Genomic DNA, 70,937 nt, shown 5'->3' with positions numbered 1-70,937 from the left:
GTCTCCTGTATAAACCAAGGCTGTAGAGGGCCTTCTGGAGGATGGGTGACCCCTGGCAGGGAGGAGAGGAAGCAAAGGCTTGTGGGTTGGACTCTGGGGCCAACCTGAAGAGATGGGTGTGGGTTCCAAGCCACTCTTGGAGCCAGACTGGGAGTATCACTTCTGCCCGGGCACCAGGAAAGGGTACTGGCCTGGGAGCCTGGAGACCCGGGTTCTAGTTCTGGCCCAGACACAGACACCTTGTGATGCCTCGGCCCCCTCCCTTCTTTCTCAGGACATCAGTTTCTTCGTCTACAACATGCAGTGCCCTGCTTGCCTGCCTCCTGGGGCCGTGGGAGGCTCTCATGGGGGTGGTGCTCATCAAGGAGCTTCCCGAAAGCCAGGTGGATCCAATGACATCAGAGTCCTGCTGGTGGGTGACTCACACAGGGCTCCCACCCCACATCCAGCAAAAGGTGGATCCAGGTTTGAACTTAAACCAAAAAACCAAACCAGCTGCCGTCAAGGCAATTCTGACTCATGGGGAACCCGCGTACTGCAGAGTAGAACTGCTCTTCATGGGGTTTTCAAGGCTGTGACCTTTTGGAAACAGGTTGCCAGGCCTTTCTTTCAAGGTGCCTCTGGTGGATTTGAATCGCCAACCTTTTGGTTAGTGGTTGAGTGGTTAACCACTTGCAACACCCAGGACTCATGGTTCAAACTTAGACATTTTTGGAGTGGAGAGAGGACTGGCTGGGAATACCCTGCTGCCTATGCTCCCCACTGCTGGCCTTGAGCTAGTGGCCCCATCTTGAAACCTCAGTATCCCTATCGTTGAAGGCAAGAGCAGCTGGCTGTGCTGCACATCTTCCCTCTGCGGTAGCTACATCGTTCCTAGTTTACAGATAAGAAAACTGAGGCTCTGAGAGGAGACATCTCTCACCCCTCGCCATGTTTGAAGAGACTAAGAGAATGGAGTCAGCTGTGCGGCTTTGACCAAACACCTTCACCTCTCTGAGCTTCAGTTTCCACATCTGTAAAATGGGAATAACGGCCTCTACCATTAAATAAATGGCGCTAAATGTTGTATGCCATCAAGTTGATTCAGACTCATAAAAAACCCAAGCCAAACCCAATGCCATGGAGTCGATTCGGATTCATAGTGACCCTGTAGGACAGAGTCAAACTGCACTTCATAGGGTTTTCAAGGCTGTGATCTTTTGGAAGCAGACCTTTCTTACGATGTGCCTCTAGTGGGTTAAAAGCTGAGCGCTTAACTACTGCACCACCAGAGCTCCTTTTCTGACTCATATTACAAAGCAGAGCTGCCCCGCAGGGTTTCCAAGGCTGTAATCTTTATGGAGTCAGACTGCCATTTCTTTCTCCTGCTCAGTGGCTGATGGATTCGAACTGTCAATCTTTTGGTTGGCAACTGAGTGCTTAATCACTGCACCACTAGGGCTCTTTTCTTGCCATATATTACAGAGTAGAACTTCCCCGTAGGGTTTCCTAGGCTATAATCTTTTCCGGACAGATTGCCAGGTCTTTTCTTCCACAGAGTCACTTGTGGGTTTGAACAGTTGACCTTTCAGTTAGCAGCTGAGTGCTTAACCATTGTGCCACCACAGCTTTTTTAATAACAGCAGGCATTAAAAATTCTAGGAGGCCTCGCTGAGGTTTGAACCAGGGTCTGCACAGCACCCAAGGCCCTGCCTGCACACAGGTGGCCTGTCAGCTGAGGTTTGACCTCTGAGAGCCTTTGCAGCTCAACTTGGACATTGCCAGGCCTTTATTTAAGCCTCTGAATCCCTTGAGGGCTTGGGACTGAGTTCATTTGGTCTGCCACCTCATTGAGAAGCCCTGGTGGTACAGTGACTAAAGTGCTCAGCTGCTGTTGGCAGTTCAAACGCACCAGCTGCTACTTGGTAAAAAGATGTAACAGTCTGCTTCCATAAAGATTTACAGCCCTGGAAACCCTATGGGGCAGCTCTACTCTGTCCTACAGGGTCACTATGAGTGGAATTGACTTGATGGCAGTGGGTTTGGCTGCCTGATTTTACTGAGAACCCAGGCTTCAGGTCCTGAGGCTGGTTTTGAGGACATCTTGCTCCTCTCCCCCATCTCCATTTCCCAGAGCCCAGCTGGGTGTGGGGATCTCCAGGGCAATGAGATGGCCATGCCTTCCTCGGGATTGGGATTCCAGCATCCATGCAGTGCTGCTGTGCCACTTCAGAGCACCCCCCTTTGCCTCTCAGCAGGAGGGGACGGCCAGGTTATTTTTGTGATAAAAGTTTAATAAATTGAAAGGCACGGTTTTCATTCTTCGGGTAATTAGCTGCCGCTGCTGTGCTCCCTCCTAATTGTCTCTCTCACTCCAGACGGGCAGAGATCAATAGGCAGCAGCCACCACATGGTGAAAGTCACAATTAATTAATTGTCGGGCGCGTGTGTGTCTCCATCTCTGTCACATCAAAGGGCCGGGGTGGCAGCTGTCCGCATCTCTGGCTCTGCTGGGCCGGCCCAGCCCAGAGCCCCGAGACCCACGTGACCACAAGCCCTGGGGTAGCCTCCTACTTCCTGCCTCCCTATAGGGCAGCAGGAGGCTCCTGGAGAGGGGGTCCCCTGAGACCCCAGGCTCAGGCCTTCTTTAATGGCCAGCACCCTCCCACCACCCCACCCTCACTCTATCTTCTCCACAGCATCTCTGCCTGGGACAGCACCATCCCACCTGGACCCTCTGTCCCCACCTTCCCTGTCCAACCAGCCTCCTCCCTGCAATCTGATTCCCTTTCTAAGTTGCAATTCAACTGTATGGGTGGTCGAGCAGTGGTTAGCTCTGCTGGGAAGGTGGGGGTGTGAGGGAGCCTTCCAAGATGCTGGAAGTTTCCATATTTTGATTCAGGTGATGGTCTCGTGGGTGTATACGTTTGTAGAAAGCCACTTAGCTGTACATTTAAGATTAGTGCAAAGAGTTAAATACACACACACAGCAATGGCCCCCATTCAATAATAACAGCTTATGCTGAGAAGTTAGGATGCCTAAGATCACAGCTCCTGCTTACACATCTGCCCTAATCTCCACCACAAGCCTTAGGATGCGTAGTATTATCCCCGTTTACAGATGGGGAAACAGAGGCACAGAGCAGGGTTGGGAAGGAACCAAAGACAGGAGAGGGTGGAGGAAAAGGGAACGAGGTGTCGGGGGAGGGAGGAAGAGGAAGCACCTGTGTGCATGGGCCCACCTGTGTGTCAGGCACCAGTCTGGTGCTTTACATACCTTGACTCCTCCATGAAGGTGGAACAAACCAGCCCATTTTATAGACAAGGAAACTGAGGCTTGGAGAGTTGGGGTCTCTCGTCCAAGGTCACATGGCCTGGTAGTGATAGCTGGGTCTGGAATCTGAGTTTTCTCATTCCAATGTCCCTCTGAAGGGGGGGAGGAGGAGGAGTGGGAGGATGAAGAGAAGAGGGAAGGAGGGGGGCGGGGGAGACTGAGGTGGGATGAGTCAATCTGGGAATATGCCTAGCAAGGAGTGAGTGGGAAGTTGTTGTTAGGTGCCAAGAAACGTGCATACTTGCGCTCACACAAGTACACACACACTCACACACGCACACACACACACTTCACATAGACTCACACATGTGCACACACTCTCACACACGCACACGCACACACTCTCTCACAGACTCACACTGTCTCACACACATTCACACACAATACTTTAGCTTCACTCCAACCTTTCTAGAGGGACTTCCTGCTTCCTCCCTGGGGCCAGTGAGCCCATGTCTCTTGTTCTTCCTCATCTGTGAAAAGGGGCAGAGGACCCATCTGCTCCTGAGGTTTGCCAGGCTGTGCACAGTGCCTGGCACACGGAAGGGGCTCAGGGAATGGGCCGGGCTCTTCCTGTGCCTCCAATTCCACCAAGCAGAGCAAGCTGGGCACCCGACTGCCCAGCCCTCTGCCGATGGCCAGCAGCTCTGCAGGCAAAGCTTGGCTTTGGGAGGGTCAGGCCAGCCAGTCCTGGACCCCTGGGCCAGAGCATTTTCTCCCCCCATGCCCTCAGGTGGGCTTATCTGCTCACAGGTTGACAAATATTGTAACAGCTTCCTGGCTGGGAGGAGAGGCGATGCCTGCCCTCCTGTCTGCTGTCGCGTGGTGAGAACACAGCAGCGTGTCCAGCCTCCCGTTCACGGCTGGTCGTCAGGGGAGGCCACCTCCACGCTCCCACCACTGCTGCCACCTGTCACTGTGCCTTTGAAGTGGTGCCTGATTTTGCAGTCTGTCTGAAGTCGCTCACTGTTTATGCAGCAGCTGGTCCAGCAAGTGCCCCCACCGGGCCTTTCCACCATGGTGCCAGCCACCAGGGACTCGGGGAGACAGCTACCACATCTCTGGTGGGGGGGAGGGTGGAGTGGATAGTGGGAGGAAGCTGAGATGCCATTTCTGTTGTCAGGGTCTTCTAGACTGAGTTTGCTTATTTTTTGTTTAAAAGGGAAAAAAAAGAGTATGCTGCTTTTCTTCAAAGAATAAAGACTTAAAAAAAAAACACACAGAAAATAAGGGTCAAAGGTAAAGCTCTTAAATGTCTTTGAACTTTTTTACTGCTGCGGCAGCTGGGCAGGGGAAGGTGCCACACTGGGAATCCTTTTGTGGATGCTAATGTGCGTGTGACCTTGGGCAAGTCACTTTCTCCCTGGTTGTCAGATCCCCATCGGTGAACTGGTGAAGGTTGGACCGGTTCTGAGACCTTCTTGCAGACTGCTCTGTTTCCCCTGAGCCTCATGCCATAGGCTGCCTCCTCCTTCTGAATATGAAGGTCTTTCTCAGGCCAGAAAATCAGAGAGTAGAGGTGGAAGAGCCTCAAGGGGCCAGCCATACAGGCCTCCTCTGTCAGACAAGGTGCATAAAATCACCACTTTAAGGACACCACGGCTGAAGATCAGAGGGCTTAGATGTCTTGCCCAAGGTCACACGGACAGTGAGCCCAGGGTAGAAGCAGGATTGAACCTGTGTCTTCTGGCCTTTTCTTCTGCCTCCTTAAGCTGCAGGAGGAAGCTCCCAGAGAGTTGGACCCTGGTCTAAGTGACTTCGATTTTTTAATGGAGGCTCCTGGAGTGGAGTTTAAGGATGAGGGCTCTGGAGCAGACAGAACCTGGTCCTGCATCCACCGCTCTGTTTACGTGACCGTAGGCAATTGGATTCACCTCTCTGGACCTCAGTTTTCCTAACTGTAAAATGGGACTGTTTAGCGTGCCTGCCTCCTGCATGGCTGTGAGGGCGAAGGGACAGGATGCATATAAAGCCTGCGGCGCGGCACGGGGGAGCCCGTGAACGCTGGCAGCTACGCTCGTGGGCCTTCAGCCTGGTGCTGGGGCACATCTGCTTTCTTCGTTAAGTTCTTGGATGAAAAGGGCACACGGGGCCCATCTCCTGGGCCTGGCTGTCACATCTTCTCCTCTCTCGCCATGCCTCCTCCTACCACAGCCCCTTCCTGGGACAGACAGGCAGCTGGTGGCAGGCTGTGCAGGAAGTGTCGACCTCATCTTGCTGAGAGGCCACTGCTGACACTGACGAGGCCTCTGACGGGCAGGGCAGGGAGCAGCCAGATCCCGGCCTCAGCCCTTCTGGGCCTGACCTTCCTGGTCTGCCTGTCACAGCTATGACTCCAGCCCAGAGAGGTGAGCCCGTGGAGGCTCATGCCAGTTGCCTGGGGCTGGGGAGCCGTCAGTCTTGGGGCCAGCCTTAAGTGGAGTTGGCAGGGGGGTAGGGGGGTGGGCTCAGCTTTAAGCAAGGGGTACAGAGGGCAATGCCCAGTGAGGATGGGGCCAGGGCTTGGTGCCGAATGAAGGGGTTGGAATCCTGATTCGGCTTCCCACTAGCTGTGTGCCTGGGGCAAGTCATGTCACCTCTCTGAATAGTTTGCTTAACTGGAAATGGTCTCCCACAGGGCTGTTGGGAGGATTGGGCATATATAGCAGGAGCATAACAAGTGGAAGGAGCCCTAGTCGCACAGCAGTTAAAGCAATCAACTGCTAGCTGAGAGGTCGGCAGTTCAAAACCACCAGCGGATCCTGGGGAGAAAGATGTGGCAGTCTGCTTCTGCAGAGATTTACAGTCTTGGAAACCCTGTGGGGCCCCTGTGAGTCGGAATCGACCAGAAGACAATGGGTATAACAAGTGGGCAATGCTATGAATATTGTTATGATCTTGCCCTCATGGGTGGGCATGAGAAGTAGATTCATTCATTCCTTCACTTATTCAACAAGGCTTTATTGCACACTTACTACAATTTGCCAGTACAGTTCTAAGCACTGGGAATATAGCAGTGAACAAAGAGACAAAGATCCCTGTCTTTGTGGAGTTGACATTCTAGTAGAAGCAGGGAGTGTATGGGAAATCAGAGATCCAGAGAGGATAAAGATGGGGCTGAGAGGCAGCAAGAAGTGGAGGAAAGAACACAAAAGATCTGCATTCAAATCTTGGCTCAGCCACTAACTTGGTGTACAACCTTGGGCAAGGCGCCCCTCTCAGGGCTTCAGGTTCTACTTTGCAAAATGGGGCTAATTACTCAGCCTTGAATCACTAGGAGGCCAGTCTTGGGGAGGCACTAGAAAAATGTGGTTCCTCTTTCTGCCCAGGTCCTCTCCACTGAGAATCAGGGCTTGGCAGCTAGCAGAGGACAGATGGGGCCACTGCAGCACTTCCAGTCAGCCTGCAAGCCCCAATCCAGCAGACTCCAAAGCTGCGAACCCAGAAGTGACTGCTGCACCTTTTGTAGTCTGGCCCTGAGGTGGGGGGCAGGAGCTTTGCACACTCCTCCTGCCCCAGGCCCTTCAGCACTAGGAACCCCTCCAGGAAATCCTACTTCTTCCAGTCACCCTCAGGGCAGGGTTCTAGGTATCAGGCAGCCTAGCCTTGCAGCTGGAGAAGACTGGCCAATTCATTGCCAATCGGTTGGTCAGTCAATAAACTTATCCAGCACTTACATGTGACAAGCCCAGGACAGGCACAGGGATCAGGGATGTGCCAATTTCTTTAGTAAACCTTAAGCACCTCCTCTGTTCTAGACCCTGAGCCTGGCACTGGGGACAAAGTGACTAATTCATTTATTGAGTATTTAGAGGAACCTGCCATGTGCCCTGTGCTGTGTGCCCAATAGCAGAGGTTCAACAAATATTGAGCCCTACCCTGTGCAGGGAGCAAAGAGTCACCAGCTCCCTGAGCAACACCTCCGAGCCAGGCACCACACCAGGGAGAACGATGGCCTGAGTTTTGTATGCGGGCAAGAAACTCAGCATCTCCCTGTGGCTAATGAATCACCCAGCTTCACAAGAGAAGCACGAGCAGACCCCCTTGTCCATGAATTTGCTAATTGGGCTCCTCGAACTCAGACATTAACCTGCATTACCATAAATACTGCAGAGAACAGCCATTCTCAATTGCTGCTCAGTGGTAATGGAGAAAATCAGTCGAGGAATAAAACTGAAATGGAATCATAAAATCTTATTTTCACCATTAATTTGAACCTAGTCTCCCTCAAATACCTTAGTTAAATCTTTCTATAACGCTCATTCCAGGGCTGGAGAGAGGAGGATAGGGCTGAAGGATGGGGGAGGCTGCCGCATCGAGACTGGGGGCCAGGGCGGGGGACAAACTGGGGCTGGGGGCTTGGGGGGCTCACGGGGCTGCTGACAGCCACCTCTGGTCTATGGCATGGAAGGGTGTTGTTTGCTGATGAGTGAATCCAGATCCAGGCAGCGGGAGATGGGGGTGGATAATAACGGGCAAGAGAGTGGGCAGAGAGATAGGTAGGCAGAGAGGTGATGGCCAGGTTGACAGATAGGAAGGCAGAAGGACTGGCTGCCAGATAATTAGAGGAAAACAGACAAACTGAAAAATAGATGGGCAGCCAGCCTGGCCAATAAGAGGGCAGCTAACTAACAGACAGACTGATAGAGACAATTACAGACATGTGGGCTAAGATGGGAGGACAGACACATAGATTTAATAGGCAAACAGAGAGGAAGACCAACAGGCAGGCAGACTGATGAATGGACAACCAATTGGACCCACAAGAAGCCTGACAACCATCAAGAGGACCAACAGACTCACAGGCAGACAGACAGACAGGTACAATGAGTGCCCAACAAGTAAATCAAGGGAGAAGCAGGTAGCTAGTCTGCCTATGGAGAGGTTAGATGGATGGACTAACTGACAGGCAGCAGGGAGTGGAGGCTGGAGTGGGGGCAGGGGCCAGGATTGCTGAGCCTTCCTTACATGTGCTTGGTGGGGCAGGGGGGTGTTGGGAGGAGGCCTGGAGGAAGCCTTCACATTGCGTGTCAAGCCCCTTGCGTGAGGTAGACTGGCGTGCAGGGTGCTCCCTTGGGCCCAGGCTTCCTGGGCTCTCTCCCCCACCTCCTCCTCCTCCTCACAGCCTGTGCATCGTTTGGCACGCAAGTGAGGAGGCTCGGAGCTGCTGCTAAGTTCTGTTTTATGGTTGGGGAGTGGGGACAGTGCCTGGACCCCTTGTGGCTCATCTGGACCCAGGTGTCTGAGGTGAGCCCAGGCCCAGTTAAGGGTCCTAGCCCTGGGGAGATGGAGAGTTGGCAAGCCGTGGAGAGAGCTGGCTGGCCTTCTGTGCCATCGCTCTGCCATATTTGCACCATTTAACCCTGGTCACAACTCTGAGTGGTAGGTTTTGTCATTACCCGCATTTAGCAGAGGAACAACCTGGAGCTCAGGGAAGGAAAGTGCCCAGGCCAAGGACCCTCAGCATGAGGGTGATAGAAGCTTTTCTTCAGGGAGCCAGGCTGCCCACAGAAGGCCTACATGTGCTCTGCTCCTCTGTGGTTGACTGGGCTGTTGGGTCGCATGCACTGTGGCTGGGCAGCAAGTCTGTCTCACTCAGGGGTTTGCTGTAGGAAAGCTACTAGCTCTCAGATATAAGCCACATTGTCCAGTATCAGCTACTTCAGGGGTCAAGATGCCTTTGGTCTCCATCTGATGGACTCCCATCTGTCTCTCATTTGGCTACAAACCCCAATAGCTAGGGCCCTGGTGGGTCTGACCCCTTGTTTTTCATTGCTCCCCTTGTGTTAGCAGGGGGATAGATTAAGGAGAGGCTGTGGGTGAGAAGTACTGGGGCTTCCCCAAGGAGTGCCCTGTCTCCACGAATGGGACCTTAGCCCAAACCACCTTGATGTTCATCCATTTCTCTTTTGGTTGTGAGCCATCAGTACTTAGGACAAGAAACGTTTCCATTCATCAACATATAGTAGTGGTAGTAAGAAGCCTTGGTGGTATGGGGGTTAAATGCTCAACTGCTAACTGAATGGTTGACAGTTTGAACCCACCGGCCACTATGTGGGAGAAAAGACCTGGCAGTCTGCTCCCAGGAAGATTACAGCAGAGGAAGCCCTATGGGGCAGTTCTACTCTGTCATATAGGGCCGCTATGAGTTGAAATTGACTCAACTGCACACAACAACAAGTAGTAGTAGGAGTAAAGGCCATTTATTGAATTTTAACCAAGAGAAGGTAAACTATGCTACAAGTCCTAGATACATCAGCTCACAGCTCACAGCAACTCTATGAGGTCGGCATTGTCCCCATTTTACTGGAGAGGAAGCCAAAGTTTAAGTGGTTTCTCTAAAGTCTCATAGTTACTAAATGGTGGAGCCAGGATTTAAACTCTGGTTTGATTCCAAAGCCCATGCATGTTCCGCTGCCCCGGGGTGCCTCTGCGATTGAGCTGTAGCTTGGTGGGACTTCTGAGAGCTGTGGCTGGGCCATGGAGAGCTAGGGAGGTGGGGAAGGTGGTGGCAGATGGTGGGGTGGGGAGGGCCAGAGAGCCCCCAAGAGCCAGGAGGCAGGTGGCCTTGGTGACTTCCAGGCAGCCTTCCTTCTCTTCTGCCCTGGGCTGCTGCAGGTAAGAAACACTCTCCCATCCCTCATGAAAGAAACATCAGTGTTAATCGGATCACCTGGGCTGGGTGCCTCATCCATTTTTCATTTATTTTTTCCTTTAAACTCAACGCAAGGGGATGAAGAGTGGAGGGCGCTGAGAGAAGGTTGTGGGGGAAGCATGGCGTGGTGTTGGAATTCTGCGCTTGCGAGATTGGGTCAGGGGCCTTTGTAGCACAGAGGCGAACAGCACAGATTTGGAGTCAGACAGACCTAGGTGTGATTTTAGCCCAATTATTTACTAGCCACATGACCTTGAGCAAGTTACCTCCCCTACCTGAGACTCAGTGTGCTCATCTGTAACATTGCACCAATGATATATATGCTGTGAGTTGTGACAGGCACATTATAAGTGTTTAATAAATGACAACTGTTTTGCCGAAGGGCTGATCTGCTCTATGAGGGGCCTAAGAAATAGAATGTTTTGTGTTTCTGACTGTCAGGAAGGTCATCTCTTCCTGAGGCAAAATTACCCTTTGCTGGGGAACTCTGACTGTAAGAAATAGTTTTCTTAAGCGGAACTGAAATCTGTCTTCCTAAGGCCCTCATCGTCTGGTTCTGGGAAGAATCAGCCTGAGCCCCTTTCCCAGGAGAGTGCCTTAGGGATCTGAAAACAGACAGTGATTGGGGGTGCTCCCCTGAGTCTCCCCCAAGGTCTTGCCATGGCTTCCAGACCCTCCTCCACAATGGTATCCTCCCTTGGACACACCTGAGTGCCCATTCTTCTCCTTCAGCTCAATCCAGCAGATATCATTGAGCCAGGCCCTGGGCTACATCAGCTTCACCTGCCTCCCAAGATTCGGGCCAGAAGAAAGGCAGCACTCTAGACGTGACAGGCTGGCTGGGAACACGATGGGAAAATCACCGCCCGTGACTGTGACTCTCTGCTCCTAAAAATCCAGCCTCAGGCTTTCTCAGGAGCAATGGTTACACCCTCCCAAAGTCCAGATGTGGCTCCAGCCCAGGCCTTGGAGGCAGGCATGGGCAGATGCAGCTTCAGCACCAAGGACAGGTCCACAGCGTGTGGGGCTGCAAGCACGTCTTGCTCAGGGAAACTCTGGGGAAGGTGTGTATGATTGGTGTACATCTGTTGCAGATGTGATTGTGTGTGTGTGTGGTGCACATACATGTGATATGGGCCACTATATGACTGAGTATATTAATGGTATGCCTGTGTGTAGAGGGAAGTGTGTCTGTGTGTGTGTGTGCATGCGTGCCAAGCCACGATGGTAATATCTGAGTCCCGCTCCCCCCAGCCTCTCCCCCAGTAACAGAATCTTATGTCTGCCAAGCTGATCAGCATAGGAATCATTTTGCCTTCATGTGAGAATCCTCGTGGGGACATCTGGACAGGGACTGCCCAATTGCAGATGCATAGCAGACCCTCAGAATCCTGCTAAACACATGTATTTGGCTTTTCCCGTGAGGTCCTTCCAGCATCCCTTCTGGGAAAGCCAGGCATTTGTGACTCTATCCTCAGAAAGGCCAAGTCTCAAAAGGATTATATACCAGGAACCTTATATATACTCTATATACCCTTCTTCCCATTTCACGGCTGGAGAAATTGATGCTCAGAAAGATTAAGAATCTTGCCTCCAACTTCAGGTCCAAATTGCTTTTCCCCAGTCTCTTGTGATTTTCTGAGCTTTTGCTCCACAAAAAGAAAGGAAAAAAAAAGTTACTTTTGAGCCAATTCGAGTTCTCACTTATGGTGACCCTATGTGTGACAGAGTAGACTGTGCTCCAAGGGGTTTCAATGGCTAATTTTTCAGAAGTAGGTCTCCAAGCCTTTCTTCCAAGGCATATCTAGGTGACCTCAAACCTCCAACCATAAAGTTAGCAGCCAAGGGCATACACACATGCATTTTTGCATTTTAGATATTTTTTGCCATTAGATTCTACATACAAAGACGTACCCATCGATAATCTCAGTCACTCTCACCTGAGCATATCCCTACCCATCACAGTCATACTCACACAGACACCCTCACATACAGCTGTACACCAGCAGTCATGCACACACTTGCAGATATACTGCACACACCCTTTTTCATAGTCACGTACCACCATACACACAGAAAAATGCCTACATATGGTCAACTATGTAAACCTAAAGCACAAATCCACAGCAGCGGATTCCACCCCGCTGCCCCATCACTCACCCCTTTAGCTAGTGCGTCTGGGATGACTTCCCCCTGGAGAAACTGTCCAGAAGACAGATTCAGGGGTGACCTGCTGGCCGGTCAGGTGATTCCTGAGTTTAGGACAGGGCCCACACCCTTAGCCACCCCCTCCAGCATATACCACCATTGCCCCTCAGCTAGGGAACCAGTTGACTTGAGCTTGAATCCTGGCCCACCACTCACAGCCGTGTAACATGAAGCAATTTACATAACCTCCCTGTGCCATCTCATAAAGATGCTGTGAGAATTGGAGAACATTATGCATGGAAAACACTTGGCACTGTGTCTGCCACATAGTAAAAGTGCAATAAGTAGTGACCCATTATTATTAGTAACAATAAGCCATCCACATAAGGTCCCATTAGATGCCATGCAGATAGCCTTCTCTTTAAGGCCCCGCCTTGTGTGTGTGTGTGTGTGTGTGTAAGAGATGAAGAATTATTTTTAGCATGCAAAGGGGGTGCACCTGGGCCCCTCTCCCCTCCCCTGTAGTGAGCTCCCCTTGCCTCCCCTGCCCTGGCCGCAGCCCTTGGGACACCTTGGTCTTGTCTCTACTTGAACTTCTCTCCTGATGCTTCCTGACCTCTTTCACCTGAGTCTGAATCACTCCCCCCCTGCCCCTTCCCCAGACCTCCTTCTTCCCTTGGGCTTCTGCCACCTTGAGGCAGGAAGGTGGCTTTTTGGTTTATTTTCCATTTGATGCTGGACCCCTCATTTTTGGTATTCAGAGAGAAGCACTTGCACTGATCTCCCACTCTAAATGCTCATCACATTTCCTTTAAAACCACAGGAGCTCCCCCCGTTCCCATCTTTTATTCATCACCTTCCACCAGCCCCAACACGGGAGACATGGAAATACAAACCCTCCAAGGACAGTGAATTTCATGCCAGAAACTGACCCTTCCCCAGTTGCCTATGGGGGGAGATGGAAGTGTCCTAATGAGGTGCCTGTGCATTGGGGATGGAGTGAGAGAAGTGGCTGGCCCACCGGGGCCAAGGCCATCATCCTGGGCCACAAAGAGAGAGGAACTAGGGTGAGGGCTGCCTTGGGGGTCAGGACTATAGACTGCTTGGGCTGCCCACTCCTTCCTGCTTCTAAAGCTTCATTCACACTCACCAACATCCTTGCCCTTTCCAACACTCACAGAGGCACCCAGTCACCCTCCTCTGGAAATAGTGTCAACCACCAGGCACTATCCTCCTGTCTTATCCTCGTGTCATCCTTTAATCTCCATGACAAACCTGTGAGGTAGATGTAAGTATTGCCCTCATGTTACAGATGGTGAAACTGAGGCTCGAAAGGGAGAAGAGACATGCCTAAGGTCATACGAGATGAAAGGATGAAGAAACTGATCCACCTTCCAACAGGGCAGATACCAAGGGCCCCAGTAAGGGTGGCAGAGATTTATTTGCTCAGGCATTTATCATTCACTGAATTCTCACCGTGAACCAGCGCTGGGCTAGGCACTGGGGCTCTCCAGCTAAATAAGGGGTAGTTCTGGCCTTAAGCAGTTCACACTGAAGAAGAGAGATCTACCACACTACATCATAAGTGCTATAATGGGTGAAGCCTGGGAACCTGTGGGAGTCCAGAGCCCTGGATTGGGGGAGGAGCATCCGAGGTTGAGGTTTGTAGTATGAGCTGGAATTAGCCAGGGGGAGAAGGGAGAGGAAGAGCATTTGCAGCAGTGGAAAATGCATGTACCACACACATGAGAGAGAACAGATTGTACTCATGTGCCTGCAGGTGGTTTCTCACAGCTGGAGCGTCCTCTTTGTGGGTTTGCTAGTGAGTGAGGACCGGAGACAGGGCCAGAGAGGTGGGTGAAGACAGAAAAGAAAGGTTTGCTTGGCGTTTCTGACTACCTCTTTCCGTGTTTTCTCTGACCCGCAGTCATATTGTCAGTACTTCCTCTCCCAGTGAGTCCCCTTGTGAGGGTGGAGGCGTTTATCCTGCTTTGCCCGAATTGAGGACCCCAAAGAATCATTCTTCCAGGGGCTTTTGTGTTTGCAGAGGAGTCCAAAAAGCGCAAGTCTTACTCCAAAGGATGGGATCCTGGTGGTGAGCTTTAAGGCATGATGTCTTAGTTATCTAGTGCTGCTAGAATGGATGGCTTTAACAAAGAGAAATTTATTCTCTCACAGTCTAGGAAGCTAGAAGTTCGAATTCAGGATGCCAGCTCCAGCAGAAGGATTTCTCTCTCTCTGTTGGCTCTGGGGGAAGATCCTTGTCATCAATCTTCCCCTGTCGAGGAGCTTCTCAGTGCAGGGACCCTGGGTCCAAAGGACACGCTGTTCTCCTGGCTCTTGTTTCTTGGTGGTATGAGGTACCCATATCTCTCTGCTTGCTTCTCTCTCTCATATCTCAAAAGAGATTGATTTAAGACACAACCTAATCTTATAGATTGAGTCCTGCCTCATTAACATAACTGCCTCTAATCCTGCCTCATTAACATCACAGAGGTAGAATTTATAACACATAGGAAAATCATATCAGGTGACAACATGGTGGACAATCACACAATACTGGAAATCATGGCCTAGCCAATTCGATGCATATTTTCAGGGGACACAATTCAGTCCATAACACATGATTTGGAGGGTAAGACATCCAATGCCTGAGGATTTCCTTTTACTCCTCAAAATACTCCTTTGGAGAATTTGTCCCCCTTCTGGGGGTGGTGCCTGGAAGAGTGTCCAAAAGCCAAGAGGTGGGAGAGGTCCAAAGCACTGCTCTTGGGAAATAGGAGAATATGAGGGCTTTCTCTTTGAATGCAAACTATAATAGTTAGGAGACCTGGGTTCAGATCCAGACTATGCCTCTGTTGGCATGTGAACTTGAGTGAGTCTTTTTCCTTCTCTGGGCCTTAATTCTATAATAGGAATTACTCCAACCTTCTTTGATTTTGTGATTTGATTTTCTCTGTAATCTCCAGCCTGTGAGCATTTTGAGGGCAAGAATTATTTAAATTTATTACAGAATACACAGTGCCAAGCACAGGGCCTGTCACAAAAGAGGTGCTCAGCAAATATGCATTCATTCGTTAATTTAACAAATGCCTATTGCACGCAATTGAGGGCCATCGTTGTGCTTTGTGTTGGGGTTAAAGCACTGAGTAAATTAGATGAGGTTCCCCCTTTTTTAGAGCTTACTGAATGGTAGAGGCAGAAAATAGGCAAGTAAATAAAAACATAAATGAGACAACCTCAACTGGTAGAAAGTGCTATAAAAACAATAACATTGGATAACACAATCGAAAGGGATTGGTTTGGGAACTGTTAGGTAAAGGCCTCTTCAAGGAGGTCACACTCTGGCTGAGCCTTTTGCAGGCATGGAAGAACATCCCAGGCAGACTGAAGAATTTTTTTAAAGGTCTGGCGTGTTACAACCAAAAGAAAGCTAAGCTTACCTGGAGGGGAGGGCGGTTGGGGAGAGATCAGAGATGCCAGCAGGAGAGATCATGCTGGGTTCGTAGGCCAGATGAGAACTTGGTGTGTGATCAGAAGCTTTTGGAGGGTTATAGCCAGGGAGCCGGATAAAGTAGAAGGTGAGCAAAAAAGAGGAAGACCCTCAACAAAATGGATTGACACAGTGATGGCAACAATGAGCTCAAATATACCTGCTATTGTGAGGATGGTGCAGGATGGGGCAACGTTTCGTTGTGTTGTACACGAGGTCGCTGTGAGTTGGAGCCAACTCAATGACACCTAACAACAACAACAATAATCAGGGAAGTGCTATAATCTGCTTTATGCTTTTTAAAAGATTCCTTTGGTTACCTGAGAACAGACTGTGGGGATGAGAGAGGGAGCAGGGAGATCAGGGAGGCTACTGCAGTTGTGCAGGGAAGAGGTAGTGTTGGCTCAGATCATGGAGGCAGGTGTGGAGATAAAATGGTTAGGTTTTGGGTACATTTTCAGCAAAGGGCCAACAAAACCTGCTGATTTGTTGCAGTACAAGCCGTCGTCGCTGAGATTCAGCACCATGGATAGCGCAACCACAAAAATTTCCACAGTGGCCCTTCTTTGGGCCTTTTCTGGCTTCTCATGAGACAGTGAGGAGCCCTGGCAGTACAACGGTTAAGCGCTTGGCTGCCACCTGAAAGGCTGGTGGTTTGAACCCACCCAGTTCACTCCACCGGAGAAGAGACCTGGCAATCTGCTCCCATAATGATTGTTGTTGTTAGGTGCCGTCGAGTCGATTCCAGCTTGTAGCAATCCTATGTATGACAAAATGAAACACTACCCAGCCCTGCATCATCCTCACAATCATTGCTATGTTTGAGCCCATTGTTGCAGCTTCTGTGTCAATCCATCTCATTGAGAGTCTTCCTCTTTATCACTGACCCCCACTTTGCTAAGCATGATATCCTTCCTGAGGGACTGGTCCCTCCTAATAACACGTCCAAAATACGTAAGACAAAGCCTCACCATCCTTATTTCTAAGGAGCATTCTGGCTATACTTCTTCCAAAACAGATTCGTTCAGTCTTCTGGCAGTCCACGGTATATTCAATATTCTTTGCCAACACCGTAATTCCAAGGCATAAATTCTTTTTTGGTCTTCCTTATTCACTGTTCAACTTTTGCATGCATATGAGGCAATTGAAAATACACTGGCTTGGATTAGGCACACCTGAGTCCTAAAAGTGACATCTTTGCTTTTTAATACTTTAAAGAGGTCTCTTGCAGCAGATTTTGCTAATGCAACATGTTGTTTGATTTCTTGATTGCTGCTTCCATGGGCTTTGATTTTGGAAAATCCTATGCGGGTGGTTCTACTCTGTCACTCGGGGTCACTATGAGTTGAAATTGACTCACTGGCACCAGCAACAACATGAGACGTTTGAGCTTCCTGAGGACAGACCTCAGAATCTCTCCCTTGTGGTTCTTAAACATTTCCATTTTTAAGTATAAAACATTTCAACGCTCAGAAAATAATGTAACAGACATCTATGTATCCACCACCAAGATTCAACAGGTGTGTATCTTTTTAATTTTGTCACATTTGCTTCAGAGCCCTTTCTTTTTAAAAAGAAAATAAATGAAATACGACAGATACAGCTAAGTAGTCCCTCCGTCCTTACCTTTTTCAACCAGAGGTAACTCTGTGCTGAAGCTGGCATTTATCCATCCCACACATGTTTTTGTACTGTTACTTACATAGTTATGCATCCAAAACTTGTCTACTCTATTGTTATATATATTTTGTAAGTTTATGTAAATGGTATAATACTATACATATTTCTTTATAATTTATTTTCATTCCATATTATGTTTTGGAAAATTATCCATGTTGATACCTGTTGATCTAGTTTGTTCATTTTAACTGGTAGATTATTTCATTGTAATTAAAAAACAGTTTATTTTCCTTTCTCCTGTTAAGAATCAGCTTCTCATTACTTTCCTATTACATTGTTGTCATTGTTAGGTGCCGTGGAGTCGATTCTGAATCATAATGATCCCATGCACAACAGAACAAAACGTTACCCAGTCCTGCTCTATACTCCAGTCATTGCTATGTTTGAGCCCATTGTTGCAGCCACTGTGTCAGTCCATTTCATTGAGGGTCTTTCTCTTTTCCGCCAACCTTTTACCTTACCAACCATGATGTCCTTCTCCAAGGACTGGTCCTTCCTGATATCATGTCCAAATTACATACAAAGATGCAGTGCATATCCTTGGACATGTACTATCTTGCATACGAGTGTGAATTTCTCTAGGATACTGTAGAAAACGCAGTTGGCGTCCCGCCCAGGTTCCCTTTACGTGCAGGTGTTCCCACCCTCCAGCTGCTGCGAGTGATGGCTGCTAACTGCTCATAGCTGCTCCCTTCTAGGGAGGTGCTTCACCCAGAAAGTTATACCTTCCTTCCTTCCTCTGCCCATCTCTGGGGGCAGCCCATAGCCAATGACTAAATGACCAAACCAGCCAAAAACCAAACCCATTGCCATCGAATCAATTCTGACTCATAATGACCCTATAGGACAGAGTGGAACTGATCCATAGGGTTTCTTTCCTGGGCTATAATCTTTAAGGGTGAAGCCATGGTGGTGCAATGGTTAAGAACTTGGCTACTAACCAAAAAGATGGCAGTTCAAATCCACCAACTGCTCCTTGGAAATCCTGTGGGGTGGTTCTACTCTGTCCTATAGGGTTGTTATGAGTCCAAACCAATGGCAACGGGTTTGGTTTTTTGTGGTTAATCTTTATGGTAGCAGACTGCCCTATCTTTCTCCTGCAGAGTGGCTGGTGGGTTCGAATCACCCACCTTTCAGTTAGCAGCTGAGTACTTAACCACTGTGCCACCAGGGCTCCTTGACTAAATGACATGGAGGTACAAAGGGCTGACCCTCTTGCCTCAGGCGAGATCAACTCTGTGGTGTTATTAATGCTGCAGGTCTCCCCTTAGGATCAGATTGAAGCTAGTCTCCAACCAAAAACACATCATTGCATAGGATTTCTTCCCACCTTAGGTACTTTCCTCTCTCCCCTTCACCTGAGAGCTCTCCCTCAATAAATCACCTGCACAAGAATACCTGCTCAGGCTCTGCTTAGAGAATCTAACCTAAGACAGGCACACATCTATAGGTGGAGTTGCTGAGCTTAAATTCACCCATCTTAAAATTTCCTAAACATTTCCAAATTACTCTGTAAAGTAGTTGTATCAATTTACATCCACAGGAGTAGTTTATAAACATTGCTGCTTCCCCCATGCCTTCATCAATACTAGTGTTATAGACCAATTTTGCCAATTAGATTGATGTAATACACTATCTCATTATTGTTTCAATTCGCATTTTCACATTTGCTATTGATGTTGAGAATCTTTTTATATCTTCATTGGTCATTCAAATTACTTCCTTTGTGATTTGTCCTTTCATACCCTTGGTCCGTTTTCCCGTTGCGTTAGAATTTTTTGGTAAATTGGTTTCCTTTTGGGAGTTTTAAAAGCAAATTCTCTCTTGGTTAAATACATTGAAAATATTTCCTCCCAGCTCATGGCTTTAGAAAATCTATTTTATGTCACATTGAAAATTTTGATTTCAATAAAATAAAATGTATCATCGTTTTCCTATTTGTGTGTGTGTGTGTTCCTACTTAAGGTCATAAAGTTATTTTACTCTGTTTTTTAAAAGACTTATAGCTCAGCTTTAAGCCAAAAAGGTCAGCAGTTTGAATCCACCAGCTGCTCCTTGGAAACCCTATAGGGCAGTTCTACTCTATCCTATAGGATCGCTATGAGTCAGAATCGACTCTATGGCAACAGGTTTGGTTTGTTTGGTTTTTATATTTAGGACTTTAATCTACCTGGAAATTATTTTGTGAGTGGTGTGAGCAGGGATCTAAGTCTAGATGGGGGTATTCAATTGTCCTTACATCGTCCATGTTTCACACTCCCCAATATATTTGGATCTGTTTCTAGACATTATTCTCTGTTCTTCTTGTTTGTCTGTTCCTCAGACCAAATTGAACTATTTTAATTATTAGAGCTTTGTAGTAACTATTGATATCTGGTAGTGTGCGTTTCCCTCACTCTTTCTATCCCTCCTCTTTCTTCTTTAAAATGGTCTTGGCTATTCCAGGCTCTTTATTATTCTGTACACATTTTAGGATGACCTTGTCAAGTTTCAGAGAAAACCCTGTTGCAATTTTCATTGGAAAGAAAATTTATAAATTAAACTGGAGGGGGAATAGCCAAATTTATGATTTGGGTTCCCCATCCATGAACATGTTTGGTTTCTCCTCTGTCTGTGATTGGTCTCTGCATGCCTAGTACAGGGAGCTGCCTAGAAAATGAACATCAAATCCTTCGCATTCTTCAATGCCCATCTGAAATGCCGTGTCCCCCAGGAAGCCCTTAGTGATAGCCCTGGCCTTCCCTTTGCTCCCTCTCCTCCATACACCTTGACCTTCTCTAGTCCTTCTGTGTGCCCCATTCCCTGTATGCTTAGCACATTGGATCTGGTTGAAGGAGCCTCTTTTGTGTGCTCTGTACTTTCATCTAGTCTCTGAGCTTCTAGAGGGAAGGTATTGCATCTTATTCACCTTTGTATCCCAGCTCATAGGAGGTGTTCATTAGGATTTGATGATCCGTCTTCCAGGGGAGAAAAGTGTGTGGTAACAGGTTTTTCCTCGTAGGAAACCCCTGGTCCCCTGGGGAGAGAGGCTGGAACCAAGTTTGGCGTTGCTGGGGAAACACATCTGGCTCAGCAATCAGGCAGATCCAGATTTATAGGGTTGTTCTGCCATGTGGGACCTTGGCCTCTCTGCGCATGCTTTTACCCAACTGTAAGATGGAGACAATGTCACCAATTTCATAGGGTCGTTGTGATAATTCCTGAGATAATATAGGAAATGCAGTAAAGGTGGTTTTCTCCCTGTTCCCACTTTCTCAGCTTGGGGGAGGTTTGGGAATGAAGATCTTCCCTCAGCTGGAAGAACTGCTGGAGATCATCAACTTGTCGTCTCTTACACCCCAGGAGAGCCTTCCCCATATGTCTGAGCCATTGGCTCAAATGGACATAGTTGGTCTCTGCTCTGCCTGTCCCCTTCCCAGCCTCTGAGGCCACCACCTTGGCCTTTGTTGCTGTTCTCTCTCCCCCAGAAAAGGGGCAGATCCTTGTTTTTTGATGAAACTATGGAAGACACTCATGGCCTGTCTTTCCTACCCCATAGCACCCAGGTCTCCTAATGGATCCCTTGGTGTCAAGAAAGTTGCTCCCCCAAAATGTTCCATTATGTGTTCCTCCTCCAGGGGAGTTCTTCTTCGCTAGGAGAACTAGAGGCAAACACAATGCCCAGCGAAAGGGACTGTGCTCTACTAGAGGGACTATTAAACAAACTCTGCACCTCATGGGAGAGAGAATTCTGGGCCTATTGAAGTGCTTCCTAGCAAAGCATGGGTTTTGAGCAGATAGACCTAGGTCCCATTTCAGCCCCCATTCCAGGTTTGACGTTAGGCAAGCTGACTCAGCTTCCCCATATGCAAAATGGGTACACTCATTCTACCTCCTTGGATAGGTGAGAAGACCAGAGGGGGGAAAATTTATGGGTTTGAATTGTGTTCCCCCCCAAATACGTGTTGAAATCCTAATCCCTGTATCTGTAAATATGACCCTGTTTGGAAACAGGGGATTTCTTTTGTTGTGTAAATTAGATCAGACCAGAGTAGGATGGGTCCTAAACCTAATCACTTCTGAGTTATAAAAAGAGCAGAGTAACACACACTCCTCTCTAGGTCTCAGTCTCCCCAGATGGTACAGGAGGGGGTGGACTTGGGCCAGAAAAGCTAAGATCTTATGGGGGGAGAGGAGCAGGCCAGGACTGGGCAGTCAGGGATGGCAGAGGGGTGTCCACACAAAGGGGGGAAGAGGAATACAGACAATGGAAACAGGTACATGTACAAGCCCAGGAATGCCAAAGATTGCTGGCAGCTTCTAGAAGCTGAAATCAACAAGGAAGGACCTCCCCCTACAGCCATGCCTTGAACTCAGATTTCTAGCTTCCTGAATGGTGAAAAAACAAATTTCTATTCTTTAAAGCCAGCCACTTGTGGTTTTTCTGTTACAGCAGTACTAAGTAACCAAGACAGACGCACACAGTAAGTGCTCAGGATAAGGGTGCTCGTTCCCCACAACGAGGTGATTTGAGGTTGTAGGGATGGAAAAAGACAGCAGACACAGGCAAAGATGAGGCAGAATTTATTCTCATTGTGGGCAAGTTCAAGACTCAGGACAGAGACCACAGGGAGACAGATCCCTGGGACCCCGAGGGGGGCCTCACATGGGGGGGCAGGGGCCACAGTTTTGCAAGTGCCAGGCACACTGTACCCCTTGACTGTGAGGATCCAGAGCCCAGGAACCAGGTGAGGGTGGGGTGGAGGGGGAGACAGGGTCCTACCCCGGGGTTGAGTCCTGACCATGTTTCCGACTTCCATAGGAAGAACAGCTCGGCTATATAGTAATATAATATATAGAGGTGCAGAGAGCTGGCCGTGGCACCTGGGCAGGGCTGAGGCTCCCCAAATTATTGCAGGAGGGAGAGGGGGCTCAGTGCTGGTGGCTCCACGGGATAGCTGTGCTGGCTACTGGGAAGGGGGTGGGTGTGGGGTGGGAGTTGGCCTGCCTTCCCCTCTGGAGCTAGCAGGGGGCACGCGGTGTCCTGCCAGGTGGGTTCCTCGGGCCCTGCCTGCCAATCTTCCCCCGGGATAGGGCCTTCTCACCCTGGGTGGTTTTATGTGCTTTGAAGACCATTTTTGCATTGTCAGGAGTGAGGAAAAAATTCTGACATGGTAGAAAAATGGTATTTACATACCCTGGAGGGCCGTACGGAAGGGGTCAGTTTCTGAGAGGGGAGGGGGCTTCCCAGGCCCCTGCCCACCCTCAGGTGTCCATGTGGGTGGTATGTGGGGGAAAGAGCCCTGGGCTGGAGGCAGGAGACCTCAGCTCTAAAATGGGGTTGCTGTGTGACCTTGGACATGGCACACCCCCCCCCAGGCCTCAGTCTCCCCACTTGGTACAGAAAGGGGTGGGCTTGGGGTGGAAGACCTAGGATCTTATGGTCCCTGACCATAACCACAGGGGAGGACAGCAGACCAGGGTTGGGCAGTGGGGGTTTGGCAAAGGGACATCTGAGTAAGGAGACCTGGAGGGGAGGCATCAGAGACCAGAGCCCCCTGAGGGCCCTGGTATGGCACACTGATGGGCCCCTGGACCCTGGCCACACAGCCAGGTCCAGCTTAGGGCATCTCCCAGGCTCTGCAGCAATGCCCACTCAAGAGGTGGCCAGAGGGACTGGTTAGAACCCTGTTTTCCTGTTGAAGCAGCGATGGGAGCCATGGAGGCTGCAGGTGGCCCTCCAGCTAGAGGGAGGGCCCAGACCTGAGATACAGCCGGGGTGGGCTTGCCTGGGCAGAGAGACAGGTGGGCTTGGTGCTGGTGCTGTTCAGAAGTGGCCCCTGCTCCGCCTCCAGGCGTGGAGAGAGGTGGGCATGAGGTCTCCCCAGTCCCTGTGGGTGGTGGGGCCTGACCTCACGTGTGACGGGCAGTGTCACACCGAGCTCCCTGCTCACACCCCTGTGACACATATCCTCATACACGGTACGTCATCCACGATCATGCACATGGGCCCCAGCCATAGTGAATAAACACACGCATCAGAGCATGCAGTTACCCATGTGGGGTCCTGATGTGGACACACACATACACACACACGATCATGTTTCCAGGAGCTCTCATGACCTCGTGAGAACACACCCCATAGCACATATGTGTGTATTCACACACACACACACACACACATACACAAACGCCCAGGCAGGTGAGCAGCATCTGGTGAGCTCAGTGACACTGAGGCTCTGCCTCGGGGGAAGGGAAGGCCCTCTGCTCTGGGAAGCAGGTGTTGTGGCCATGCTGGGCACTAAAGGCCCCTTCCCAGGTGACCTGACCCCAGTCACTCCAGCTGTGTTATGGGCTGCTTGGCCTCCCTGGTGCCTGGAAGGACAGCAGCCAAGGAGGAAGCCAGAGGCCTGAGGCCACCCTGACCGCCAGTCAACCTGCAAGTCCGCTGACGGCTGCCACGACCTAGGCTGGCTTGGTGGCTGCCCAGGCCCCACAGAGTGTCGGTCAGAGGTGCCTGTGGGGCTCCTGGGTGCTGGTTAGCTGGGCCCTCATGGTCTGGATGCTCCCCAGGATCTTCTTCTGGTGGCCCATGAGGGTGATGCCCAGCGCACGCACATCCCTGCAAAGGTATGGTGGCGCTGACCAGGTGGCCTGGGAGCCGTGGGGACAGGCCTGTGCCCATTCCCATGGAGCTGCCAACCTCCTCAGCAGCCCTACCTCTGGCTTCCCTGCCCCCTCCCCTCCCCCTCCAGGACCACCAGCCCTGCCCCCCACTCACTGGGCGTTCATGCGCAGCACCATGCCCAGGGAGGAGTAGCCGCCAGCAGCAAAGTGGTCGCGGTAGCGGCCCATGCGGATGGAGTCCAGCCAGTCTCCCACGGTGAGGCCCCCACCACCACCTCCACCCCCACGGAGGTCAAAGCAGCTCTGGGCAAAGGCAGGGGGTGGGCACCTGAGACACAGGGGCCCTTGGTGAGTGGTGTGCCAGGGCCTCTGCCTTTCTCAGGGACCCTGGCGCTAGCCACCCTTGGCCTCCCTCCAGACTCAGCAGAAGAGTCTGAAGAGCCAGAGGCCAGGCTTGGAAGTAGAGAGCTGAGGAAGGACACAGGCAGGGCACAGGTCAGGAGCCTGGGCAGGGCAGAGGTCAGAGGTTCAGGTTGGGCAGAGGTCAAGGGCCTGGGCTGGGCAGAGGTCACAGGTCCAGGCTGGGCAGAGGTCAAGGGTCTGAGCTGGGCAGAAGTTAGAGGTCCAGGCTGGACAGAGGTCAAGGGGCCAGGCAGGACAGAGGTCGTGGCCCAGGCAGGGCAGAGGTCAAGGGTCCAGGCAGGGCAGAGGTCAGGGTCCAAACAGAACAGAGGTTAGGGACTTGGGCTGGGGAGAGGTCAGGGGCCCAGGCTGCAGCTGGTCTAGGGGTCAGGGCAGAGCCGTCTCAGGACAAGGCATGGGTTCAGGCCCTGTCTGGGGCCTGAGATGGAGCTGGAGTGGGCACCAGGCACCTGTTGACGGTGGCCGTGACCCTGAGACTCTCAGGGCTGCGGATCAGTGCATCGAGGACACTGACGATCTGGGAGAATCGAGGCCGCTGGGCCCTGTCCTTGTGCCAACAATCAAGCATGAGCTGGTGTAGGGCACGGGGGCAGCCCATGGGTGCAGGCAGGCGGTATCCCTCTTCCACGGAGCTGATGACCTGAGGGGGGCACAGTGCTGAGCTTGGGGCCTCACCTCCACCTCTCTACCCAGTCAGGGCCAGCACTCACGTCGTGGTTGGTCATGTTCCAGTAGGGTCTCTCCCCATAGGCTAGCACCTCCCACATGACCACGCCAAAGCTCCACACATCACTAGCCCAGGAGAAGGTCCGGAAGGCGATGGCCTCAGGTGCTGTCCAGCGGATTGGGATCTTCCCTCCCTGCAATGGACACAGGAGTGTTGAGGGGCTGCCAAGGCCCACCTGGGGTTGGATCTGGGTGGGGGACATCTCCCTGACCCAATGTCAGGGAGCTGAACACTGGGGTCCTGTGTCCTAGGCTGGGGAACTCACAGTCCCATTGAGGGAGGCACAGCCTCCACCTTCCAAGAGTCCCTGTCTGATGGGGGAGCCCTGCCTCACAGAGCTGTAGTGAAGATCGAATGAAATGTGTGCAGAGTGCCTGGCACACAGTAGGCGCACAATAAATATAAGTCAATGGGGCAATGGGGCAATATAAGTCAACAGGTGAAGGAAGCTCAGACATCATGGCCTAGTAGCTTCCTAACTCGTCCACCTCCTTTGTCTGTCACAAAATCCTCTCCATAAGTGAAACCACCTTCAGAGGCTCGGTGTGAGAGAGCCAAAGAGAATCTTCTGGCAGGGGTGGTACCCAGGGCCCCTGCCCACTCAGCTTCCCGCCTCTAAGGCAGCCCCAAAGGCACCTCTAACCAGTCACTGTCAAGTCGACCCCACTCATGGTGACCCCATGTATATCAGAGCAGAACTGTGCTCCAGAGGGTTTTCAATGGCAGATTTTTCAGAGGTAGATCACCAGGCCTTTCTTCCGAGGCACCTCTGGGTAGACTCAAGTCAGCAGCTTTTTGGTCAGCAGCCTAGCATATGAACCGTTTACACCACCCAGGGACTCCAGAGAAGCCCAAATCTCCACAGAACACATTTTGAAAACGACTGCGTTTCTCATGGAACTTTGGACAGATATGGACTCTGTGTGATTCAGAGAGATGCTGATTCTCCCAAAGTCCAGGTGAGTGAACGACAGCATGGAGACCAGCCCGAACCTCTTGGTGATGGTGAGAAGGCAGGCAAAATTGTTCCCATTTCCTAGAGGGGGAAACTAAGGTACAGAGAAGAGACAGGAGCTGCCCCACATCGAAGGCAACCCTGAAACTGCCAACTTCACCTAACTACATATGGCAGAACCATCAGGCTCCAGGTTGAGGAGAGCCCTCCTGTACCTCCTAGGCCACCTCACTCCTCCCAGAACCTAGCAAAAAGGGGTGTGGGTGACTCACCGTGGTGGTGTAGGCGGCATCAGGATCGTCTTCCAGCACCCGTGACAGCCCGAAGTCAGACACCTTGCAGACTAGGTTGCCATCAACCAGGACATTGCGGGCGGCCAGGTCACGATGGACGTAGCCCAGGTCCGAGAGGTAGCGCATGCCGGCGCCCACTCCTCTTAGCATGCCCACCAGCTGCATGATGGTGAACTGCCCATCGTGGGTCTGCAGAGGGACACAGCTTGAGTTCCGGAAGGCACCTGGTTTGTGAACAGGAAGCCTTCCAACTGAGTGACACTTTAAGACGGCTCTTTGCAATGTGCAAAGTGCTTCAGTGTTGATGAGGTCCCTGGACAGTGCAAATAGTTAAGCGCTCGACTACTAGCCGAAAGGCTGGTGGTTCAAACCCACCCAGAGGCACCCTGGAAGACAGGCCTGGGAATCTGCTTCTGAAAGATCACAGCCTTGAAAACCTGATGGAGCAGTTCTACTCTGCACACACTGGGTCATCATGAGTAGGAATCAACTTGATGGCAACCAACAACAACAATCACTATTGACGAAGCCCTTGGCAGTTTAAGATTTACTTTCATGGTCTTGTTCGTAGCCACAGCAGCTCTAGGAGGTATGTGAGGCCCAGAGAGGTTAAGCCACATGCCTGAGTGCCCAGCAAGAAAGTGGCAGGGCTGGGGCTGGGAATCTAGAGATTTCTACCTCACCCACCATGCCTCCTTGTTGGGTGGGGCCCCCTCTTAGCCTGTGTGCAGGGCAGGGCAGCAGGACCCAGTGGAGCAGAGGGACTCTCCTGTGATGGAGGCTGGAAGGCAGTTCACTGGCCTGATCCTTAAGACCCCCTCCCTATACCCCTCTTCCCCAGGTCTGTCAGGTCCAAGCTGTCAGGGTGTGTGTGGAGGGCCCCACATCGTCTCTCAACATCCGGACTGAATGTCTGTCCTTGCAGCCCATGAGAAAGGCGGGGGCAGGACACGCACCCTTAGGAAGGCGTCCAGAGAGCCGTTCTCCATGTACTCGGTCACAATCATTGCCAGGCGGCCTGGGGAGGGGAAGGTGAGAGCGTGCTCTTGGTGAGGATCAGGGCTGCTGACTCCACAAACATGCCCCGTCTCAGGAGCTGCCAGGAGCTGGGCCAGCATTGAGGGTCCCAGAGCAAGCCTAGGGCTCCCACTGGGGTTCTGGCCATCACCCCCCTAGAGTTATCTGGGGACTTGAGCCAAGGGGATGGGGTCAGGGCAGGGGCAAAGCAGGGTGATCTGGTGATGGACCTGGGACCTAGAGCCTTGTCCTGGGCAGGAGGGCACCTACCACGGGTGACGACCCCCTCAAGGCGGATGATATTGGGGTGGTCGAACTGGCCCATGATGGATGCCTCACTCAGAAAGTCCCTCCGCTGTCTCTCTGTGTAGCCAGGTTTGAGGGCCTTGATGGCCACAGGCACATCCTGCTGGCCCGGCACCCGCAGCCACCCGTAGCAGACTTCCCCGGATTCTCCTATAGACCCCAAGTGGGGCAGGAAAGGAAAAGGCATGGACTCTCCCCCTTTCACCCCAGCCCCTGCATGCCCCCGGCCCCATATACCCCGTGTTCCCCGGGGGCCTGGCTATGCAGGCTCCTCAGTCCCCTCTCCCTCTGCCCTGGGTGCCCCTCCCCTGGTGCCCTCTGTCCTGCCCCACCCTACAGCTCCCGAGGCTCACCAGAGCCGATGATTTTCTCAATGTGGATCCTGGAAGCCTCGATCTCTCGGGTAAAACTGCGGCCCGCCCGGCCTGGCTCCTCGTAGGTGTGGGACTCTGCATAGAACTGGGTCTCTGGGACCTTCCCCGGGGGGTGGTGCAGGGGCAGGAAGACAGGTGGGGGTGCTGAGAGGACAGGGAAGAGGGCCTTCAGCGGGGTCCAGAAAGAATTCTCTCAGCAGCCCCGGGCCTGGGATGAGTCTGAGGTAGTGTGAGGGGTGATCCTTGGAATCTCAGGATGTGGCGGCAAGCAGTAGGTGTTCTATAAATGCTTTCCAAGTGAAAGCAGTGTCTCTATGAAGTAGCTCCAAGGCTCTATGACACTGGGATCTCCAGCGGTTTCCAGAGGGTTTTCTGGGATCACTTTTAGGGTCCTTAAGATTTTTAACTGCTCTGGGGGGGGTTTTTTTTTAGGGGTAGGGGTGTGGCAAAAAAGGTTTCCCTACAAAAGCCAAAGTTGTTCCTAGAAGACTGTTAAGAAGGATTCTGAGGCTGCATTCAGGCTAAACAGGCATGAGTAACATGACTAATACCAAGGTCTACCACAGGCATAAAGAGCCCTGGTGGTGTTGTGGTTAAGCGTCTGGCTGCTAACCGAAAGGTTGGCAGCTCAAACCCACTAGGCGCTCTGCAAGAGACAGGCATGGTAGTCTGCTTCTGGAAAGATTACAGCCTTGGAAACCCTATGGGGCAGTTTGAGATAGAATCAGTTCGACAGCGATGGGTACCATGGGCACAGGAGTGGGGCATGGAGGTACACCTGCCCCCTATTCGCCTTGTTTTCCAAGGTCTCTACAGGATCCTACTCTTGTCCAGGAGTTTATACACCCTCTTGAAATTGTGGTGTGTGTGCACGTGTATGTGTGCGTGTGTGTGCTTCCCTGGGGAAAGCACCCCCAGCATCCTTAATAGGGTCTGCGGACCCGAGAAAGCTGAACAGCATTGTGCCTCTGCGGTCTCGGGTCTTTGTGACATCCTAACATCTGCCTCTGGGGCTCTAGCTCTCTCTGTGGGCACCTCTCTCCTTGCCCACCTGTGCCAACCCCAGAACAGACACTGGGTGCCACCACGACCTCCTCTTTGCAGATCCCTGGGCCCCTGCACTCACCCTGTCCATTCTGATAGTGCATCTTTTCCTCGTCCGAGTCCTGGAAAGCCTTGCTGTAGCCACAGTGCCTGTGGAGAAGGTCAGTGCCCGGCCTAAGGCCAGGCCAGCCCCTGGCCCGGCCCTGGCCCCACTCAGGGACAAGTGAGGGCCCTTCCCTTCCACTCACCTTCCCTGCCACCCAGCCCCTGTCCCTGACACTGGCAACTTACAAAGTCTACAGAGAGAGTTCACACTCTCTGACTCTCCCCCAGCTGGACTAGGACAGCGGTGACATTTATTTACAAAGGACTGTACAGTTTACAAAGTGCTGTCAAGTCCACTTCACCCTCACAGCAAAGCCTGGGACAACATTAGTCTCATTTTACACGAAACTGTCCCTGGTGAAGGGGTTGGGGGATGAGGCTTCTGATGCCAATTCCTCTGTGTGACCCTGCCAACTCTCTTCCCATCTCTGGGCCTCAGTTTCTCCATCTACTTTCAGTCCTCTCTGTCTGGGGTCTTAGGCCTGCAGGAAACACACTATCCCATCTCCACCTCCCTTGGGAATGGAGTAGGAAAAGGGACTGTGCCCAAGAGTCTTCAGTTTTGACAAACCTGGGTTCATGTCCTGGCTCTGACTTCTATCTGCTGTGTGACCTTGGCAGGTGACCCAACCTTTCTGATCCCCAATTAACTCAGGTGCAAAATGAGGTCAGACAGAATCTCTACTTCATGGGAGTGTCATGAGCATTAAATGAGATGATGTGTCTGGAAGGGAATGCAGCCCCAGGCACGGGGGACCACTGGCTTAGGTGGGGCTGGGGCAGGTGGGGCTGGGGCAGGTGGGAGGCACACCCTCAGGAGGAGGGGCTGGAGGCAGTGGGAGCTCAGGACCACCTACCTCTTCTTGCAGATGAGCAGGAGCAGAAGCACGACCAGGCCTGTGATCAGCGTCAGGCAGATCCAGACAATGGTCCGAGTGTCATAGCGGGGCCCTGCAGGGGAAACCAGGGATGGTGGGGGAACTAGGCCCTCAGCCCTGGCCTCAGATCCAGGGGGATGGAAGCCCTCCTGGGGCCTGATGAGCAGCTGCCTCAGCCACTAGCCCAGAGTCAGGGCACTGGTCACCTCTTCCTCTGTCCCCATGTCCCCACTAAGCTTCCCTTTCAAAATCCTGTTGCTCAAGGATTCCTAACTTCCCAGATCTGGTGCCACCATGTCCCAGGTCTGTGATCTGGGGAAAGTCAATTTCTCTGAGCCTCAGTTTCCTCAATTGTAGTAGGAGCCCCCAAATGCCCATCCGGCCTAGCCCTAATAGCAACAGAGGTAATGTGTGCCAAGGGCTGCACATCTGTGTCTCAATTAACCCTTCCCACATGCTCCCAAAAATGAAATGGAAGGCATAAAGATGGATATCCTAGGCATTAGGGAGCTGAAATGGACTGGTACTGGCCATTTTGAATCAGACCATCATATAGTCTACTATGCTGGAAATGATATATTGAGGAGGAATGGGGTCATGTTCATTGTCAAAAAGAACATTTCAAATCTATCCTGAAGTACAACGCTGTCAGTGATAGGATAATATCCATACACCTACAAGGAATAGCAGTTAATATGTCTTTTATTCAAATTTGTGCATCAACCACTAAGGCCAAAGAAGAAGAAACTGAAGATTTTTACCAACTTCTGCAGTCTAAAATTGATCAAGCATGCAATCAAGATGCATTGATAATTACTGGTGATTGGAATGCGAAAGTTGGAAACAAAGGATTGATAGTTGGAAATCACCGCCTTGGTGATAGAAATGACGCCAGAGGTCGCATGAAGGAATTTTGCAAGACAAACGGCTTATTCATTTGCAAATATATTTTTTCAATAACATAAGCGGCAACTATATATATGGACTTCATTGGATGGAATACACAGGAATCAAACCCACTGTATATGTGGAAAGAATAGATGGAGAAGCTCAATATCATCAAGGCCAAGGGCTGACTACACAGAACAATAGAACATCAATTGTTCATATGCAAGTTCAAGTTGAAGCTGAAGAAAATTCAAGCAAGTCCACAAGAGCCAAAGCATGACCTTGATTATATCCCACCTGAATTTAGAGCCCATCTTAAGAACAGATTGGACACACTGAACACTAACGACTGAAGGACAGATGAATTATGGAAGGACATCATACGTGAAGAAAGCAAAAGGTCATTAAAAAGACAGGAAAGAAAGAAAAGACCAAAATGGATGTCAGAAGAGACTCTGAAACTTGCTCTTGAATGCAGAGTAGCTAAAGTGAAAGGAAGAAATGATAAAGTGAAAGTTGAACAGAAGATTTCAAAGGGCAGCTCGAGAAGACAAAGGAAAGTATTATATTGACATGTGCAAAGACCTGGAGTTAGAAAGTCAAAAGGGAAAAACATGCTTGGCATTTCTCAAGCTTAAAGAACTGAAGAAAAATTCAAGCCTTGAGTAGCAATATTGAAGGACTCTACGGGCAAAATATTGAACAACGAATGCAGGAAACATCAAAAGAAGATGGAAGGAATACACAGAGTCACTGTACCAGAAAGAATTGGTTGGTGCTCAACCATTTCAGGAGGTAGATATGGTCAGGAATCAACGGTGCTGAAGGAAGAAGTCCAAGCTGCCCTGAAGGCATTGGTGAAAAACAAGGCCCAGGAATTGATGGAATACCAATTGAGATGTTTCAATAAGCAACACTGGACGCTCTCACTTGTCTATGCCAAGAAATTTGGAAGAGAGCTACCTAGTCCACCAATTGGAAGAGATCCATATTTGTGCTCATTCTAAAGAAAAGTGATCCAACAGAATGTGGCAATTATGGAACAATATCTTTAATATTACACGCAAGTAAAATTTTGCCGAAGATCATTCAAAAACGGTTGCAGCAGTATATCAACAGGGAAGTGCCAGAAATTCAAGCCGGATTCAGAAAAAGATGTAGAACAAGGAATATCATCACTTATGTCAGAGGGATCTTGGCTGAAAGAAGAGAATACCAGAAAGATGCTCACCTGTGTTTTATTGAATATGCAAAGGCATTCGACTGTGTGAATCTAACAAATTATGGATAACATTGCAAAGAATGGAATTCCAGAACACTCAATTGTGCTCATGCAGAACCTGTACATAGGCCAAGAGGCAGCTGTTTGAACAGAACAAGGGAATACTGAGTGATTTAAAATCAGGAAAGGTGTGTGTCAGAGTTGTATCCTTTCACCATTCCTATTCAATCTGTATGCTGAGCAAATAATCCAAGAAGCTGGACTATATGAAGAAGACTGGGCATCAGGATTGGAGGAAGACTTATTAACAACCCGTGATATGCAGATAACACAACCTTGCTTGCTGAAAGTGAAGAGGACTTAAAGGATTATGCTTCAACATAATGAAAACAAAAATCCTCACAGTTGGACCAATAAGCAACATCATGATAAGTGGAGAAAACATTGAAGCTGTCAAGGATTTTATTTTACTTGGATCCACAATCAAAGCCCATGGAAGCAGCAGTCAAGAAATCAAACAACATATTGCATTGGGAAAATCTGCTGCAAAAGACCTCTTTAAAGTGTTAAAAAGCAAAGATGTCATGATGAGGACTACGGTGAGCCTGACCCAAGCCATGGTATTTTCAATCGCATCATGTGTATGGGAAAGCTGGACAGTGAAAAAGGAAGACCGAAGAAGCATTGATGCCTTTTCATTCCGGTGTTGATGAAGAATACTGAATATACTATGGACTGTCAGAAGAATGAACAAGTCTGTCCTGGAAGAAGTACAGCCAGAATGCTCTTTAGAAGCAACGATGGCAAGACTTCTCACATACACTGGACATATTATCAGGAGGAACCAGTCCCTGGAGAAGGATATCATGCTTGGTAAAGTACAGGATCAGTGAAAAAGAGGAAGACTCAACAAGATGGACTGACAGAGTGGCTGCAGCAACAGGCTCAAAATAGCAAGGATTGTGAGGATGGTGCAGGACTGGGCAGTGTGTCATTCTCTTGTACATAGGGTCGCTATGAGTCAGACGCGACTTGATGGCAGCTAACAATAACGTGCTTCTGGGGTGACCCAAAGGTTATCTTCCGCTTACGGATGAGAAAACTGACGCTCAGAGAACTCACTCAGCCCATACAGTAAGTGGGGTGGGGCCGGGGGTGCCTCAAAGTGGTGTTGGACCTCCCAGCCCCTGAGACACACAGGTGCCAAGGGAGTGCCGGGTGAAGGGTCACTAACTCCACCTAGCACCACCTCTTGGAGGGTGCCCACCCACACGAGAGAGGGCACCAATTGTCTGGAGATGGGGGCAGGGGAAGTGGAGGGGCAACCCTAAGTCAGTGGTTCTCAAATGGGGGCATCCTGGGAGTCACCTGGAGAGCTGGTCAAAATCCAGATGCTGGATCCACACCAGGGGGTTTCTCATTGAACAGGTCTGGGGTGGGGCTCAAGAATTTGCATTTCATCAAGTTCTGCGGTGATGCTGATGCTGCTGGTCCTGGGCTACTTTTAAGAACCAGTGCCCTAGAGGCTGGGAGTGGGAAGATGCTGGGGGAGGAGCCTGGACTTGGCCTCCAAGCTGACCAGGCTCACATCCACATCTTACTTTGGTGGGTAGCCTTGGGCAAATAACTTGACTGCTCTGCACCTCTTTTTCCTCAACTGTAAAATTCGGGTGCGGATAATACCAACCCACTAGAAGGTCTTTGGGAAGATTATAAGGTAAAGGTCAAGGGCATCCCAATGCCTGAGAGCGACAGGGATGGCCAAAAAAATGCCAGTGGGTGGTGGAGCTGTTACCAGCTCTGCGGCCTTGGCAGGGAACTTTCCTTTCTGAGCCTCAGGTTTGTCCACCTGCGTAAATGACAATAACAGCCCCACCTCGAAGGATGAGGAGAGCATGGCTTGACCATAGCACATGCACCAGCTCAGGCATGGGAGCTTCTTCCCGGCCCTCACCAGGCCCTTTGGCGCCCCTGCCCGGTCCAGTCCCCTCCACCCACCCCTGCACTCACGGGGTTTCCCAGTCTCCACTTCCATGGCCTGGCTGAAGCGGCCGCAGCCTGCAGAGGTGCGGGCTCGAACCTGGAACACGTAGCGGGTGCCTGGCTTGAGACCTGAGACAGTGGCCCTGGTGGTGACGGCCTTGAGGGTGGAGTAGCTCTGCATCTCCTTGTCCTGCCACAGGAGGGGGGTCAGCCAAGGCCCCAGCAGCCGCCCTCCCCGTCCCTGTCCCTCCAGGTACCTTCTCATAGTACTTGATCTCGTACTCCAGGATAATACCGTTGGGCTGCTCAGGCTCCTGCCACAGCAGCGAGACGCTGGTCTGGCCTGCCCGCTCCTGGCGGATCACCACCACCTGGGATGGTGCTGGGGGAAGCCGGCTCAGTCAGGTGGAGGCACAGGTGATCATCCAGGCTGCCTCTCCCACCCCAGCCCCAGGCCCTGCTGAGGACCCTATCTGGGCCATGCTCATCTCATTGACTGTTCTGGCCCAGCTCAGGAGAGCCAGCACCCTCCAGTTCTCCTGGCAAAGCCTTGGCCACCTGGGTCAATGCCTGGGATCAGCACAGCCTGGCTCTGGCCTGGGATGCTGGGGCTAGCTTGACCTCAGTGAGGCCTGACTGCCCCAGCTTTCGCTGCCTCCTCTTCTTCCTCCTCTCCAGCCAGGCCTGCCCACTGCAAATCATGCTGAGACACCCAGCAGCCCCTGTCTGCCCTGGGAGCCTGGGTACCTGGTGTCTCCAGACCAGGCTCATTGTGGAGCAGATGCTCAGGAATGCTTGAGGAAGAAGGAAAGGAAAGCAGAAGGGAGGGAAAAAAACTGAAGGAACTGGACTCACTGCCCGGGCCTGGAGGGTGCGGCCAGGACAGCTCTGGATGCCTGGGAGGGGGCTGGGTTGACCTCAATATTCTTCCCAACCAATTAACTTCAAGTGCAGCCACCACTTGTCTGTCAGTGGAGGTTTGTGTGTTGCTATGATGTTGAGCAGCTTTCAGTGAAGATTATAGACTAAGACTAGGAAGAAATCCCTGGCCATCTACATATGAAAAAAAAGCCAAAGAAAATCCTATAGGTCACAATAGTCTGATCCAAAACAGATCACAGGGATGGCACAGGACTGGTCAATGTTTCGTTCTGTTGTGCATGGGGTTGCCATGAGTTGGGGACCAACCTGAAGGCACCTAGCAACAATACTCTTTAGAGCACACTAAGTCACCTGTTCACTCCTTCACTCATTCACTTCGTTCATTCACTCCCACCCCCACCCCCCCCGTGTTAAGAACAACTACTTCTGAGGTGAATCTGCTGGAAAGTGTCAGATGTGGCTACAGCCACCAGTGAACCACTGCCAAGCTGAAGACAGGGCACAGGACCCCTCCAGCCCACAGGTCTCCTCCTGTCCTCTGACTCTGCCCCACAGGTCCCCGTTCCTTCTAGCTCTTCCCTCATACCTAGGCATGGCCTCCCTACCCACCTGGGAGCTCCCTGAAGGCAGGGACTACACACAGAAGGAGCCAAATAAATGTTGCTGGATGACACTGACATGAGCAATAAAGCAGCAACCCCAGAGTGAAGCTGGAGGGGTGTGGTCCAGGGAAACCCCACAAGCCCGGGAATCAGGTTTGGGCTTACAATTTAGCTCCCTCTCCTACCAGCTGTGACCCTGGCCGAGCCATTTACTGTCTTGGGATGTCAGTGTCCCCATCCATAAAGTAAGGCTGGTGGGTACCAACCGCCAGGAGGAGTGGAGGCCATCGTATGTGAGGGGCACATACAGTACCAGGAATACTTGGGTGCCTCTTAAACACCCAGAAAGTTGTCGTTGGAAGTCCCAAGGCAGGAGGTGCTCCATGAGTGGGGTAGCCACAGAGTGAGGCCAGGGCTCAGATGTGGGAGGGAAACAGACGGGTATCAGAGAGGGATCCAGGGAAGAGGTGGACTCCAGGGAGGAGGTGGTTGTGAAGAAGAGGCCAGAGGGTGGCTGGAGGGGGGAAGGACAGTTAGAAGGGGGAGGGGAGATAGGAAATAGGGGAAGCGCAGGCAGGAAGGGATGGCACAGGCAGGAGGGATGGGGAGAGGTGGGAGGGTGAAGGGCAGGCAGAAGGGACAAGCGGAGAGAAGACTGTACAAACCTCACCCACTTGCTCGGGGGCTGCTGTTCACCCCAGCCCCATCCTAGATTATAGGTTCCCCTTCATCTCTCCTCCAGGTTTACAGACAGCCTGCCATGTGCCCATCACTGGGCTAGGACCTGGGGGTTCAGTAGTGACCAAGACAGCCCACAGGAGCTGATGCCTAGTGAGGGAGACACAGTAATTTTTTTTTTTTTTTTTGTGATGGAGGTGCCTCATGCAGGGGCCGGGAGGGGATGGGCCAGGCAACTGGGGTGATCAAGGGGCCTCCCTGAGGCAGGGGTGTTAGTGGATCTGAGACCTGGAGGAGGATAAGCAGCCAGGCCTGAGAAGACCATGCATTCAGAAGGAAAAGGCAGACCGAAGGCCCAGGGCAGGGAGGGCTTGGCATGTGCAAGGACAGGAACTGGAGGTCTGCGTAGCTGGAAAGGGGTGAGGTGACAGGAGTAGACAGGAAGAGGTCAGCAAGATGGGCAGGGGCGAGATTACAGAAGGCCGTGTGGACCCTAGAGAGAAGTTTGAACTGGTTTTGCGCTCAGTCAGAAGCTGTTCAAGGGTTCCAATAGGGTCTGATCTATCTTAGGTTTTTCAAAGTCATCCAGGATGTGGTGTGGAGAATGAAGTCTTGGGGCAGGAGGGGGCGACTGTGGTCTTCCAGACAACGTGTGATGGGGGCATGGACCAGAGCAGTGGGGCTGAGGAGTGAGAAGTGGTCAGATTCACGACATACTTGGAAGGGAGGCCCGGGAGGACTAGCTGCTGGATGGATGTGGCAGGCAAGAGGGAGATGACTCCTTGGGTTTGAGCTTGAGGAACTCGGTCAACAGTGGTGCCACTTCCTACCATGGGGAGGCCTGTGGGAAGCGTAGGTTTAGGAGTGTTGAGTTTGATAAGTTTCTCATCATGTGGGATGGGAACGGGCAGCCGGGTCTCAAGGGGGAGACCTGGGCTGGGGACATAAATGAGGCGGCTGCCAGCATGAAGGTGGAATTCAAGCCATGGCTCTGTTAGGATCACCCAGGGATGATGAGCTCCTGGTAGAGAGAAGAGAGGAAGGCCCAGGGCAAGCCAAGAACCTCCAGCCTTTAGAGGTTGTCAGAGGAGGTGGTGCCAGTGAAGATGGAGCTGGGCTGGCCAGAGAGAGGGGGTGGGTGGGGCGTGTCACCGAAGCCAAGAGAAAACAACCACATCAAGGAAGAAAAGGGTTTAAGAAGTGCCCGCTAGATGTGGCAGAGGTGGGCTGTTGCATTTCTGTGGCTAGGTGGGGAAAGATGCCTGAGTGGAGTTGCCTGAAAAGGCCTGCAGAGCAGAGGAAGTAGATATGGCAAATGTAGACAGCTCTTTCAAGAAGTTTCTCTGTGTAAAGAAATGGCCCAGTTGCTGGAAGGGAACATGGGTTCAAAGGAGGATTCTGGTTTCTTCAGGACACACTGCATGGTGTCTGGCTACTGGGTGTTCTTGTTCCACCCCTCACACCGACCACCCAGCTGTGCCTCAGTTGTCCTGGAGACAGGCAGGCAAGGGCAGGGCTTAAGCATTAAGCGCAAGTGTTGCTTGGCACTTAGTGGGTCCTCGACACAGGCTTGTTGGATGGGAAAGTATACTGAGTGGCTGAAGCCCTGGTATCATGCAGACAGATGGCCTGGATTCAGAGAAGGGAGGCCTGTTTCACTTGAGGCAGAGGTGGATCTGGGTTCAAATCCTGGCTCTGACACTTCCTATCCTTGTGACAACGGGCAACTCTCTGACTGAGCCTCAGTTTCTCTCTCTGTGAAATGCTGGGATGGTAGGTGAGGATCCTTGGGGTCCCAGGCATGTAAGGTCAGGCTGTCACTTGACAGGCAGGACCCATCTGAGTTTGGAAAGAAAGAGGTTCCAGGGGGTGGATTCAGCCCAACTGGTTAGAAACAGATAAATGGCTGTTGTCCAAGCCAGTGTGACCAAATCCATCCAGGGGCAGCAGTGGCAGCTGTTCCCGAAAATGATAATCTTAGTGATTTTGTTTTTTTAATGACATTTATTGAGCATGGACCACGGGCCAGGTGATGGGCTCAGCATTTTCATTTCTCTCGTTGAAGCCTCACAACAGTAGCTGAGGCAGGTACAATTATTCTCATTGCGCTAGGGAAGAAACAGGCACAGAGAAGGAATGTTTTGGAAGCCTAGTCCAGTGCCCACCACGCTAGCCTGTCTCTGAGCTTATTGGATTCCTCCCACTTACACAACGTGTTCTGCTTTTCTCAGAGCGTGAAGAACCTCCAGCTCAGAGTCCTGGTGAGGAGGGCAGGGCCAGGAGAGACTAGCACTTGCCCTTGCCCTCACGACTAGTCAGTGTCTGGACCCTGGGTCCACTTTGGGCATGGGGCTGGGGGAGCTGGGGGACGGAGCGTCTCCGCCTACCTGCCTGGTTTGTGGTGATGTTGACGACGGCGGCCCTGCGGGGCTCGGGGCTCAGGTCGGACACACCATTGACGGCCTCAATCCAGAAGGAGTAGTTCATGTGGGCCAGCAGGTTGGCCACCAGCAGGCTGGCCTGCACCAGGCTCGTCTGCTGGGGCATGAAGCGGGTGCTGCTTCCACACGCCTCGCAGTGGTTCAGCGCCCAGGGGCAGCGGCGGCACACGGCATTGTAGGTGATGTCGCTGCGTCCACCCGGGTCCAGTGGGGGGGCCCACTCTAGGGTCACCGATGTCCCATTCACACTGGAGATCAGATTCACCGGGGCCGAGGGTGGCCCTGGGAGCAGAGACACATGCCAGCCTGAGTGACAGGTGGGGGCAGGAGGCATGTATTTGGGCTGGCCCAGTCTCTTCTGTTAGATTGGGGGTTCCCCAAGGGAAGGGCTGTGTCTCCCTCATCACAGTTGGGGTTCCCCAAGGATAAGATCACATCTACTCCACCCTTCTGGAGTAGAGGACAGAGGCTGTGTCTCCACCATCAGACTGGGACTGCATCTTCAATATTTAAGCATAGATACCTAAGCCACCCAGCAGAACCACTGGGACCCCAGGAACCGGAGGGGCTTATGCTTCTCAAAGTTTTCATCCAGACTGGGGGAGAGACCACCCAGCCCTGGGGCGGAGGGGGAGGCCACAGCCACCCTGGGTGTGAAACAGCCCCGTCATCTGCGTGCCACAGTCCATTCCTTAACCCCCCCTGCTGGCTTTAGTGTCAAATGCCACTGAGCACACACCATAGGGTAAATTGGGGGCCCAGGAAGCCCCTCATGTACCCCACGCATGCCTTCCCCCACCCCAGAAGGGGAGCCCCAGGCTGGGAAGCACAAAAGGCTTTGGAGAGGGGCAGCCACATGGTCGGGCAGACCACTGGGGTGGGGGTCTGGGGTAGGTCCCTGGGGGTGAGGACTTGATCCAGGAGGGCATGGGGGCTGTGAGGACCCCTGAGCCTCGGAATTCCCACTCTCCAAGTCCCGGGCAGAGAATCTTAGCACTTAAGAAAATAGGATCGTAGAATTTCAGAATCATAATCTTAGACTCCTAAGGGAAGAGAATCTTAGAATCTGAAGGGTATAGGATATGAACAGCCCAGTCTTTACAAGGTTTCTAGAACCTTAAGGCACTGAAGTGTGGATTTGGAAAGACACCAGAGGCGATCCAGAGAGTGTGAGTGTCCATGACCCCACGTGGGGAAGGCACAGGGGTCTGGGCAGCACCAGTGGCGGGAGGGAGGGCACGTGTGTGTCTGCACATACATGTATGCACATGTGTGAATATACCTGGGCCTTCACTGCCACCTGCTGGGAGCCTGGGGCTGTGGTGATGGAGGTGGGGGGAGGAAGAGAAGGGGTGGAGGCTGTGACAGTTTGGGGTCAAAATCAATCAGAATAGTCTGCAGTACCCCCCACCCTACCACAAACACCCAGAGCTGGCAAGCGGGGTGGGGTGGGTGTGAGCAGCTGGCTGCAGCCCCTCCCCAGGCCTGGCTGCATTTGTGAGCAGAGAACAGAGGAGCCGCATCAGCAGAACAGTGAGACCTTCACGCAGCCCTGCAGGCACAGCCGCCAGGTTCACGGGCATGCACACGCATGCAGCCACACCCTCTCTGGCACACACTTCCAGCACAGGCTGACATGCACTCCACCTCGCCCACATGGTGGGCTCACAGACACGTTTGTCCAGGCTTTACAGGGACCCAGAGGTGTACATACACACACAGGTACACATCTAACGTCCTTTATATAGGTAGGCACAGGTACTCACACATTCACGCTCAGGCATACAAACACTGCAGACAGGAGCAGCTGCTAACACAGACACACATGGTCACACACACAGAATCACACAGTCGCCGCAGGCATCCCAGGACACACACAGTACCAGATACCCACATGCAATCTTACAAGCAGGCACCACACACACGCCAAAGGCACACACTCAGGCACCACGCTTACAAGAGCTCTGGGCATTCTGCGGCTCTGACCCCTTCATCAAGGATGATGGTGGTTTTCTCCAGGCCGCCAACCCCTACCTCATGGGCAGCCCCCCTCTCCTCCCACCCAGCACCAGCACCAGGATCACTGCTGGGTCAGAAGATGAACAGAGCTGTCCAGTGCTGGGAAGGGCATGCATCCAGCCCTCATCTGCACTCTGGGGCAGGGGAGAGACACAGGGAGGGAAGGAAAGTTCTCTCTTCAGAGATGGCAGATCAACCATGACAAGAGGCTGGGAGCCCAGAGAGGTCAAGGCCACTCTTGAAGGGCCAGAGTCCTCCCACCCCCAGGCTGACCCCTGGCTAGTCCGACCTCACCCACAGAGAACTGGCTCCCTGAGGCCTATGGGGTCTGAGCATGGGGCCCTGGCCCAGTCTGGGTCTTGCAGGGACACGTAGGCTGGGGCGGGGCTGGGGGGGCGGGCAATACTCACGGGTGCAAGCTGAGGACGGTGGGTCCAGGGCTGCACGGTAGTAGCTGAAGTCACAGCGGCAGGCCTGGGCCGCGGGGGCTGCAGAGTGACTGTGGGGTGGGCAGCGGGCACACAGCTGGTCCCCGGGGGCTGACTTGTAGAAGCCCAGCTCACAGGCTGTGGAGGAGAAGGTGGCTGCAGGTGAGCCGGGCCACTGTGGTGGGTTTGGTGACAGCTCCAACTCTAACCCAGGGCTTCTTGGCAGATCCCCCAGAGACACAGAGCGGCAGGCCTGCAAACTGTCCTACCCTCGTTTGCAGATGGAGGGACTGAGGCACAGAGAGGGTGTGTGACTTTCACAAGATTGCACAGCAAGTTGAACAGAGCTGGGGTTTGGACTCTGGGCACCTGAGTCTAGCCCGAAAGTCTGCACAGGGAGGGAGCCCGCTTTTGAGCTTCTCCGAATCCCCCTGACCCTCCTCATCCAGCCTCAATCTCTTTCCTTCATGCAGCACTGGCCCTCAGACCCACCAGCCTCAGGGGGTGAAGCCACGGGCTGAACAGGTAGGAGGAGACATGAAGATCCGAGGAGGGACCAAAACCTGTGGTCAGGACATGAGAGCAGGACAGGGAATGAGAGTGGGTGGTGTGTGACTGGAAGACAGACATGTGTAGTAAGACCCGTGATTCCCAAATGTGGGCAGACATTGAACCACTTCTATAAAAATACAGATTCCTGGTCCCACCCGAGTTAGGGCTGGGGTCTGGGAATCTGAGTTTTACAAGCTCCCCCTCCCAGATCCATACGGTCACCAGTCACCATTTCTGGGACTGACTTTCTCATACCTGGCCCTTCTCCCCACACCCCTGCCACCACAGCAGCCTCCTCATTGGCCGCCAGCCCTGCCCCCTCCAAACACAGCTCCCAGCCTGATCATTCATTCATTCAACCAGCATTTACTGAGCACCGACTGTGTGCCAGGCACTGTTCTAGGCCCTGGAGGCCCAATCTCTGCCCTCAGGGAGCTCATATTTAGAGGGGGAGACCCACAGTAAATAGGCTGTCATTATTTCTAGAAGGGAAGTAAAGATGATGATGTGGTCAACAGGAATTGGTGGAAGAAGCCAAGGGGATGGTCAGGGAAGGCCACTCTCAGGAAAGGACATTTAGCTGTGGCCTGAAGGATAAGAAGGAGTCAGCTATGCAGAGAGCAGGAATGTTCTAGGTTGAGAGACTGTCTCTACAACACACACCTGACAATGTCACTGCCTGTTCAAACCCCCAAGGCCTGAACCATAAAGTCTGGCATTCAGAGCCCCGCCCCCTGCAAGACCAAAACCCACTTGCAGCCTGCTTCTGTGTCACCCTCACACTCCATCCTCAAGCCAAGCTGGACTGGCCATTCCCCATGCCCGGCAGACTGCTTCCTGCCCCCGGGCCTTTGCACATGCTATGCCTTCATCCTGGAATATCTTTTCTGCTTTGTCTACCTGTCAAATTCCTCTTTCAAGAATCATTCTAACTGTCTTTTCCACGAAGCTTTTCTGGACATCTCTGCATGTACACACACATGAACACTCACACACACATACACACACATAGAAGTGACCCCACCTTCCCCCCCACCCCCACAGTCCTGTTCTGTCTCGCCATCTGTAACTCTATGGCTGTACGTATTTACCTGTGTGTCTGACTCTCTCCATAGACTGGGAGATTTTTGTGAACAGATCCTTGTGAATAAGGGCTGTTGTCATTAGCTGCCTTTGAGTTGGCCCCTGACTCATAGCAATCTTATGCACAACAGGATTGGACCATCGTGATCCGCAGGGTCTTCACTGGCTGATTTTCAGAAGTAGATGACCAGGCCTTTCTTCCCAGTCCATCTTAGTCTGGAAGCTCTGCTGAAACCTGTTCAGCATCATAGCAACACGCAAGCCTGCACTGACAGCCGGGTGGTGGCTGCATGTGAGGTGTGTTGGCCAGGGAATGAACCAAGATTTCCTGCATGAAAAGCTAGAATTCTACCACGAGCCACCACTGCCCCCATGAATAAGGGCAGAGCGGCCTTAATTCATCTGAAAGTCCCCAGTTCCTGGCACAGGGCTGGCCCAAGCAGAAGCTATGTCAGTGCTGGTGGGGGTTTTCAACTAAGCTGATCCCACCATCATCTGCTCCAGGCAGAGAGAGACCCCATGGATTTAGGCACCCAGCTAGGCAGCTCCCAGGCCCACCATGACTGAATTCCCCTGTGACAGGGAGCAGCAGGGAGCTTGCTGCGATCCTCTCCACCAAATCCTGTTCTGGAAAACTCAGAGCTCGAGAGAAACTCCATTTGGAAAGACACTAGGTCATTTCAGAGCATATCTTCTTTGGCGGTTGTATCTTTTTATCATAACAGCCACAACCAGGTTAATTTGTGAATTTCTACAAACTTGAGAGACAGCCTGAAGTCAGGAAAAATGGTGATGACCACAAATTGCTTCACAGACTCAGAGGCAGGGGATGGAGCTAGAAGGAGCCTAGAGGTTGGGGAGTTAGGGAACACATACCCCAGTTTTGAGGTGTCTCCTGCCATCTCAGGGAACCTTCAAGGAGGTTCAGGCCTGACTGGGGGCTGGGCTCGGGGCTGGGAGCTCGGAGTCACGGGGACCCTGTTGACAAGCCATGATCTCGCTGCCTCCTTCCAGAAGCCCCCAGAATGTACAGCTAAGACCCGCCCTTGCTCCTTGGCACTGAGGCTGCCATGAGCTTCTTCCAAGCCCGAGAAGCTGGCACAAGAGGCATCACTGCAAGGGCTTTGCAATTTGTCAGCAAATATTTGTTGAACCTGTTGTTGAACTGAATGACAGCAATCCTCACTGTAATTACAGGAGCCACGCCGATTAGCATCTCCTGGACCGTAGGCTTATACTGTCCCTCATCCCTTCCTTCAGTCAACATTCGTTGAGCTTCTACTGTGGCCAAGTGTGGGTGACCCAAGATAAATAAGAGCTGGTCCTGCTCTCAAGGTGCTTTCAGACCAACAGGAGAGATGACAAGGGAAGGAGTGGTGACATCCCACGATGCACGCAGGAAGGGCAGCACAACAGCCTTCGTTCTGTAAACCCCTGACTGTTTACAAAGCTCATCTAGGCCTTATCGGTTAAAGGCAGAAACCTGAGAGCAGACTGCCTGGGTTCCTCTTCATGCCTAACCCACTTAGCTAAGTGGCATTAGGCAGGTTGCTAGGTCTCAGTTTCCTCATCTGTAAAATGGGGATAATATCAATATCATGCCTTCTAGGGCTGCTGTGAGGATTAAGCAGTTGCCGTGGAGTTGATTCCAATGCATGACAACCCCATGGGTGTCAGAGTAGAACTGTGATCCATAGAGGTTTCAATGGCTGATTTTTCAGGAGTAGATGGCCAGGCCTTTCTTGTGAGGTGCAGCTGGGTGGACTCGAATCTTAGCCAAGCTTGTTAACCAATTGCACCACCCAGGATTACATGAGTTAAAAAAAAAAAAAAAAAAACCCACTGCCATCTAGCTAGTTCTGCCTCATATTGACCCTACAGGACAGAGTAGAACTGCCCCATAGGGCTTCCAAGGAGCAGCTGGCGGATTCGAACTGCCAACCTTCTGGTTAGCAGCCATAGCTCTTAACCACCGTGCCACCAGAATTCATGCCAGGGCATTGCCTGGCACTTATTATTACAATTCTGTGGTGTCAGCATTCACACATCCATTTGGCAGAAGAGGAAAGAGAGGCTCTGCGTGCTCAAGTGCCTCGCCCCAGGTTCCGCAGCTGAGCCAGGATGCAAACCCAGGTGGGGAAGCCCAGAGCTTAGTGAGGGCCACGGCGCTCTACCTCTCACCAGTCGGGGTTCTCACATGCTCGGCTAATACCCATATGGCTGTAACGTGTCAAGGCCAGATTAATCCGAGCAATGAAAATAAAATAATCTTTAATAAGAATACTAATCACCAGGCCTCGGGGAGTCTGGAGACCTGGAGCCTGGGCCGAGAATGAATGGCTGAGACAGATGGAGCAGCTCTGAGCTGGGGCCCGGCCCTGCCCATCGACCCGGGGCGCTTCCGGAGTCTGTGTGCACCGGGTGTCAGGCCGAGAGCCAGGAGGGGCTCCTGCTCCTGCCGAGGGCACCTTGCCCAGGCCGCCTGTCAGGCCAGCAGCTGCCTGTGGCCCCGACCACCTCTCTCCTCTCCCCAGCAAAGAGCTTGAGATTTGACAAATAAGGTGTCGCCGGTGGACGACCAAAGGAAATTAATTCTAAATCAGATTTGAAACACAGTCAGGAAGGCCAAAAAGCTCGTCGTTCACACCCCCCCTCCGAAATGAGAATCCGATATTTATGGAAAGATGATTAGGGCCATGGAGGGTGATTTATATTCTGTGTCCAGGTGACAGGCAGGACAGCAACTGGCACTTCAGACCCTTGGCTGCTGCTCCACTGGGTGTCGCTTTAAGGGGTCCTTCCCATTTGGACTGGAGCCGGGGATGGGCAGTGCATCCGGGTTGGGGTGGGGGTGGTCATTGGGTCAGGAACTGTGCAGTGGGGGGAGTTGGGAAATTTGAGATCTGATCAACCACTCCTAGCTGTGTGTCCTTGGGTGAGTCACTCCACCTTTCTAGGTGTCCATTTCCCTGCCGGTAAGTTGGTGTGCAAATGGTTAAGCCCTGCGACTGCTAGCTGAAAGGCTGGCAGTTTGAACCTACCCACAGGCACCTCTGAAGACAGGTCTGGCAATCTGCTTCCAAAGGTCACAGCCTTGAAAATCCTATGGGGCTGTTCTACTCTGCACACGTGGGGTCACCATGAGTCGGAATCGACTTGACAGCAACTAACAACAACAACAAGCTGGACTAGCTCTGCCTGGCTCTGACACGCTTCCATGGGTCTCCAGGTGTAGTCTCAGCAAGGCCTCTAAAGAGCTGTGTGACCTGGGTAGCCTCTTCTCCTCCTGGGCCTTATTTTCTTCATCTGTAAAACCAAGTGCCTCCTGGCCACCTTCTGAAGGAAGCTTTGAGGGTAAAACCAGTGGGAAGGGAAGCCGGAGGCTGGGCGGATGTTGTCACTGTGGCTTGGTCCCTGCTGCAGCCTCAGGCTCCAGACCTGCTCTCCTATCACTAGAGGAGAGGGGGTTTAGGGCTGGGTAAGAGGGAGCCCCTCTCCTGCCCTTCCTCTCACTGTTTGCTCAGAGAGGATGGCTGAGCAGCCCAGGGACGTCAGGAGGTGTCCTTAAGACACCCTCAAAGTTGGGTGGGGGCAGGGTGCCCAGGAAAGGCCCCTCGACTCTGTCCCCAGCTCCTGCCTGGCCCCTACTCTCCCCAGTCCCCGGCTATCCACCAAGGAGGACCAGGGCCTCCAGGGGGTGGGGATGGGGGGTGCTGAGAGGGCTCCTGGGCCGGGGTCCCCTGCGTGAAGGATGTTCTTTCCAAATGAGGTTACACAGACGGTCCCAGGGGCCCGCCACCAGGGCTGAGAAGAGTCTCTCACGCGACTTAAAACTGGCACCCCGTCCCCAGACGGCACGCCTGCAGTGCACTAGGAATTAGTATTTTTTATAAAACCTGTAATTATCTTGTGACTGACATAATTATGCTGTATTGTGATTTCAATGTTAAATCCAAAATACTCTGTGATTTCCTAACCCTGCTTTGTTTGGCATTTGTTATTTTTTATTAATGCATCAACAGTGCCAGGAAACGAGGGTGGCCTTGGCCTCTCCCAGCCCCAGAAGGTTCCATTGCTTACCCTGCCTGGACATGCTGTGCAGCCTTCTGTAAGATTCACTACCTCTCTGAGCTCTATTTTCCTCCTCTGTCAAACAAGGAGGCTGCAGCAGCTCCTGAGACCTCTCGGCGATGCCCCAGCCTCCGGAGTCAGGGGGACAAGACTCCTTCCTACGTATGAGTGTATTTCTGTGCAAACAGCTGGCTTACATGTGCCAGCTGCCTATATTCAGAGTTGGGGCAGCGAGGCTGACCTTGGGCAGGTCTGCACTGACCAGCCAGCCCGCTTGTGACGGCTTATGCCGTACCAGTTATAAACTATTCAGATGTCATCCTGGGAGAAGGACAGTTGGGCTCTGAAGGGGGGTTTGTGGACAGAGGAAGCAGTTGGAGTCAGACAACCTCGGGTTGAATCTCTACTCTGCTACTTAGTAGTTGAGGGGGCTCAGTTCTTCTCATCTGTGAAATGGACATATAATGTAAAATGGGTTGTTGTTGCTGTTGTTAGGTGCCATCGAGTCAGTTCCAACTCATAGCGACCCTATGCACAACAGAACGAAACACTGCCCGGTCCTGTGCCATCCTTACAATCGTTGCTATGCTCGAGCTCACTGTTGCAGCCACTGTGTCAATCTACCTCGTTGAGGGTCTTCCTCTTTTCCGCTGACCCTGTACTCTGCCAAGCATGATGTCCTTCTCCAGGGACGGATCTCTCCTGACAACATGTCCAAAGTATGTAAGACGCAGTCTCGCCATCCTTGCCTCTAAGGAGCATTCTGCTGCACTTCTTCCAAGACAGATTGGCAGTCCACGGTACATTCAATATTGTTAGCCAACACCACAATTCAAAGGCATCAATTCTTCTTGGGTACTTAGCATTATAGATTGAATTGGGTCCCCCAAAAGATACGATGGGTCCCCCTGGCACCTGTGAACATGACCTTGTTTGGAAATTGGTTTCTGAAGCTGTTATCAGTTAACATGGGGTCACACTGGAGCAGGGTGGGGCCTAATTCCATCTGCATGATGTCATGAAAGAGGAGAACAGACACAGAGAGATAGACAGACGAAGGACCGCCATGTGGCTACAGAGGCAGATGCAAGTCAAGGAACGCCAAGGATTGCCAGGAGCCACCAGAAGCTAGGACAGAGGCATGGAACAGTTTCTCTCTGAGTCCTCAGAAGGAATCAACATGGCTGATACCCTGATTTGGATGTCTAGCCTCCAGAACCGTGAGACTACAAATTTCAGTTCTTCTAAGCCACCCAGTTTGTGGTATTTTGTACGGCAGTCCTAGAATACTAAGACACCTTGTAGGACCATTGTAAAAAGGAGAAACTAGCCTCACTCGAATGTGAGCTCTGAAAAGGCAGGGACTCCCCAGGGCCTGGGACAGCAGACGCTATACCGAACAAGCACTTGAGCACTTGACATAGTGTGTAAGGAGTGTTTATCAAAGTGCCTGGCACATGGCAAACACTCAAAAAATTGTTGCCAACATACTTATTATCCCCGTCAGAATGAGGGGATATTGGGACCCATTTCCAGAAGGGAAAGCATCCAGGGGTAAGCCAGGCATAGGTTAAAAGTCTACATCTGGCTCAGAGCGAGACAGACCTGAATTCAAGTCCTAGCCCCACTTCTTACCAGCAGTGATGCCTAAACAAGGGATACTATCTCTTGAGCCTCGCTTTCCCCATCTATAAAATGGAATGTAAGTCATAACAGCAACAGGGATGCTTGCTATCGTTCTTACCCAGTGGAAAGTTGAAAAGCACAGGGATTTCTGTCAGGTGAAGCACGAGGAGAGGCTGGCGGCTTGGGTAGCCCAGCAAACTAGGCCATAGAGGGTAGGACAAATCCAGATACAAAAAGTCACACAAGGTGTTTAGGGCCCAGGAGAAGTGAAGACTTGTAGCAGTTGAGGGTGTGAAGAAAGATATCTTAAGGAAACCAGAGAGTCCCAGAGAGGGGCTGGGAAGGGCCTGGTAGCTGGACGGAAGGTCTTGGTCCTAGGGATCTTTGGGTTAGACAGCTCCCAAGCTGTACTGAACTGGACTCTGTAACCACCTTGTATAACCCGTTGCTGTCAAGTCGATTCTGACTCCTGGTAATTTCATGTAGGGCAAAGTAGAACTGCTCCACAGGGCTTTCCATGGCTGTAATCTTATGGAAATAGATCACTAGGACTTTCTTCCATGGCACTGGATGGATCCAGACTGCCAAGCTTTGTGTTAACATCCAAGCACAAACCACTGGATCTCTACCATGTGTATCACCTGTAACTGCCAGCCTATGGCCTGCTGTCTTGTCAGCATGGAGGGGCAATTCCTGCCTGCCAGGGACAGAAGGATGGGCAATCAGGGGACCAAGGTCCCCTGAACTGTAGCTGCGGCACCTGTGTGTCAGCAGTAAAAGGCTAGGAGTATGTTCCTGGTGGCTGTCAGGGCTCCCGTCCCAGTTTTCCCTGAGGGTGTCTGGGGATGGGCCACAGGCTTCTGACTCCTGTGTGGGAACATCCCCCTCCCCTGCACCCCATCACCCCAGGGAACCAATAGTCCCAATGGCCAGGCATCACCGTGCTCTGGGTGGCTGAGCTGCCACGTGTCCAGCCCCTGGGGAGGCTAAGGAAGGACAGAAAAGCCAGGCTGACCCCAGTGACAACGGGGATACCAGCTGTCTGCCCACACACGCTCTCCTAGTGCTTCCTGTTCTCTCGGGATGCCTGGCTACACTCCTCACAGACGGGCCGGCTGACCACACATGCATACACACACATACACACATATGGAAACCTGCATGTTCACACACACACGTATGCACATGTACACATGTGTGTGCACATATGCACGCAGCCTGGGTTCTGTGCTCACCCACGCACAGGCCCTGTCCCTAGCTCTGACATGGGCATCCCAGCAGGACACCCCAGCTACAGGTTCCATGCTATGTCATGACCCAATGATCTCAGCTGTCCTCTTTCACAAGCACCTTGGCTGTCCTTGCCCACAGATCCCTGGGTAAGTTCTCCTTGAACCTGGTTCCGGTGCCCCAGTGACACATCATCCAGCCCAGACTGTGCTCTCTGGGTGCCCCTGCCTGCAGACCTCCAGGACGCCCCCTTTCTGCACTCACTCACCCCGGGCCCCATGGTCTCTAAGTTGAATGGTTAAGAGCATGGACTCTGTGGCGAGACTTCTGGATTCAAATCACAGCTCTGCCACTTCCTAGCTGTGTGACGTTGGGCGACCCCTTCACCTCTTTGTGCCTCAGCTTCCTTGTCTATAAAACCAGGATAATAATAACTGTTCCTATGTCATATGGTAGTTATGGGGATTAAACGAATACACGAAAAGTGATTAGAATAATGCCTGGCATAAGTTAGCTAGCAGTATTTTTGCCTAACACAGATGCATACCCAGTAGTGGGCCCAATCCCACAGATGCCCTTAGCTGTGCCCTCCACGATGCCCACTGAGTCGACTACCTGGCTGTAGTCTGTTTCCCACCTGCCTGACACACACACCGGCGTCCTGGTATTGTGCTTAGTTTACCCATCTTCCCAGAGCTATGTGCGCCACCCTGATGCCTACCGGTTATGACATCCCCCCCAGCTGGAGCCTCCTGCCGCCCCACCCATGCCGTGGCACGCTCACCCACACAGGCATCCCGCCGCTCCTCATAGCCAGCACTGCACACGCATTTGCCAATGGGCACCAGCCACTCGCCCTCGGCGCTGCAGTACATCTTGGGTGTGTCCCGCTCCTCGGAGTGCCGCACGCACTGGCCCCGCACCTCCACCAGTGAGGATGAGTCAGCCCCAGTCACCGCCTCTGAGAAGGCTGCCAGGTTGCGCACCATGGCTGGGCACTTCTTGTAGTAGATGCGAAGGGAGAGGATGGCGAGGCAGGCGCCGATGTCCTGGAAGGCGAGGTAGAAGCCGCGCTTGCTGAGAGGGCCCACACCGCGCACTTCGGTGTTGAGCTTGAGGCGCCGCACGCCCAGGTCGGCACCCGTGAAGCTCTCGTCGGCCGCGATGGTGTCAATTTTGAGGAACTGGCTTTCCTGCGTGCGAGCACCCAGGTCGCGGTCTGACTCCAGGTAATACAGGTTGAAGGTCTCCTTGCAGGTGCCCAGCACACCGGGCATACTGTTGCAGTCGCGCAGGGTGAACTTGATTTCAGCGTAGACACGTCGTGCACCGTCACGGGGCACCCAGCTGGTGCGCAGCCAGTTGTTCTGGTTGGGGCTCATGACGTTGCACACCTGGTAGGTGTGGATGGGCCGGAAGGACTCGTCCACCTCGTTGATGGACTCCCACTGTGGGCAGAGAGAGCACAGCCAGAAGGCAGGGTCAGCAACCTTCACTTTAGCCAGATGCCCTTGCCACATGCCAGGCATTGTGCTAGGGGTGTGCTGGGGAAGACCACTAGAATGTTCTCTGTCCTCAAGGAGCTGAACTTCTGGTGGATTGTCATAGCTACCAGATGCCTGGCACCAAACAGGTGTGGTCTCACAGAGTGCCACATCCTCTGGGGAACTGGACTTTGAGGGCTCTGAGGAGGAACTGGGGGGCAGAAGGAGGGAACGGGCTGAGGTCTCTGTGGTGGCTTCCACCAGGGCAGCAACACTTTGATCCGTTTCCTCTATTTGGTATCTATCGACAGCAACGGGTATGTGCAATTGTGCTTGAACTAAGGCTCCACTTTTGCTTTAAAAAGAGGAGCACTGAAGACCACTCCCCATGGTGCTCTGTGAATCCATGGAGGTCAAGCAGCAACCATGGGCATGAGTTTCTTCCTGTCCGACACAAGCCCCTCTGCCTGACACAAGCCCCTCTGCCTGATGCCCTCTTGGCCAGCTGGCTGGTCTCAACCCTCAGTGCCCACATCTGTAAAATGGGTCTCCAAGAGGCCCCACTCAGTGAGGTTTGAGAAAATGCCTGCAAAGTGCCTAGCTCAGGCTGGTATGCGGACGCACTTGACGAACGGGGCAGATACAGCGCTGAGCTGCCAGCGTCTTCCCAGTCCACCTGCCTCCAGGGGCCACCGGGGAAGAAGTCCTGCTTCCAAAAGGGCTCCAGGGCATTCCAGACTCACCTGAAAGAGGTTATGCATTCTGCTTCCATACCCCAAGGACCCCTGCCCTGTGCCCCACTCTGCAGCCGGGGCCTCTGGGCAACACTGCGTCACATCTGGGGTTAAAGTCATTGTGGCAATTAATGGAGCACCAAAGAGCTGGCCAGCTGCTCACTGTCTGTTTCCTGCCAGGGCTCCAGATAAATTAATCAGCTCATCTGTGTCGGCTCCAGCCGCCTCACCAGTGCTGGTGTCCTGGCCCAGCCCTGCCAGCCCAGGAGCTGCTGGAGATGTGGACAGTGGCAGGGATGCCCAAGAGCTGGGTGTAGGGCCAGAATCAGCCCTGACCTCCACCTGGGGCACCCCCACCAATGCTGGGTGCCACTGCCATCCTGGCCACCTCTCTGGTCTGAGAAACTGAGCCCAGGACATCCTCGTCCAACCCTGCCTTCGTGCTGCAACTCTGTCCTCTTCCTGGAACAGAATGCAGCCAACCAGCTGTGCGGTCCTGGGGACAACACATCCTGCTTCTGAGCCTCGGGCTTCTCATCCATAAAATGGGGTAGCGAATGTCTGCCTTTCCCATCTATCCTAGGGAGTGGTGAGGCTCAAGGGAGACAATGGAAATGAATGTGCCCTCCCACCTAAGACAGCACTAACCAACCAGTTGCCATCAAGTGGCAACCCCACGGGTGTCAGAGTAGAACTGTGCTCCATAGGGTTTTCAATGGCTGATTTTTCAGAAGTAGATTGCCAGGCCTTTCTTCTGAGGTGTCTCTGGGTGGACTCAAACCTCCAACCTTTCGGTTTGCAGCTGAGTGCATTAACTGTTTGTACCAACCAAGGCAGTGCTGAAAACTGAAAACCAAACCCACTGCCGTCGAGTTGATTCCGACTCATACCGACCCTATAGAACAGAGTAGAACTGCCCCATGGGGTTTCCAAGGAGCCGCTGGTGGATTTGAGCTGCTGACCTTTTGATTAGCAGCCGAGCTCTTAACCACTACACCACCAGGGCCCCAAGGCAGTGTTAGTAGCTATTAACTCATCAGATGAGGCAGAGCACGTCCCAGTGGTGGGGGCGGGGGGTGTACCTGGGAGCAGAGGGAGGGGTGTGCCTGCTAAGAGCTTACATTCTGGGCCAGACTTCCCGCCCCCTTAACCTTTCGGAGCTTCCTGTTTCTCATCAGTAAAACGCCAGGCCCTTTTCACACATTATCCCATTGGCGACAACCGCATGGAGCATCCATTATTATTCCCAGAGCATAAACCAGGAGGTCAAGGTGAGATAGGTGACTTACCCAAGCCACACTGATTACTGGAAGCAGAGCACTGTCATCTGGACCCAACGTCCTTGCCTTTTGGGCTGTGCTACCTACTAGAGACAGCCCTAGATGACTCTTGAACCCAGGCTTAGGGGTGGACAGAACCTGCAGGACCATCTCCAAGGGCCCCTCACCCAGCTGGGCAGGAAAATCACCTGGGAAGCTTATTAAACAAACGGTTCCCAGGCCCCTCCCAGGCCTCCACAGAGGGGGCATCTGCATGCTTCACCTGTAGACTGGCACGGGTTCAAGGTCTAGGGTTTGGAGGCCAGGGTCTTGTCTAGCCATCTCTCCTCTCTGGGCAACTCCGATCTCTTAGATCACCAGAGTGGTCGTCTAAAACGCACATCTGGTCGTGTTCCTCATCTGTTTTACACTCTATGAATCTCCCATAAAGATGAGAGGTGTCCCTGGCTCACCAGCCAATGCAGGGGTGCTTCCCACTCCTCACAATGAGGACACAGACCAGGCCTGACTACCTGCATTTTGCAAGGGGATATAACGGATTCAACATGGGGTCTGGCCCAGACAGATCTGAATGCGAGCCCCAACTCGCCATCACTTGGAAACTGGCTGATGGTGGGTAAGTTATTTCTTGCTGCCTGAGCCTTGGCTTCCCCATCTGTGAAATGGGGTGGCTGCACTCACCCTGCAGGATGGGCTGTTGGGATTCAATGTGATGATGTCTGTGAATTGTTAGAAGCCATGTGAATAGAAGCTGCTATTCTTTGTTCTAACTCCCAACTGATAAGAGAGAACTCTGAGCCACACTTTGCACTGCCATGCAAACAAAGGAACCCAGGGGTACCGGTTTGGTCGTCCAAAACACACGTCTGGGAAAATAAAATGGTACCACCACTTTGGAAAATGGTATGGCGCTTCCTTAAAAAGCTAGAAATAGAAATACCATACAATCCAGCAATCCCACTCCTAGGAAGATACCCTAGAGAAGTAAGAGCCGTTACAGGAATAGACATATCCACACCCACGTTCATTGCAGCACTGTTCACAATAGCTAAAAGGTGAAAACAACCTAGATGCCCAACAACGGATGAAAGGATAAACAAATTATGGTACAGACATACCATGGGATACTATGCAACCATAAAGAACAACGATAATCCATGAAACATCTCACAACATGGATGAAGCCAGAGGGCATTATGCTGAGTGAAATAAGTTAATCACAAAAGTAGAAATATTGTATGAGACCACAATTATAAGAACTCAAGAAAACACCTACACTCAGAAAAAAAGCATTCTTTGATGGTTATGAGGGTGGGGAGGGAGAAGGAAGGAAAATCACTAACTGGGTAGTAGACAAGCGTTAACTTTGGTAAAGGGAAAGACAACACACAATATAGGGGAAGTCAGAACAACTGGATCAAAGGAAAAGCATGGAAGTTTCCTAGACACATCCAAACACTCTGGGGGACTGAGTAGCTGGGGCTGGAGGGCTGGGGAACACAGTCTCAGGATACATCTAGGTCAACTGGCATAACATAGTTCACAAAGAAAACGTTTTACATCCCAATTTGGTGAGTAGCGTCTGGGGTCTTAAAAGCTTACGAGCGGCCATCTAAGATATATCTGTTGGTCCCATCCCACTCGGAGCAACAGAGTATGAAGAAAACCTAGGACACAAGGAAAACATTAGCCCAGAGGAGTAAAGGATCACATGAACTAGAGACTCTAGCAGCCTGAGATCAGAAGAACTAGATGCTGCCTGGCTACCACCAACGACTGCTCTGACAGGGATCACAACAGAGAGTCCCGGGAGAAAAATGCATAACAGAATTCAAATTCATGAAAAAAAGACCAGACTTACTGGTCTGACGGAGATTGGAGGAACCCCTGAAACTATGGTCCTGGACACTCTGCTAACCTAAAACTGAAACCATTCCCTAAGTCCACTTTTCAGCCAAAGATTAAACAGGCCTATACAACAAAAAATAACACATGTGAGAAACGTGCTTCTTAGTTCAATCAAATACACGAGACCAAACGGCAGCTCCTGTCCAAAAGCAAGATGAGAAGGTAGGAAGGGACAGGAAGTGGATGAATGGACACAGGAAACCTGGGGTTGAAACGGGGAGTGTGCTGTCACATTAAGGGGATTGCAACTAATGTCACAAAACAATATGTGTATAAATTTTTGAATGAGAAATTAACTTGAGCTGTAAACTTTCACCTAAAACACAATAATATATATATATATATATAACAAACATACAAAACAAAACACATGTCTGGTCGTGTTCCTCACCTGCTTAACACCTTATGACTCTTCCCTACCCTAAAGATCAAGCCCTGAAATCTGGGCGGGAGAGACGGGCAGATGCCCCAGTGCCAACCTGGGCCAGGCCTGCTCCTTCCTAGCTGCAGGGTCTCAGAAGAAATGCCCAATCAGCCAATGTCCAGGCAAGTCATGGGGCCTCACCGTGGAATCAGGCTCCTGAGACATGAATCCCCATCACAGGCCAGACCCCCGCATGGGCAGAGCCAGTTCAGTTCTGGGGTTTGGAAGAGAGAAGGGAGGAGCAGGCCATGTAGACTTGTTGCTGGATACCTGGGGGTTACAATGCCTGTGCCCAGGAGGGTAGGAGGGGGCATCTCCTGCAATCACATGACCACAATGACCTGAGGGGCTGAGCTCAGGGCCACTGTGGAGGCCAAAAAGGGCCTGAGAGTTTGGCCACAGTGGGGGCTGGCAGTGCCACCCAGCTGGTTGACAGGGAAAAGAGGAACAAATTTGGCGGGGGGGAGGGGGGTGGTTCAGGCAGCTCCTGGTGAGGGGAGGCATCCATGAGGGAGGGGACCAATCCTGGAGGGGCCAAGGTCAGGCCAGGGCCTCCTGCCCTGCCTCAACAATTCCACAGCCCAGGCTGCCCTGGACCCAGCCTTGGCATGTTGTGAACCGTAGACCCACAGCCCAGAAATGAGGGTCTGCATATCTGGGGCACAAGGGTTCTATAGCCTGAGAGCCTAGGGTACGAGGCTCTCTTTGATCACGGAGGGATGATGTTGCCCGGGGCCCAGGGGGCTGCTGCCCCCACTGCCCATCACTCACCCCGTGAGCTGGATACGTGAGCCAGCCCCAGTCCCCGTAGATGGTCGATGTGTCCAGCAAGTTCACTGCAAAACAGGAAACAAGGGCATATCAGACCACCATGGCCCCTTCCTCACTCCTCAGGGGCAGCCCGACCGACCACACGGACCCGCTCTCATTCCCCAACACACGGGCTCCTCTCCCGGGTCTGCCCTTTCCCGCTTCTCATCTCCTTCAAGGCCCAGTTCAAGTTTCCTCTCTTCCATGAGGCCTTCCTCCACCTTGGCCAAGAGCAATCTTCTTAACTCCCAGAATATAGCCTGCCTCGAGCAGACTGGTAGTGCAGTAGGGGGTTAAGAGATGGGCTCCAAAGTCTGGCAGGCCTGGGCCAGAGTCCCTAAGCTGTGTGGCCCTGGGCAAGACCCTTCATCTCTCTGGGCCTCAGTTCCCTCCTCTGTAAGTGGGGGTGATAACAGTTCCTGTCTCACACGGTCATTGTAAGGACGGTCTGACCCTTGCCTCACTTAATGTGATAAGCTGGCATTCAATAATGTCTGCACTGTGAAGTCACGTCTCCCCCGCACCACTAGGGCTGGCCCCGGCTTTAGAGCCATCAGCGCCCCCAGGATAGTGCCTGGCATCTAATAGGCTCTCCGTGCACGCTTGGTGTGGTATCTGTGGAGGGGTAAGTGCTGTCTTTAGTGAGCATTTACTATGTGCTGAGCTCTGCCGTGGGAGCTTCATATGCCTCATCTGCCGTGAGCTTTAGATCCCTCACAACAACCTGAGAGGTGGTAATTATGGTCTCTGTTTTACAGATGAACAGAACTGAGCCTCAGAGCATTCAGGAAGGCGTCTGGAGCCTCAAAGGTGTAGCCTGCAGAGCTGGCATTCAGGGCACCTGCAACCACAGGCAAGACCACCATCCCAGGGAGCTTGAGCCCGGGTAGAACCTCTGAGCAGTCACCAAGGTGGGAGTGGAGCGATGGAAGGAGCCCTGGTCCGAAAGGCAAAGCTATGCTACAAGCACTCCTTGGGCAACTACCCAGGTTCCTGATCAGGCCCTCAACAGGAACTCTGAGCAGTCTCAACAACACAGTAGAGACAAGGGACCACCTTTGGGGTCAGACATCCTTGGGCTCAGATATCACCACAGCTACTTATTAGCAGGTATCTGTGGGTATGTGACTTCACCTCCTTGAACCTCAATTTTCTCATCTATTTTTTATAAATAGGGATAATAGTCCATAAGGGTTAGGTGAGGGTTGAAGTCCCTGGGTGGTGCAAACGGTTAACTTGCTCGGCTAAAAGCTAAAAGTTCAGCCAGAAGTGCCTTGAAGGAAAGGCCTGATGCTCCCCTTCCAAAAACCAGCCATTGAAAACTCCATGGAGCACAGTTTCACTCTGACACAGATGGGGTTGCCACGAGTTGGAGCTGACTCGATGGCAACTGGTTTTGGGTTAAGCCACTTGTACAACAGGGAGCACAGTGCCTGGCCCGGGCTGGTCCCTACAAACAATAGTCCCCTTTCCCTAAGTCCTACCGGTCCTGCCTCTCTCCTTATACCCACCCACTCACCAGTGGTGTACAAAGGCGCACTGAACTGATACGAAATCGGGGCTCAAATCCTAGTTCTGTCCCTTAGTGCTGAGTGTCCTTGGGCAAGTCTCTTTACCTCTCTGAGCCTCTTCTTCCTTTGGATCTGTCTGGTGACAGTTCTACAAGAGGGCTTTCAGCTCCGGAGGCCCACGGCTTTCCATTTCACTGTCTCTTCCATGCACCTCCTCTCCCAGCCACAGCCTTCCAATTACCCTGATCAGCTGGCTTGGGCAGGTCACACAGGGTTAAAGCTGGGCCCTCCTGGAACTTTCCTTCTGCCTGAGATTTGCATAGCTCTAAACCTGCCCCTCAGAGATGGAGACAAGTGTCCTCAGGAAATGCTGGAGTGAGGATGCTCTTATTTGCTGATTTTCTTCCTCCTCTCACCTACCCCCCACCACTGTCAGAGACCCTGGAGGCTGCTGGAGAGGGGGCTGGCAGAGCCAGGGAAGGGGTCTCTCCACCCCTCCCTGGGACCCCAGGGGCCAGGTGGAATCAAGGGAGAAACAAACGTCCAAGGAAGGATGTCCCCCTCCCCGCACCGGCCCCACGCCAGGGGCTCAGGCAGAGAGGAGCAGCTTTCCCGCCTCCTCCCTCCCTCTCAGGCAATGCAGAGAAAACTGGGTCAGGCAGCTCTCTCCTCCTGCTGGCTGTGGGGAGGGGGAGGGGGCCGCACTGCAGTCTCCCCCAGACCAGCAGGACCTACTTTGGGGAGTGGATGGGGACAAGAGACCCATGGGCTCCCCATCCCACCTTTCCTCCCCGACTGGGACTCACGGCTGGAGGGCTCCTTCTCACTTCATGCCTCATGCTGCTCACATCAGCACCTACCGAGGGGCAGCCCCAATGAATGTCCACCACTCAGAATTCTCCCCTTCAAGCATCTGACTCCAGGGGCAGCCACCTGCAGACCCCACTTTCCGGGCCCTTGCCCTCCCCTGGGAAGCCTCATCACATTTGCCCTGATTCTTGATCAGCCAGCCAAGGGGCTCAGATAATCCAAACATAAGTCAAAAGTCGATCTTATTGGATTCCGGAAGGGCTACAGGATTCCAGGGCTGTTTGTTCCAGTTCCTTCCAGACCCTTCTCTGTCCCTCCCTCCGCCTCTCCTCCTTCTGTCCCCATCTCTATCTTCTCCACATCCTGTCCCCTTCCGTAGGAGGGAACTCAGAGTGTCTCTTGAGGGAATCCCCAGTCCACAGGGGCTTTGCTCGGGGATAGTGAGAATTCTTGCATCAGGCCCACCCAGCCCTGCAAACTCAGGCCCTACTGGTCACCAGGGCTGGGCTCCGTCCTGCCTTTTGTATTGCCACACTTTATGACTTTTGTGAAGTTAGTTCCCCTCTCTGGGCCAGTCTCTCCACAGGCAAAATGGGAGGATGGACTCCATGGTCTCTCAGGGCCCTTCAGCAAAGCTAATCACATTACCTATCTGTGCCTCAGTTTCCTCATCGGCAAGATGTCCGTTGGCATCCCTCCTGGGCCTACCTGCCTGGGCTGTTCTGGGGGATCAGACAGGTCCCTCTCTGGCTCTGAGAAGCACAGACAATTCCTAACCTGTCCCTGTTTGGCTGTGGAAGGTATTATGCGATTTCTTTTTTTTTTCCAGCACCGTCACCTTCCCCCATTCCATTTCGCTGAGACTAATACTTAAATTGATTTACATTCCCTGAGGACACAGCGCACGATGGTGAGGCTGGAGAATTCGGGGTGGCCAGGGGATGTCAGCCGGGATATGGATGCCTCGGAGATAGCCCCCAAAGTGCTGGTATAATCCTCACCAGGAGCGAGAGGGGCTGCGAGCCTGGCAGGGCTCAGGGGGCATCTCTGCAGGTGCAGGAGGGCCCTCCCCCAGCCGTGACCGCTCTGCAGGGTCACTGTGGGTGACTTAGCATAAGGGGATTTGGCCAGGCTGGGGCACTGTTGCCTCTGCAGGACCCCAGCTGGGAACAGGGGTCCCCTCTCTGAGCTCCAACAGTCACCCCAGCCAGTTCTGGCTCTGCGCCAGCCCAGGGATGAGGCTAGAAGGGACTCCTGGCTGTCCCATGTGGAATCCATGCAGCAGATCTCTACCCCTTGCGCAGTTGTGAGTACCTAGCTGTGCTGATGGGATAGGGCATGGATCCTGGTCTTTAGACAATGCCTCCCCCTGCTCTGGACAAAGGCTTCCCCTCCTGCCCTTCCTCCCGGACAATACCTCCTCCCCAAATGTTGCCCTTCCCCCGGACAAGTCATCCCTCCCAGACCGATGGGCTGTCAAAGTCCCCTCCCCAGGAGGCTCTGGGGCTTGCCAGCCTTCAAAACTGGAGGATACTGGCCCCTCCCTGGAGAAGAGTGGAGGCAGGAGGCTGGGGGTGTACCGCCTGACTTCCAGGGCCCCATAGGACCTCCTCAGAATCCTGAAGGGCAAAGATACCACCACCTTCCCCCACCTAGCCCTGGGGAACAGTCTTCTCAGGCCACAGGCCTCTTGTGCCCCAAGGCTGCCCCCTTCCCTACTCACCCAGTAGCTGCCCCCACCACCATCCTAAGGGTGGAGAGTGGCGAGGGGCTCTGCCCTTGGTCTCTCCTGGTGTTGCAGCCCCAACTGTCGTCCCAGGAACCTATGCCTCATCACCACCCACCTGGTCACCCCTGCTTGGGCCACCCTGTAATGGTCCCTGCTGGATGCTGTGGCCCCAGCTGCACTGGAGACTGTGGTTTATCCATTTCCGTGTGGCTTTATTTCATGCACATGCGTTTGTGTGGGCACGCATGTGGTTTGAAGTCTGTCTCCTGTCCACGGATGCGTAGATTTTCATGTTCATATCTGTATAGGTATACGGTGTGCATGTGTGCACATGTGTGCTGGCTGCATTTCTGTGGCTATGACTGTGGCTGCTGTGTGTGTGAGCGTGTGGGGGGCCTGTCCACACATGTGAGTCCCACAGGCCTGAGTCCATATGTGTGAATCCAGTGAGTACGCCTGTGTCCATGGCTCACTCTCTGTGAGCTGTCTGTGTGTAAGGGGTGGATCTGTGCATGTGTGTTTCAGCTGCAGCATGGAAGAGGAGTGCTGGCCCTGGAGCTTCTTGGAGTCTAGAAGATCATTCATTCATTCATCAGGGTTAGCATTAGGCAGGGTGAGAGCCCAGCTCTGGACCCAGGAACCCAGAGCGGCCTCCTGTGCTGGCCTTTGAATACCTAAGGTGTTTGTGTGGGTGTGAGGCCCTGGATGTTGGAGGCGCCTGATGGGTGCCCCCTGCCAGTCCGCCTTCCACCAGAAGTGTCCTTCCAGATTCTCTGGTCCTGACTGCCCACCCTCCACCCCCACCCTACGCCCCCTGAGTGACTGGACTGCCCCAGCCTTGCCCTAGACAAGCCTCTGCCCTACGGTCCCTGCCCCTGCCCCCTTCAATCTCCCCATGGCTCCTCTTGGCGCTGGCCTTCTGCCCACGGCCAATCCCCTGCCCACGCCTGCTGCCTCCCCTCTGGCTGTCACTCCCCCTACTGCTGTCCCTTCTTCTCTTCCAGTCCTCCAGCCTCTGGCCCCCAGCCCTACTCCCACTACTCTCAGTCCCTGTCCTTCATCCATGTCACCCCCTGTCCCCGTCCTATCCCCTATTCTCCAGTCCCTGTTTCTCGGTTCTTGGTCCCCATCTCTCAGTGCCATCCCTAGCCCGTTTGCTTCAGCCCTCTGAACCTAATCCCCCTTCTTTGTGTCCTTCTGTCCCCCAGTGCTTCCAACTCCCTTCAGTCCCCATCCCTGCCCGGTCCCCCACTCCTCCATACCTTTCCTCTCCTTTTCTGTCCCCCAGTCCTGTCCCCTCATCCCCAGTGTCTGATACTCAGTTCTCTGTCCTCAGCTCCGTGTCTCTTAGTCCTGCTCTCTGTCCTACCCCTCTGCCCCCAGTTCCCTGTGCCTCTGTCCCTCATCCTCCCTCGGGTCCCTATCCAGCAGTCCTGTCTCCATCTCCATCGCTCTGTTCCTTGACCCTGAGTCTCTTCCACGATGCTACCTCTGCCGCCCCAGGCCCAGGGGTGCCAGCCCCTTTGGCGCTCAGGGTCAAGGCAAAGGAAGTTGAGCCGCAGGCAGCGCGCGCCGCGCCCCCGGCCCTCGGCCGCCCCCGCCCCGCCGCCGCCGCCGCCGCTCACCTTCGCCGCGCGCCGCGGACACGCAGGTGGCCGCCGCCGCCGCGGCCGTGACGACCCAGAGCGCGGGGGGCAGGCGGCCCCGGGCGGGGGCCATGGCCGTGCCCGGGCGGGCGGGGACGCCGCGCACCCTCCGGCTCGGCCGCGGCGGCCCGCGCGTCGGCGCGCTCCCCGCTCTCCCGCACACCCGGCGGCCGGGCGCACACCCCGGTGCACACGCCGGCACACAGCGCACACGCGGGCACCCGCGCCCGCCGCCGCCGCCGCCGCCGCCCCGGGCGGGGGCCGGCCCGTCACGGCGCCGAGCCAATCAGCACCGAGGTTGGGGGGGGTGTGGAGGTGGGAGTCCGCACCGAGGCCACCGACCCGCGGACCCACGGCCGGCTGACACCCGGCCGGGACACCGCCGCCGCACGTGCACACGCTCACACTCACTCCGCTCGCACCTTCGGAGGCAGGCGAGCGCACGCCCCGCGCCCCACACGTGGACTCGGAGCCACATTCAGGGACGGCCCCAAGACACCGGGACACACAGACCCACCAGGGGATTCCCCGGTGGGGACACACACACACACACACACACACACACACACACACACACACGGGACACACGGTCGAGACATCCACGCGCACATTCTTACACGCAGGACCCTCAGACATACGTGCCCACACGCGGTGCGGTGACACATTCTGATGCACACGCTAGTTAAGGGACAAAGACTCAGAGATAAACTCAAAGGCACTTTTTAGGTAGAAACACCCTCTCTGCCTCCCCTCCCCTACCCCAGGACTTGGCTTGGAAGGACCACCCCGGTTTAGAGAGGTCTTGCAGTGCAGTGCAGGGAATCGGGAGCTAAACAGACAAGGCTTTAAATCCTGGCTGTGTGACCTTGGGCAAGTTTCTTAACCTCTCTGAGCGTTATCAGTGCCCTAGGATGGTTGTGAGAATTAAATGAAAGGGCCCAGGTAAAGCACCCAGCATGCTGCTGGGCATACATACAGCCAAGGGGCCACTGAAGCCAGCTGCTCTCCAATGATGATGATACCTTTCCCAGTGCTTCCCACCCTTGACTCTCTCCACATCCACTTCCATTCCCAGGATGGGGGTGGGGAGCAGAGGGTAGGTGGAGGGGGGTGCAGGCTCTAGGGGGAGGGCAGGACAAGAGGCTCCCTCCTGGGACCTGGCTGCCACCCTCGAGCCCTGTGTGCACCTGGTGGCCAGGCAATCCGGGAAGCAAATAGACCTGCTGTCTCCTGCAGGCTGCACCTTGAGTGCATGTGCCCAACGGGTAAGTCCTTGACCTTGCCTCCGGCCTTCTACCTGGCACAGACCATTGCTCAGCCTCCTCCACAATCACTCTGGCTCTGGTGGTCACAGAGGGGAGAATGTGGACCCAGAGTTGGAAGTTACCTGGAATGATCCAGGCCATTTGGGGAATATGTGCCATGTGCTAGACCTGCTTTACCCAAACCCAAACCAAATCCATTGCCATCTAGTCAATTCCGACTCATAGCGACCCTACAGGACAGAGTAGAACTGCCCCATAGGGTTAAACCTGCTTTAGGGACTTTATAAACTTGTCATAGTTTAAGCCTCACACAGCCCAGAAGAACAAACAAATCTGTCTTGGAAGAAGTACAGCCAGAATGTCCCTTAGAAGCAAGAATGGCAAGACTTTGTCTCATATACTTTGGACAGGTTATCAGGAGGGACCAGTCCCTAGAGAAGGACATCATGCTTGGTACAATAAAGGGTCAGTGAAATAAAGGAAGACCTTCAATGAGATGGATTGACACAGTGGCTGCAACAATGGTCTCAAGCATAACAACAATTGCGAGGATGGCGCAGGACCCGGCAGTGTTTTGTTCTGTTGTACATAGGGTCGCTATGAGTCGGAACTGACTCAATGGCACCCAACAACAGCAACGCACAGCCCTGCAGGGAATGCGCAGCTAATGACACTGATGCTCCAAAAGACCGTCATTGCCTGTGTGATCCGCAGCTGGTTGAATCCTGGAGATTCCAAAGCCCGTTTCTGCCTGATTCCAAAGCTCATTTCTGATTCCAAAGCCCATTTCTCTGCTCTGTGTCTTTCTTTGTTACAGAAAGGGGGATAGCGCTCCATTTAGGAGATCCTTTCTAACAGTTCAGGAGCCCCTGGGTGGTACAAACAGTTAAGGTGTTCAGCTGGTAATTGAAAGGTTGGAGGTTTGAGTCCACCCAGTGGCGCCTCGGAGGAAAGGCCTGGCAATCTACTAAAAAAAAAAAAGTCAGCAATTGAAAACACTGTGGAGCTCACCTCTACTCTGATGCACATGGGGTCGCCATGAATCGAAATTCACTGGGAAGCAACTGGTTGGTTGGTTCTAACAGCTCAGACCAACTGCCTTAAAAATGTAGTGAGCCCCCTGTTACCAGTTGCATTCAACCCAACACTAGCTAGTGATTGCTCAGTGATGCTGTGAAGTGGGTAGGGGGACAGGGAGCAGATTGGACTAGACCCAGGTTGGCAAACTCTGATCGATGCCCATGTAAGCCAGGCAGATACGCTGATGTAACCTACCAGGACAGAGTGCCCAGCTCAGACCAACAGTGCCAGTAGGGATGTAGCCCGATTTTCTATGTTTCCAAGAGAATTTGTACATCTAGAAATTTTTATGTAGTATCTCCTGACTTTTAAAGTTGGTAACGAATTCAAACATCTTAATAACACGGTGTTGTCAAGCCTGTGGGTAAAGTAGCCAAAGCCCTCAGGATGCCAGGCTCCTCAGATGGAAAAGTCCGTGGCTGGCAACTGGCTCCTGGGTTACTGGGGGAGAGTGGGCAGAAAAAAGGCAGGTACCATGCAGATTGCAGTTACCAGCACTCGTGGTCATCCGCTCTCCTGATGGGGCTCCCCAAAATATTTATTAGTAGGGGGAGGCTTTTCTGGGGGCTGGGGTTCTGCTTGCCCAGGTCAAGGTCAAACTAAACAAATCTGGGTTTTACTCTTTTTGCAGGTGAGGAAACTAAAGAAAGTGGGTTTTATGTAACTGGAGAATCCTTGACGTTCTAGGTGGTTCTAAGGGGCAGCTCTCATCAGGAGCAGTCTCCATATCCTGAATCCTCTTCAACAAAATAAATTCATTTCACAAATGTGAGTTGAGAAGAGCAGCTTGCTTTCCAGCAGTTGCCCAAGACACAACAATTGGTCTCTCTTTATTCTCCTGGAACAATTGGGGAAGAAGGAGAGTCAGGAATAGGAGGAGGGTATGGAATGTGTGGCTAATTGCCTCCATGAACAACTGCCCCTTTGTCATGAGACCAGAAGAACTGAGAACTGGATGGTGCCCGGCTACCATCACTGAACATTTTGATCAAAGATTCAGTAGAAGAATCCTGATCAAAAGGGGGAAAATGCAGAACAGAATTTCAAATTTTCATGGACTCCAGACTTCCTGAAGCCAAGAAGCTTGTAGTAATCCCTGAAACCATTGCCTTGAGATCATCTTTAAACCTTAAATGAAAAATATCCCCTGAAGTCTTCTTAAAACCAAACAATAGTTTAGCTTAACTAGTAACAATGTCTGCCATGAACATTATGCTCTTTTAAGAACTATCTATATGGGATCAAATTGACAACAGCAACTTGAAAGATTAGATAGAAACCTTAGGGACCAGTGAATTTATGTTAATGGAGAGGAACAACTTAGAAAAGGAGGGTGAGAATGATTACAGAACTCAAAGAATGTAATCAATGTCACTAAATGGACGTGTAGAAATGGTGGAATTGGTGTATGTTTTGCTGTGCCTATTCTCAACAACAAAATAAATTATATATATGGAGCCCTGGTGGCACAATGGATAAGAGTTGGGCTACTAACCCAAAGGTCAGCAGTTCAAATCTACCGGCCACTCTTTGGAAACCCTATGGGGCAGTTCTACTCTGTCCTGTAGGGTTGCTATCAGTCAGACTGTATATGTTGTTGTTGTTCAGTGCTGACGAGTTATTCTGACTCATAGCAACCCTATGTACAACAGAATGGAACACTGCCCGGTCCTGCACCATCCTCACAATCATTTTTATGCTTGAGCCCATTGTTGCAGCCATTGTGTTAATATAGCTCTTTGAGGGTCTTCGTTTTTTTCGCTGACCCTCTACTTTACCAAGCATGATGTCCTTCTCCAGGGACTGATCTCTCCTGATCCGAAGTATGTGAGACATAGTCTCGCCATCCTTGCTTCTAGGGAACATTCTGGCTATACTTCTTCCAAGACAGATTTGTTTGTTCTTTTGGCAGTCCATGGTATATTCAATATTCTTCGCCAACAGCATAATTCAAAGGCGCCAATTCTTCTTCAGTCTTCCTTATCCATTGTCCAGCTTTCACATGCATATGAGGTGATTGAAAACACGGCTTATAAAAGAACAGCTTGTTTTTGGTTGTCTCCTTGCCCCTGTGAAACTCCCAAGATACCCCAGCTCGGGTGTGCCTGCTCCCTGGGGCCTCCCCTTTACACCCCCTTTCCTTGGCCTGTCCTGTTTCAAAGTGGCAACTGGCCAGTGTACCAATGGTGAGGAAGAAACCATTCAACCCGCTCCCAGAGAAACGGGCATTCTTACCAGGATCCTTGGGAAATAGTGCCTTCCATAATCTCCTGAGTGGCCAAGAGGATGCAGAACAGCTGGGGAGGGTCCTGGATGGGGGGTCTCAGGCTCCCAGCCTCACCATAATCACTGTCATTCACAGGCGGGGCACCTCCTCCTGGCCAGGCTTCTTCCACACCTTTACTCACTGAATCCCTGCAGTGCAGGGCTCCTACCCCACCTTAAAGACAGGAGGGTGAGGTGAATGGGGATGAGCTATGACTGTGAGCAGAAGCTCTGAGAGGTGGCACAAGTGGGATCCGCGATGGTTGGAGTCATTTTGTCTCCCCTGACCTCACCACAGGACCCTGAATTGTTTGGAAGCTGAGACCAACCAGGGTCCTGGCTGGATCCTGCTGTGTGCTCCTGACACATAGTAGGTGCTCCAGGGACGTTTGCTGAAAGTCTGAGTGAGTGAATGAGCAGACAGCAGAGGGACCCACAGCTGCTGGCCAGGTACCTGAGGTGACCATGGCTGCAAAATCATTTTGGTGTTATAGGAGAGTTCAGGTGCATTTGTTGTACCCTCTAAGGGGGTTTGCTCTCAACTTTACAATGGATGGATCCACACAGCGCTCACTCTCCCCCAGCAGCTCACTGGCAAATTGGAACTTCGCTCTGAGGGATGGACTATGCTTGATGCCATTGTAGGCACAGCTAGAAGAGAAAGTCTGGCAGGAGATGGAGGCAGAGGCTGTGAGTGTGGGGGCAGGGACAGTGGTTAATAGTTAAATCCCCACCCATCCTGACCCCATGTCCACCCTGCCCTGGACATCCTATTGCCTCCAGCTGCTACTCACTTGAAGCAGGACCCAGACTCCCGCAGAGAAACCGCCACCCCACATCCCCTTCTCCCCCTCCATCCTCAGGTCACGCCCTCCTTGGAACCCATTGACTCTTACTTTACATACAATTCTAATAAGCATTTATTTCTTCAGTCCAGAATAAATTGTTGTTGTTAGGTGCCATCTAGAATTTTTGGCTCATAGTGACTTCATGTGATTGAGTAGAACTGCCCCATAGGGTTTTCTAGGCTGTAATCTTTATGGGAGCAGATTGGCAGACAGGTCTTTCTTCCACGACAGAGCGGCTGGTGGGTTAGAACCTCCACCTTTCGGTTAGCAGCCCAGCAATTAACTGTGGTGCCACTGGGGCTCCTTAGTCCACAATGAATTAGAAGCAGCAATTTAGTAGGCACCGCTCTTGAACCTGGATTTCGGGTCAGGACATGCTTCTTGGGCCTTAGCCCAGTTGCTTCTTTGCTTTGGACCTCAGTTTTCTTATCTGGAAAGTGCCAGCCTGTTTCAGAGCTGTGACAGGCATAAGGGATCTGGCGTTGGCACTTCACTGGTCTGGTGCTGAGTTCCAAGGTGATGGGTTATGACCCTGTCCTTGAAATGCTCCCAGGCTAGAGGGGTGGCAGCCTCTTGGGCAGAGCCTCAGAAACCTGTGAAGAAGTAGCTTATTCGTGACATAGGAGAGCTTCCCCTGGACCATGAGGGATGTGTTTAAACTTTGAACTTCACTTCTAGAGTCACAGCGGGAGTGGCTAAGGCAGGCTGTTGTTGTTGTTGTATGCTCGAGTCAATTCTGACTCATGGCAACCCCATGTGACAGAGTAGAACTGCCCCATAGGGTGTCCTCGGCTGTAATTTTTACAGAAACAGATTGCCAGGCCTTTCTCCCTCAGAGCTGCTGGGTGGGTTTGAACTGTCAGCCCTTTGGTTAGCAGTTGAGCACTTAACTACTGTGCCAGAAATAAAATACAGTGTGAGCCACATATATACTTCAAATTTTTCTAGTAGCCCCATTAGACAAGTAAAATGAAATGGGTGAAATTAACCTTAATATCTGTTGATTGAATATTGTCTGGTGCATAATAATAATTTATTAATCAATTCGCTAATTCAACAAATCCGTGTTGCAGACCTCCTTTGGTGCTGTGCCAGGTGCTGGGAATAAGATGGTGGACCACACAGACATGTCCTTGCTCTCACAGAGCTTCAGTCTAACAGGGAAGCAGATAATTAAACAGGCAATTATAAAATCCCCTTCCACAGAAGGGAATATTTCAGAAACTGTAGGCACAAAAACTTAAAATAAAATTTACAATTTAAAATATTTCAGAAAAAAAAGTCTTTTTAAAGCAGGAAATACTGAATGTAATTTAGCCCTTTCTCAGTGGCTCCGAGTCATCACCAAGAACAAAGGACCATCAAATCTTGATGTGGAAAAGGACCTAGAGTTGAGCTAGCCCAAGCCGCTGCTTGTGGGACAGTGTCAGACAGAGGCGCCTTCAGGGCCATAGACTTGGGTGGCCTTATTTGCCCTTGTACTGAATGACCCCCGTAGGCTCTGTTTTAATAGAGTTTCCATTTCTTCCCTTATTCTCCATCAGCTGCCTCTTTACTTCTGTGCTCTTGGCTCTGACAGTTCGCAACTTCCTCTTAAATTGTTGTTTCTAATCTATTGTGGACTAAACAAATGAATGATAATTAGAATTGTATGTAAAATACGAGTCAATGGGTGCTGAGTAAGGGACTTCCCCACGAGTTTAATAACAAAGACTGGGGTGGCTCAGAGGATTCTTCTGCTTATTCCTGGCTGTTCTCAGAATATGTGAGGTTGGAGGGTAAGTGAGGTGTTGTTATAAATATGTAAGAGGCTTATTAATGGGTAGGCATGCGCAGACTAATTGCTTCCTCCTGTTTACATATAATCAATCACTTCCGCTGTTTGGAACTGCTGGCTGGTGCTAGAATGGAGCGGAAAGATGGCTGGATTGGGAGGCGCCTGGGAGGTCTGAGTGGTTGCACCTTTCCGGTTCAGGTCTTCCCTGTTTTGAAAAAACAAAACCAAACCATCTCTGGATCCCTCATTCCCCTGCCTCCTGCCTTCTGCCTCCTTTCTTTCCCAACACGCTTCTTGAAGGAGTTGTCTATTCCACTGCCTCCTTTTTCGCCCAGTCTCTCCTCGACTCTGCTCCCTCATTCTCTCCCCAGAGTCTCTGATGGCCACCTGTCCCAGACAGACACATCCTGCTGCTCCGCCCACGCCTGTGCCTCTTCTGGCACCACCATCCATCCAGTTGCCAAAGTCAACCTGCCCTTTGTCCCTGTACCTCTTTCTCCATTACCTGCATATCCAGGACATCATGTGTACTGTGGCTTTTAGCACCAAAACATCTCTTGAATCTGTCCACTCCTCGCCCTGTTGACCCCCAGTGCCACCAGCCCGCTCTGAGCCCCCACGGCCCCTTACCTGGGCCACCAGACTCTGGGCACACAGGCTGGGCCCTCAGCCATTCACCACCTCGTGGCCAGAAGGATCATGGTCAGCCCCTGCCCTGTGTCCTGCCCTCCCCCTGACTAGCCTTCCACTGCCATCTCTGGATAAAGACCCAACTCTACCTTAAAGGCCCTGCCCAGGGGATCTGGACCCTACCCCCCTCTGCACTTTGTCCAATGTACCCTGCTCCCTCCCTTCACAGCTCCCTCTGTCTGCAAAACTCCCTGTCCTCACCTCCTCCCCATCGGTGCTTGGCTCAGGTATCCCTTCCTGGAGGAAGCCACCCCTAGCCCCTGGTCTAGGTCAGCTCTCACAGAATAGGGCTGGTCCCTATCAAGCCATGGCTCAGTTTGGAATACTACCTTTGTGTGTGTGTGTATGTGTGATTATGTGTGTGTGTGAGCCCATGATTCCTGCCTTCGGGGCAGCCTCTGCTCTTGCTGGACACGAAACCCCCAACATCTAGCACACAGCGCCCTCCATATATATTTTTGTTTTGGCCCTGGCCCTCTTTTGAGGCCCTGTCCTACCCAGAGCTGACTCTAGATTCTCTTTGCTACTAACTGCCCGTGTGATCTTAGGCAAATCATGTCATTCTCCGGGGAGCTGCGAGGTGTCTGGGAGGTCTCTAAGGCCTCTCAACATTCTAGAATAATGTGGTAGATACCCACTGTTCTTCTTCATCTTAATAAAGACCCTTCGAAGTAAGTTCTATTATTATCTACATTTTATAAATGAGGAGAATTAAGCAGGGGAGGAGGTGACAAGACTTGTCCAAGAAGTCACAGCTATTAAGTGGCAGATCCAGGATTCAAACTCAGATCTGTCTGGTTCCAAAGCCCCAGTACTTAGTCTTGAGATGGCTGGGGAGAGGGGAGCATGAGTGAGTGTTCAGATAAGTGGAAAAGTCCAGGTCTTGTGACTAGGGGGCTGGTTTGGTGGTGAGGGCGAGAGCAGGTGTCACATAGGTTCCTGGTTATTGATTTCTGGGTCACAAGGTGGGTTGCTGAC

General features: G+C 52.2%; 1 protein-coding gene across 1 annotated transcript; it reads right to left on the bottom strand.

Moving 5' to 3' along the window:
* Positions 1–23,751: 23,751 nt before the first annotated feature.
* On the bottom strand, positions 23,752–62,107 carry EPHA8 (EPH receptor A8). The gene is made up of 17 exons (XM_064281445.1): positions 62,014–62,107; positions 56,300–56,364; positions 50,483–51,146; positions 41,119–41,274; positions 38,636–38,971; positions 34,344–34,468; positions 34,114–34,276; positions 29,973–30,066; positions 29,093–29,160; positions 27,946–28,110; positions 27,557–27,742; positions 27,226–27,287; positions 26,249–26,458; positions 25,005–25,154; positions 24,744–24,934; positions 24,026–24,199; positions 23,752–23,866 (listed from the first exon to the last, which is right to left on the bottom strand). Exons 1-17 carry the CDS (start codon positions 62,105–62,107, stop codon positions 23,752–23,754), a joined length of 3,018 nt encoding a protein of 1,005 aa, XP_064137515.1.
* Between the last annotated feature and the right edge of the window lie 8,830 nt (positions 62,108–70,937).

This window comes from Loxodonta africana, chromosome 3 (assembly GCF_030014295.1).
Source record: "Loxodonta africana isolate mLoxAfr1 chromosome 3, mLoxAfr1.hap2, whole genome shotgun sequence".
In the NCBI taxonomy this organism is placed as follows: domain Eukaryota; kingdom Metazoa; phylum Chordata; class Mammalia; order Proboscidea; family Elephantidae; genus Loxodonta; species Loxodonta africana.
Note: the sequence above shows the minus strand (reverse complement) of the source record. Positions and strands in the feature narration are given on the sequence as shown.

Coding starts and splice junctions, on each gene's coding strand:
- EPHA8 (XM_064281445.1), bottom strand. CDS start 62,107: ATGGCCCCCGCCCGGGGCCGCCTGCCCCCCGCGCTCTGGGTCGTCACG. Junction 26,459..27,225: donor CTCTGGACGCCTTCCTAAGG/GTGCGTGTCCTG, acceptor GTCCCTCTGCAG/ACCCACGATGGGCAGTTCAC. Junction 24,200..24,743: donor GTCACGGCCACCGTCAACAG/GTGCCTGGTGCC, acceptor CCTGTGTCTCAG/GTGCCCACCCCCTGCCTTTG.